This window comes from Periophthalmus magnuspinnatus, chromosome 10, assembly GCF_009829125.3.
Source record: "Periophthalmus magnuspinnatus isolate fPerMag1 chromosome 10, fPerMag1.2.pri, whole genome shotgun sequence".
Lineage (NCBI taxonomy): Eukaryota > Metazoa > Chordata > Actinopteri > Gobiiformes > Gobiidae > Periophthalmus > Periophthalmus magnuspinnatus.
In genome coordinates this window covers 24,152,757-24,224,845 of record NC_047135.1, presented here as the reverse complement: position 1 = coordinate 24,224,845, position 72,089 = coordinate 24,152,757, and the positions used below count along the sequence as shown (strand labels likewise).

Genomic DNA, 72,089 nt, shown 5'->3' with positions numbered 1-72,089 from the left:
ATGTCTCAGGCGGTTAGCCCAGCTGATTCAGGACCTTCTGAGGTCTTCGGGTCGGGAGAGTGGAGACAATGTTGCTAGGATATGCTTATATAAATAGGACTTCTGCGTGATCAGAGGTGTTGTTGAGGTGATCTGTGGTTCACTCTAGAGGACCAGAGGGACAGTGAGGTGTGGTGCTGATCTCAGTGAATCATATTAACTCCATATAATTCATAACATGAGTCATTTAAGCAGGTTTCAAAAGTTCTAGGTAACATTCTCCCCTCTCCAACACTTATCCTGGAATGTTCCGCAGTATGCCTTTAAACTATCTTTATCTGCTTACAGAGACTTAATTGTTAAAAAAATAAATAAAAAAATACCTTGGAAAAACACACTTTGAAAAGGGTCTCCTCTACACAGACTTGAACTGTAACTTTGCCTAGTGGTATCACCTGCTTTTCTCCATGAAGATAAACAAGATTAATACCATACTGTGGGACATTCTACACAAATCAATAACATATCCATAGAGACCAGCAGGTGGCGGACCCAAAAATCTGTGTAAAACATATTTTCACTTTAACTTGTACATTAACTACTGATTTTCAATTCTCCACATTTTTGCAGCCAAATGTTGTTCAAATGGCATACAGCCTGATCTTGTTTATCTTATACATATTTCATTTTTACAATTTATTAATGTCCTTGACTCGTAGAAACCCCACGCCAAGTATCAGTCAGTTTGAAAGGTGAGAACTCAATTTATAGCAAGGAAGATTTTTGATTTATAATGAGAAATAAAATCAATAGGCAGCGGAGATGAGGTCCAGATTTTAAAGACGTTGTACCTGTCTTAGGAAATGTGAAAAACAGAACTTTCCGAAGTTACTCCGCACTTACCTTATGCATTCTGAGCACTTACAGCGAGTTTATAAGCTCTTTTCACAACTCTTAGAGGCGAGAGGGGAGTTAGAGGTGGAGATAAGGCTAATGATAGCAACTAGCATGGTATTGCGCACTTCCTGATTACCGTACAATAAAATGCTTCATAAGTAGATGCAGACAGACATATTTTGCTGCTCCTGATGCAATCGATTTGGACTGGGGCAAGACGATTTTGCTCAAAAACATGGGAGAACTTCAATTTTGATCATCTCAAATGGCTCTCTTAAAATTTGGTGTTATTTCATTTGAGAAGTTTTTATTTGTGTTATCGATTTAATCACTTGTAAAACTAACTCTTGCTATATTGAAAATTCCAAGCCACACTTTTGCAGTCCCAAATGTAAGTCACTTCTGTTCCTTTAAATGACAGACTGACAACTTTGATGAATGACATAACTGCCTTGGCAGCACTTGCAGAGTGTGATTAAATCAAAAATGTGATATATGAAAGAGAAAAATGACCTCCACTAAAATAGAACAGTTACAGAATTAATATTCCCGTTCAGGTACACATGAAGGGACATAATGATGATAGATTGTCACGAAGAACCGTTTTCCACTGTTTGATTTATCCGTTATGTCACCTTCAAGAAAGAAATCTCGCCATTAAGTATCAAGAGAAATGTGAATTGTTATTAGTCCTGATTTTTGCATGTTATACTGTGCAATAAATAACACATGCTATGAAGTCTAACGAGATGCAAAGGAAAATATATCTAAAAAACTATTAAAACCATTGCACCTGATATGAAAATGTAAAAAAAAACAAAAAAAAACAACAAAAAAACAGAAGAAATTAATTTTAAACAGTTTAAAGTGGTCCAAAGTTATTCCTCACTTACCTTATGCATTTCGAGAATCATAATTATTCACCACGATGAGTTTATAAGCACTTTCCACAGACGAGCGTGGAGTGTCGCCTGCAAACACAAGCGTCCTGATTATCATACTATTATTAATAATGCAGCTCCACCTCCTGAAAAACAAAAAAAAATCATTAAACTCTGTTCTGAACAAACTCCCCGATCCACTCAGTTGTCTGTGAACTGAAATTGCACAGTTCCAAAAAGATCCTCGGCCTTTGCCCCGGCAGTCTTTTCTTTTCAAACCATCAGACTGTAAATCAGCTTCCAGACAGTCTGAAATTGTCTGTAGATCTGAATAATTTTAATAGAAATTTGGACATGGGGGGATTTTATTGGATTTTACTGCTAATGTTAATGATGAACTGTATTTTTTATGTATTCACCTGCCCAGGGACTGCAGATGGAAAATAGCAGGAGCTAAATCTGGTGCAAATCATCTTTTCTTTTGTAAGATTAAGTAGATTGTACATGGCTCCTGAGAAATAGAATAAAAAAAGAGATACAATAAAACACTTTCTAGTTAGATGCAGACAGGACGCAGCAGACTTATTTTGATCTCAAGTGTTGTGGATACAATATATCTGTACTGGAGCAAGATATATTTTAAGGAAATCTGTCTCCGGCAGTTGACATTTGGAGTGTGGATGTTTTGGGTCGATGGGGGAGGCTGGAGTGGCCGAAGGAAAGGTGCAAAAGTGCTGTTTGTCAAAGGCAGTGAAGCAGAATGCAAAAATGCAGGCTCGTTCTGTCTGGATTCTCTGGTGGAGCAATGACGTTAGCATCAGCAGACGTGAATGACAGGCCTCAGCGTGCTCCATTCACATGCACAATAATGCCTTTATTCTATAGATCGCAGTGCAATTCAAGTTAAGCTTTTTATTGGAACATATGTAATATGACAATGACAGAATGGGGTCTTTGAGGAGCTTGAAGATCCTGCTGGAAGCCCGAGTGTGGGGCTGCATTGTACATGGTAAACTTAATACTGCAATGTCAATCTATTCCTTTAGTTTAAAGGACAGATATGTAAAATTGACCTGTCTTTAAAGCTTTTAACCATTTTTATATTCCTCTCATTAAATATATAGCTTGAGTTGTATTTTGCTTCATTCACACTTGTTTCATTGATCCAGTAATTGAAAGTCACATTCTCTGAGTACAAAAAAATGTTGGCATGTGGCACCGATTGTTGCATCAAAGGTAAAAGTTCACAAACCATCTCCAGACTGATCCTATGGTCAAATTATGCTCACAACAAATATATGGCATGGTGTACATGGTTTAGCCTAGCACTCACTTGGCTTAAGATCATAATTTGATTATATTTACATTGTTCATTCCCATTGCTGACAGCAGAGGGAGCTAAATGCCTCATTGGAAATGGAGGGATAGTTGGTAAAGTGTGTTTTGCAAATGTGTACATTAATTAAAATGAGATAATATCTTAACTCAGGTCACGTGTATCAGTCAAAAACACAGGATCAAAGAGTCTGCTCCGTCTGAGAGCTGCTGTACTCAACTTTCCTGCTGTAAGAGAGCATGAATGAGACGAATCCAAGCGCCGTCTGAGTTTGTAAACTATCCAAAAAGAGTCAGTGATCATGGAGAGATGGCCTGCTAAAATCTGCAAGTCTATCATGTTTACTTTGAAAACTTTGAAAACTACGGAGATATTCAAATCCCACATGTTTATAACTGTGAGCTGAATTGAACTAGGACTGCACCATAACTCAGTTCAATTTATTTTTGTAAAGCTCAAAATCACAACAGCAGTCGCCTCTTAGGGCTGAACATGAGCACTGATTTAACCAACAGAAACTCAAGAAAAATCAATATTGAAACAGAAAACAAACAAATGGATAACCGTCCCAGAGCATCCCCTGTCCTTATACCCTTCTTCTCAGCAAGAAATTTTTTTTAAAAAACCCAGTGGGAAAAAGAGAAACCTCAAGGAGAACCACAGTGAAGGAGAGATGCACTCCCACGGACGGACAGGCTGCAGACGTGTCCAGGACTGATGAGCATCCATTTGCAGATAGAGCTGAACCAGGACTGAGCAAGGAGGACTGACCTTTACCAGACCTGAATCAGGACTAAAGCAAGACTATGCCATGACTTTAGCAGTCGTCTATTAGGCTCATAGCGACAGAACAGAGCTGCAGACCACACAGGACAATCCTATGTTTGAATGAAGACATTAGAAAAGTAATAAAATAGGTTAACACTGAGCATTTTGAATTATTTTGACTTTTATTCAGACATTTTCAAACTTTGTCCCAGATACGTACATAGAAAAATCACATCAAAACAGCTATTTAGGAGCAAAAACACTCTTATTATTAGTATAATAGAATTGATACCAGATCTTAGTTACAGGTTATGTATGTTTTTCTGTACCTAAGGCCTCTAAATTAGATCCAACTAAAATACACAATTACAGTTACATATGAGTAGACCATAGACTGTATATATAAATGGACCATCGACTCTGGCTCCAATTCACCTTACATTAATCTTGTCACTTTAGCCTTAAAATGTTTATACTAACCCGCTCTACTTGACTCTGGTATTTTTATTTTGCTATTTTATCCGTAAAATCAAGACATGAACATTAATAACAGACAAATCAGGCGCTTCTCAAGGCCGCAGGTATGACTGACAAGCTAAACCAGTGCTCCGGGTGGGAAGCCTCGCTCGGGGTTGGCTCTTTGATTGTTATGATACTCGAGGTTGGAATTCTAAATAGGGAAGTCAGCTCCAGATTCGCCCCATAACTGCTAGCCTTGATCAGCTTCATTTGACTGGAATCAAACACTATGGGTGACGTCACACTCACTTAGTCAATTCTTTACGCAGTCTATGTAGGTGACTAAGAAACAGCATATCTGAGTTTAAAATGTTGGCCAAATAAAGAAAATGAATAGACACACCATTCACATTTGTAAATTTCTGTTTTAATCTGCACCTATTATTAGCTGTCTCACCTTGAAATTAGACTGTCGATCCACAAGGGAAATTACTTGGACAAAGTACATTCAAATGGAGCAGTATCAGACAAGCCTCTCTGTAGAATACATTAACAAAATCTAGCAATGTCAACGAAACCCTCGCCAACAAATGCAAATGTGCACTTTAGATTTAGTTATGAAGGCAACACAGAATATGTAAAAACACAACATTTCTTTAATATGCTCTCAAAGAATAAACTGCAAGAAGTGTGGATGCATGCAAAAGATGGATACAAATGCATTTCATGAAACTCATCATTGAAATGCATTGGAATATATTGTATGAACACTTCAGCTTTATATGTCACATGCAGTGATCATAACAGACATTTTTCACACAGATATGTATTATTTACAATCAGTACTGTGTGTATAAAACAATGGATTTAAAATTCTGGAGCACAGATGGAATGAAGTTGCTGTACATAGAATGCTTTTATCATTTTTATTTCATATTCCACAATTTTAAATAACTACTTATATTTTTCAGCCAGTAAAGCTTGAGAGATGTTAGCCAAAACAATGTTAAAGGAACTGTATATAATTTTTAGATTTTAAATTCCATACTCATGACCTAACTGTGCCCACAGAGAAGAGGTAGACAGGTTCAAATCAAATATCACTTTAAATAACAACTGTAATGCTGGTTTATTCTTAATTAAAAACATTAAACACTAACCACTACATTAAAGACACAAGGCATGACGGCCAAGTTGTTTCTGCTATAATTTGTTGTTTTAGTTTTCAAGACAATTATCCAATCAGAAAACAGAATGAACCTCACATGAGTCTGTTATTTGGGTTGCCAGTTTCAATGCTGAAATCCACTTGTTTTAAACCTAAAAGGACTCTCTCTGATATAAATCCTTACTAAACTAAACCCCAGCACAATCATGAATCGGTGCTACTGCAGCCAGTGAATGAATTCTGGAAGTTCTGAGTTTTCACATGAGGCATGACCTGTCAATATACCGAGAAAGAGAAAAACTTGTTTGTATCTGCAAGTTAAGGTACTGGCAACTCTGGTTCAATTGTGATTGTAGTAATTTTTTATTTATTTATTTTTTAAACTGCAGGAGTGCAGGCTACATACGGTGCTTTTGAGAAGTAAACAAAAAAGCAGCAGAAGCAGAACAACCTGATAAACTTAAAGGCTAGTGTAACCCCGGGCTCTGACTGCACTCTTTTCCATTCTTTCTGTTGGGAGTCTAATTTTGCTGGATCTAGACTCAGCAGCCTTTTCCCTTAGTAAAAGAATAGTTATTGTGTAAACATGTGGTCTTGCAAGTGTACTTTCAAAAGTGGTGACATAACAGCACAACAGAGCACCACTCTGAGAGTAAATGTCACACCACAACTAACCTGCTCCAATCCTGGAGTTGCTGCTGCACTGGGTGCATCTGAGTGAGGTCAAATGCTACTTTAAGTCCTGTACCTACCTTTTGTCTTAAAAATATGACAAACAAAACTAGTTTATTTTAAATGGTTTGCAGTGGTCCAAACTTATTACTCTCTTACCTTATGCATTTCAGGCATCTTAATTTTTCAGGGAGGAGAGGCTAGACAACATCTCCTGTTTTTTAAGACATAAAAGTGCAGCAGACAGCCTGCAGCAGACTTATTTTGACCTCGAGAGCTGCTTTTACAATTTATCTGTACTGGGGCAAGACAAATTTTGCTCAAATACATGTAAAAAGAAATCGGTAATGAGCCTTTGTGAGAAAATGACCTTTGAGGATACAATGTCCCATATAATTCTATGGATGCAAGATTGGAAATGTTGTTCCTTCCAGCTGAAAGCTTATTCCTATGTGTTGAAAGACCAAACTGACCCAATAAAAAGAAAATAAAACAATGGAAAGAAAAACAGTTTTGGCTGCAGTGTCTGGCCTTAAGGCAGGGGCAGAACAGTTAGCTCTTTGACACTAAAGCAGTATCGACACGGCCCAAAGTTATGTTACAGCTACTTATTACAGCGTTCAATAATACAAATGCGACAGAGCAGCTTCAATTTCTATTTCTACTGTAAAAGCCAGAGAAATCGGTAAAGACATTTTCAGCATGGCTCAATAGGCCTTTCCTGATTCCTGTGTAAGTTTTTATACAAGCACATTTTAGAGTGTAGTGGCTAAGGTTAATAGGGCAATTAATGAAATTTCAATTGAGATCAAGAGTTAGTCATATTTAAGTGATCAGTTTAGTCACGGTAACGGTCCTATATTATGCAAAATGTATTCTTGTGAGCTTTAAGCCATGTTATAATGTTGTTACCTCCTCAAAAACATACCAGGCATTGTGTTTTGTTTCATTCACACATGTTTGATTTATCCTATATTATTAGCATGTGTACATCTCCGAAGCTCCAAATGCTCTGTTCCATTTTGCGATGTCATGAAGTGGTAGTTTTCAAGTTAATAGCTATATTTTACCTTAAGTTCAGTAGAAATTTGCAATAGCAGGGCAGAAATTATCCAAATGATTCTAGTGAAGGTGTATGGAGTTTAAAAACACAGTGGGGCACCTCCTGTATTACCACATGACATCACAAGGTGGAACAGAGTGTTTTCTGTTTGAAAGAAAAGTCAGCCTAAATATGCAGGGTTTGTGTGTCAAACATGTGTAAATGAAACAAAACACAACTCCAGGTCTGTTTGTGATGAGGAAACGACATTAAAACATAGATTAGAAAATAGCGTGATATAGGCCCTTTAGCGAATCCTATCATATATCAGTAACGTCAAGGCCTTGTCTGTAGTTGTTCGTAGTAACTGAAATACCGATAGATTCTTGCACTGTAGTTAAATCATTTTAGCTAATACAAAAACAAAAATGACTTATATCTACAGTAACATTCGTCAGTAGTAGTCACATGTTTATATAGCAATTTTCCATCTTCAAAGCATCACATCGATGAACCACTCACCCATTCACACACACACGTTCATACACCAGTGTACGCAGTTACTGGAGCGAGGAGGATTAAGTGTCTTGCCCAAGGACACAACAACAGCATTCATCTGTGGAAGCTGGACTCACGATCTGACTGCTCTACCAATGATGTTTATGCTGATTTGAACCGCCAACCATCAGATCAGTGGACAAACGCTCTACCAACTGAGCCACTGTCGCTTAGTTGAGCGGATTTATTGACAGGCACAGGTTACAATACGTAGCCAACAGACTTCAATCTTCCTTCTGATTGATTGCATGCCTTAAGAAAATCCCCTAGACTCAATATTACCCTTCCTTTGGTCTCTGACAGCTGACAGCAGATGGTGGGTACGTCCTACAGTTACATTTATTAAGAGTGAGGGGATAGATCTTGTTCCAGTTCACACCAAAGGCCGCGCTTTCAACATTTCCCAGAGCTATGTGGATTACTAACATTTGACAGGCATGCATCTGCTCATTACATGGTCTGTCAGAGTGTTTTTGCCCACGATGGCGACCTTTAGCTGTGTTTACCTCCAGGGATTGGCTGGCTCTGGATTAAATTCATCGTATTGGCATATGACAGGCTCAAAGAAGTGAATGTGTGAGGTTGAATTTGCGGGGGATTCGAAATTAAGATCACAGAGGAATACACTTTTAAAGATGGAGTTTTACAGTTCTATGGGGTATTGATTGCTAACATGTTACATATTTAGATCACCATGTTAACGTTTGTTGGCTTTGAAAGTTTCCTGAAAACAACTTATTAGAATCAGAATCAGAATCCTTTTATTGCCATCGTTTGTGAACACAGTTCACAAACTAGGAACTTACTTCAATGATAAAGTGCAACATAAAAAGATATGCTTAAAAAATAAAATAAAATACTTAACGGTAGAAAATATATACAACAGCAGCATCAGAACAACAGTGCAAACATGACTTATTAAAGTGACCGGTATTATAAAGTGTCCAGTTTTGTGCAAATATTATAAAGTGTTCATGAGACAAACTGCAGAGGGGAAGAAACTGTTCTTATGATGAGAGGTTCTGGTCCCAATGGACCGTAGCCTCCTGCCAGAGGGGCTCAAATAGTCCATGTCCAGGGTGAGAAGTGTCAGCTGCTATACGGCCTGCTCGCCCCCGAGTCCTGGAGACGTACAGGTCCTGTAGCGATGAAAGGCTGCAGTCAATCACCTTCTCAGCAGAGCGCACAATGCGCTGCAGTCTCTGTGTGTCCCCGGCAGTGGCCCCAGCGAACCACACAGTGATGGAGGAGGTGAGGATGGACTCAATGATGGCCGTGTAAAACTGCACCATCATCTGGACCGGCAGCTTGCGTTTCCTCAGCTGCTGCAGGTAGAACATCCTGTTCTGGGCTTTCTTGATGAGGGAGCTGATGGTCGGCTATTAAAAAGGTTAGTTAGTTTCAGTTTTGTTTTTGATGCTCTGGCTTTCTGCTGCTTGCTGTTCTGAGGGGGGAGGGCTGACCAGGGAGAGGTCATGTGATGAGAGCATGGGGAGTAGTATTTGCTGCTGGCCCTTTTTCTTCATTTTGGCATTTCATCATTGAATCAGGGTTGTCAATGTCTGGACTTTGTATTGTCATGCCTAATCTGAACACTCTGGAGCTGCACAGGCGGCATTAGCCCTGATTAGTGATGGGCTGTGGGTGCTGGTGTTTAGGTGGTGAGGATTTAGATCAGAGTCCTTTTGGGTTTAAACCAACTGTATTTAGCCACTGAATCCCAAATGAGAGGCCTACGTGGGGCTCATTCTGCTTTCTGATTGTATACTTGTCTTGAAAACCAAAAACACAAATTATAACCATCATGCCTAATGTATTTGTAATTAAGAATACATATTAAAGCCACTTAAAAGTATCATTACTGTACACAATGTTCTATCCACTCTACATACATACAAAATCAGGCTTCTTTACTGACGACTGATGTGCTTTTGCTTCATTCAATATTCAGGACATGAGGGACAACCCACAGAGGGACAGCCCACAGAGCTCATGGATATTCTCTCAAATGTTCAAATGTAGTGCTGTAGGCTTTGATCACGCTCATACATGACATCAACATATGTCATAGATTCATTCCAGCAGTTTGATTTCCAGTAGTTTGCAGTGAACGCAACAAAAACACACAGATACCCTTCCATCTTCTTCTGTTTTATCCTGGGACAGAGGCAACAGTCTGAGCAGGGACACCCACATTTCCCTCTCCACACACACTTCCTCCTGCTCCTCTGAGGGGACCTCAGGGTGTTCTCCGGTCAGTTACTGGCTAGTTCAATAATCAATATTGCAACAAACTAAATACATCACAATAACACCAAGCTGTTCCACCAGACAGAAATGTACCGTTTTTAAAATGAAAATATTACAACAGGTATGAGTTTTATTATTCTTTCTAAATTAGCATGGATTTTTATTTTCACTAATGCATTTTAAGCCCCAGTATGTCACTTTTTAGCTAAGAAATTGACAATAAAAGGCAAGGCAAGTGTATTTGTATAGCACAATTCACACACGTGCTTTACAGACTAATAGCAATACAACAAATCAAAACATGAATAATTGTCATAAAATGACCATTAAGAGAAGAGTGGAAAATGAAAACCTTCCAGTCATATGTGCAGCTAAACAGAACTGTTTTGAGCCTGGAAAAAACATTGTCACAGTAGAGGCCTGTCTCACATCTTCACGAAGATTGTTCCAGGTTTTAGCTGCAAAAAACTGAAACACTGATTCGCCTTGTTTAGTCCCGACTCTGGGCACCAGCAGGGGGTCGGCCCCTCAGAGTGTGAAATGGTTCATAGGACACTGACATATCGGAGATAAAGGCATGTTTTTGTTTTTTTTATATTGTTTTGCATTGATTGCACTGAAAAACATACCCACAAACCTGACTCTTATTTGGCCTGGAGGAGGCCCCCCTGCTGCTTGTTTCCATGAAATGTTATTTCACTGGATATTTCTCACAATATGGCATAAGATGTTATCCATCTCCATGTGCTCCAATGTTTTACCTTAGGTCATTCAGGTGACCTCCAGAGAGGTACATACTGTTGTTTTAAGGCATGGTACATCTGTTTAATTACTGAAATGATTGTGTCAAAAAGTGTATGCAAACATCACAGTTGTTAACGACCATATCACAATCATTTCCAGAATTGTTCAGCCCCACTTGTATGCATTAATAAGAGTTGGTATTATCACACAGAACTTGCCTTTACTCATCTGCACTTGACTTTTATCCAATAGTTAGGGGTTCATCTGGTGCAGGAGATTACAAAAGGATTGAGTTTGACAGCTGAAAAGTCTTAGATGAGACTCAAAGTTCTGCTCATCACCTCTGCGGTTATCAGTGAGGAGCATACCATTCACTTTTACTTTAAATTCCGATGATAAACCATCAAGTGTGTCAGTATGAAGGCAGTTTTTTTGTTTGTTCCATTTTTTAAAATAAGCAAAATGGCAGAATCTTCAGCAGTTACCATGGTGACACAATTCAAAAATTAGCAAGAACTACCAAAAAAAGCTTTAAAATTGACTGAAAACCCAAGGAAAAATACAAACACATTTTCAGGAGCCTGTGATCAATACGAGCATTCATGGTCCCGTTTTAGTGTTTGATTTTCAACAAAAATTGGACTCTGTTATTTGAAAGACTTGTTTAACAGCACATCACCTTTTGCAACTCCCACTAAGTCAGACTGTGTTAAAACAAAGCTCAGATTAAAGTCAAATTTGAGTAACAGAGCTTCAGACAGAGCAGTGCCTACAGTTAGCATCACATCCCCAAGGAACATTTGATGACATCAGCTCTAAAGTATCAATACTGATCCGGGGTTTCATAAATGTTTGTGGAAGTTTGTTTTGGTAAGATTCCATGTAAACTCACTTGTGTCTCATCTCCCTGAGCACAGATCTTCTTTCCCATCTCTGACAACCCTAATGCCAAAAGTTCTAACTTTTTGGACTGGATCGCTCATTTCCAAAATATCTTTGTAGAATCCTCAAGCAAGTAAACAACATAACAGGAAAAAAAACGAGGGCACTTTGACACAACTTTACCATCAAGCAACTGCTGACCCCTCCCACGCACTGAAACATGTTTTTGAGCTTCTCCCATCAATCCCAAGAGCCAAGAAAAATGTCTAATTTGTCCCTACTGCTATTGCACTTGTAAAGGTCCTTACAAAACTGAATCTTGTGAGCTTTATGTTGTTACCTCCTCAAAAACATACCTGGAGTTGTTTTGCTTCAGTCACGTTTGAGTAATCCTGCATTATTAGTCTGTCTACATCTCCAAAGCTCAAAATGCCCTGTCCCACCTTGTGATGTCATGAAGCGGTAGTTTTCATGTTAACCTTTTAACAACTGAGCACATTAGAGACCATTATAGCTCACCTAGACTTTTATTTTTTTTTTAGACAAGTCTGTCAGCAGAGGTCTGACGCTGTGGGGTTAACAGCTACAGTTTATCTTTTGCTTAGTAGAGATTGGCAATTCCAGGGCTGAAATTTTCCAAATGATTCTAATGATAGTGTATGGAGTTTAGAAACAGTCAAGCACTCCCTGTATTACCACATGATATCACAAGGTGGAACAGAGTGTTTTCTGCACACAACTCAAATTTTGATGGAGACATAACGGATCAGAAAATAGCGTAATATTTTGAAATATGTCCTCGTCACATGTAGACTTATGAATGTTTTTTAAAGTCTTAAACATTTTTGTATGTACCATAGACTGTACAAAAAGTGGACAAAGTGATGTCACCTATAGCATTGTGGTCCAGTCAAATGAAGCGGGTTAATACGAACATTTTGAGACCAAAATGACAAACCTGACAGGAGCGTTTACGAGAGGGGCGAGTTTTCTAATGTAAAGTGAATTGGAGTCGATGAGCCGGAAGCGCAGCTCATGATCACTTCAGATTTGGAACGTGGTGGCTAGCAGGTTAGATATGTCCATTTATAAAGAGTCTATGGTACAGATGCATGCTTTATAAATGAGACCTGACCTATAACTTGGCCTGGAGATGTCACCTGGATATCTACATGGAGATATCTTTAATGCTATACTGTAGAACATTCTTGGCAAAGCAATAACATCTACATGGAGACAAGCAGGTAACTGACCCTCCAACAGACAAAGATATGATACAGTGCACCTTTATAAGCAACAATCTTAAATACAAACCAAAGAGTCTGTCGTAACCCAGGTGTAGGGTGGACCAAAGAGGTGCAGAACTTGGGGCAGTGTTTATTTAGTTTGTGAAATGTTCAACAAGAGTTCATTAAACCAACAAGGGATGATGAGCTGGGTGCGAGCCAGAGCCCAGGGACGCATTGGGAGGAACGAAGACAGGATCGGGGACAAAACCAGAGGAAGCCGAGCAGGGGCGGACCGGAGAACAGGAGCCAGAACGGGAGACGTGGAACAAGCCAGGGTCCAGGACGAAACCAGGAGGTGAAGGTAAGGAGTAGACTGTACCAGAGCTGGAGCGCGGAGTCAGAAGCAGAACCAGAGGCCCGGAGCTGGGATGGTCGGGAGAACCGGAACCTGGGAGGCAGCAAACTCCAATTAGCATCAAAAAGGCAAGTAACAAGAGTACAAAAACGGAGCTAGAATAGTCACGTTAGACACGCGGATGATCTGGCACCAAGTGTCTTCTCCCAGCTCCTCTTATCCACGGCAGGTGGTGATGATTGCCCTGATGGGAAGCAGGTGCACGTGGGAGGAGCCGGGAGCTCCGCCCAACTCCAGGTTCAGGCAGGTGAGGGAGGGGGGAAGAGCACACAGGGAGACAACACAGGAGCAGAGATACATGCCTCATGACAGAGTCAGTATGAAGGCTGTTTTTTTGTTTCCCTGTTCCATTCCTCACAATATTTCAGTCTCTGTAGTTAATCAACATGCCAGTACAGAGCTTCCAAGTAATAGGGGAACATGTCAGGAAAAGGATTTTATTGCTTGGATTATGTACACCGTTTCCCTGTTCCATTCCCTACAATGTTTCAGTGCTGATTTTCAAAACAATGATGCAGTTTCCTCCATTGTTCCATTGATCCCTCACCAGCAGTGTTAATGTATACTGTAAAAAGCTGTATGACTTCTTGACAGCAGTCTTTATATTCACTTGGCAGCTGTCACTCAGGCTTCAGGAAGTCAGTATTTTCCCATGATCACAATCTTTCACTTATCGTAACCGTCTCTTTTGTTTGTCCTGTGTCCACATGTCAGTACAGGTCTTCCATGTAATAGGGTCTGTCACCGTGTGCTGTGCTCTACACGGTTCGGAGAATTATGGCAGGCATCTGGGAATATGCCAGGAAAAGGCTTTTATCACTCGGTTTCGGATCATGTACAAACAGTCTATAGGTCATTTCAAGCAAAACACCACCACACACACAAAAAAGTAAAGCAAACATTTCATTATAGATGTTTTAATTGAACTGAAAACATGCATCCTCATGTAGATCGGGCTTGTCTCTCCACAGAGCTAACTCATAACTCATTCAGGCAAAGCTAGAACATCATAGCGTGCTCTAGATGCTACGGAATAGAATAAAACGCACGGATCTCCCTGGAAAATGTTTCAACGTTTTGGTTTAACTTTTCATCTCCATAGACATGCAGGTGACAGTACTGGTTTTAGATGGGTGTAGCTAAAATTTATGGTATAATGTAGATTTTTGTTGTACTAAAATGAGTTCTGGGGTCCACCCACAAACAGAAATGACCAGGTTCAACATTTGTGAACGTATCTTGTGGACATTTTTTTTTATGATAATACAATGTAATCAAGAAAAACTGGGTCTTGCCCCCGTCTGGGAGTATGACATCACCACATTCTACAATCTGAAAATTATGTCCAGTATTCCTGGGTTTGACAACATCACAACATTCTATAGGCCAAAAATATTTAATACAGATGGGTGGCAGCTAAAATGCATAGCTGAAATGCAGATTTCTGTTGTAATAGTGAGTTCTTGTGTCTAGTCACTAATACAGATGATTAACATTTGTAAATTTACCTTTTAAATTTCATAAAAGTACAATGTAATCAATAAGGAAAACATTCTAAAAATCTGAAAACCACCAATAAAAGAACACAATTGCTGGATTTCAGATGTCTCTACATTCTAAAGGCCAATAATGGGGGAAAGCTAAAATTATGTAAAAATGCTGATTTTTGTTGGAATATAGCAGGTTCCATCATCAAATCACTAATAGCAATGATCCGGTACAACATTTGTGCATTTGTCTTTTGGATATTTCATGGCAAAGTACAATGTAATCAATGAGGAAAACTGGCTCTGGAATTATGACACATTCTACAATCTGAAAGCCACCAATGTAAACTGCACGCCTGTGCTGCAGTTTTCACCTTATTTTAGCCAATTTGCATCATACCTGGTTTTCTGCATGAACATTTTGATGATTGTCTCTTCATCAAAGGGTGCACCAGATGAATTGGATTCCTCATGCGCTGATCTGATTTCAGAGCCTAAGGGACACATTTTCTCCACCACAAACCTCAAAAGGTCTGTCTCAAACACACCTTTATGAATGGGCTTTTACATGGAGCCTCAGATCAAAGCTCTCAGTCTGGTTATGGGGCATTATGACAGCTACGTCCCAAAACAAAGCCTAGGTTACAATGTAGTGAGCATTTTATTGGAAAGCAGCCTTTGTATACAATAACATACTTGTATAGTGTAATCTCAAAATGTACAACTTTTGTTATTCTTCTGACAGTTAATGTGTTGTTCATGTAACTGTTTTTGTATGTGATACTTCGTTGCTATGCCACAAAGTTGATGTGAAGGTTCAATTTGTCAGTTACTGGTTTGTTTTGGAGACTGGCTCTAGTGAGTTGAGACTCATTTTGCTCTTGTTTTGGTGTGGGTTACAGAGTACAGTAGCCTTTTGTTCAGAAAATAAACCAGAAGATTTCTGGTGTATTTACCCTAGAACACTACAATACAATACAATACTAACATACCTTCTTACGTATAAATTCATCGGTGTACACTGAAATGCCATCTGCGGAGGGAAGAGCAGGAATTCCACCAATAGTAAGACGTTCATGCAAATGTAACTGAACTTTATGGTGCCTGATAGCTTAGTGATGCATTACCATGGTAACTCGTGACATTTGCCAGAATGTATAAGACACACAGACCAGGATCAACTACAGCCATGGATCATTTTAAAAGGAACTGTATGTAGCCTGTGCTTTGAGAAATGCATTACAACCACAACTGAACCTGGGTTGCCAGAGCCTTAAAATGCATATAGGAGACACATAGGCTGCACTTTTTTTTTTTACAGACAAATCGTCATGCAAAAGATCAGGACCCCCAGAATTCACTCACTGAGCTGCAGAGGCTGCACTAGCACCGATTAATGATTGGCTGCAGGTGCTGGGGTTTAGGTAATGAAGATTCAAATGAGTGTAATTTTAAAATAATGAAACTGGCAACCCACATGTGAGATTCACATGAGGCCCATTTTGCTTTCTGATTGCATAACCTTGAACAAAAATACCAGATTATAAACAATTTTGTCATTATGTCCAATGTTTATGTAATAAAGAATAAATCAGTGTTGCAATTGTTGTCATTAAAAGCTATATTTATTCAAAATCTTACATATAGGTCCTTAGAAGTGATTATCAGAACAGGAGTATAACACTAAAGCAGTGGCAAGACTTGAGAAAAGATGGAAGCTCAATATGTTAGATATGTCCACAGTAGAAGTCGTACATCAAACGTGTTCAGAAAAAACAAATCTGACTTCATGTGCCCAAGCTGCTGAATGCTTTATTTAAGTTTACAGGTTTGACAAAGTAGCTAGCAAAGATCCTGCAGTCAAAAGAGACAAGCCAAAACAGAAGGTAAGACAGCTGGCAAAGTCCTGAAGGGAGGAAACATGAGATTAACTACATTCAAGTTCTTTAAAAGGCGCTGTACCAGATTTAAAAATGTGAATAACAGAGCTAATTCCTTTTTAACAGTTTGCAGTGAGCCAGAGTTATTGGTCACTTACTTTATGTATTCTGAACATCATAATTATTCACCACGATGAGTTTATAAGCGAGTTTCACAACTTTGAGAGACCAGTGCGGAGTTTAGCTGTGACGGTAAAGACAACGATTGCATGCCAACGCGCACTTCCTGATTCTGACAAACGTGTTCCAATTAGATGCAGACAGTACACAGCAGAGTTACAGTATTTTGACCTCAAGAGCTGCTTGTGTAATATGTCTGTTTTGAGGCAAGACAAATTTTGCTCAAAGACATGGGAAAAAATCTGATACAGGACCTTTCGTCTTTTTTATAAATTTATCCATAAATATGTTCAGTTTATTTTCATTGTAAAATCATTCTTTCAAAAACACGCAGATATGGTGGCCTTGAGGGACAAGACAGAAAAGGAAATCTTGCATCCAAATACCAAAACAGGCAATATAAAACACTACAGCAGATATAATGGAAAGGGTAGGACTGTGGATCACTGTGATTGAACAGGGCAGTCTGCAGTTTTATTTTCAGCTTCCTGGTTTAACATTGGCAGCAGATATGACATAGGTACATGCAATTCCATAACTGTTACCATAGCAACAATAATGCCAACAAGGGACAGCTTGCCTAAAGTGTACAACTGCCATGATTAGCTTATTAATACAAATAAATGACAACACCTTAATGTGTCCAGGCGTCCACCATAGACCTTAAACATACACAACCCTGCATTAGTTACTGGACCATTTAGTGCCCTTTTTCACAGAGTGATTCGGACCTTCACATCACTACTTTCAGGTCACGCTAAAAATGTATTTCTGCAATAAATTATCAAATACTGGCACACAAGTATTTTTGGACTAATAATAATCATACAAGTCTTTGTCAAGGTGGATCTCATGTAAATGGACTGGATCATTTAGCTTTTTGCCTGAGATGTGGAAATTATTGCTCTTAACAGCTCAAGCTAAAGTAAGCGGCTAACACTAGCAACTTTACACAGCGACGGTTCATTCGTGCATTTTATTCATAATCACGGGTCACACTGCTTACTTAAACCAGCGTTTCTGTTTTCATTCAGTTGTGTTGAGTCCAGTTAAAGACCTGTCGCTGCAACTCTCGCAATGCATTGTGGTCTATCTGTACGCTACTTTTCAGGGGTCACTCTGGGAAAATTTTAGCGCACTACTTTGTCACATTCGGACACAAAAAATTGATTCCTAAATAGCGTCCTAACTGGGGAATAGTCTGGACATTCGGACGCAGTCATAGGTGCTAGTATGCCATATTGGAACTCCTTACTTCCTGTATTTTTTCATTTTTCTGAAGCTTGACTGAGTTAAACTATGATACATATTTACCACATGTACTGTCGCACCAAACAAAAGAAGTAATTAGAAAACCATGAAAAGCTGTTTTATGCACACAGTCAGAAAATTAACCCAGAACAGTGACACTACCTTTTCCATAATCTTATTTGCTGTAGTGTTTTGGCATTCGGAGTTTGTTTACATTATTTGGGGTTCAAAATTTATGTGTGTGACTTGCTCTTCAAAACCAGGGTAATATTAAAAAAGAAACTATTTAAGTATCTGTCTTACCTTAACCTCCCTGAACACGAGCGACCCCCAGAGAGCAGCCACCAGGCCGTATCCCTGCGAGAGAAGTGAGAATCTGCAGTGTAAATCAAACAATGTTCTTTTTCCAATTATCAAGAGTACTTAAACTGCAAAGTGACCTAAATGAGTAAATTCTATTTTATTGAGTAGAAAGATTTCTGTTTTATCGATGCTGTCCATTGAGTTGTCAGACCATGATGTACAGTACTTACTGTGCTGACAATGGGGAAGGTATTGACAGGGTTCAGGTAGCGATTGGCCAGGAACCAGCTGTATGTGGCTAATGTCCACATGAGGCCGGACAATAGACCTGCAGAGCACACAGATTACACCTGAGATGTAACAGTGGTGCTTATCCTGTCTGTGAGACAGACAGGAGAAGCCAAGTCTGGACGCCTGTACAGTCTTTAGATACAAACTGTCACTAGCACACAGCTGCTTTCAGTGGCCAGGGACAAATGGATATATTCATTAGTGATTTGTCTGCATTTGTTAATGAATTGTGTTCGAGTGCATAGACTTTCTGGCTCATAATTAAAACTAGAGATCAAGATTCTGTCTGTAATGTGGCAGTGTGCTCACCCGGGAGTATAGCTCTGGAGTACACTCTTGGGCGGTTCCTTCGGGCAGCGCAGTAAATGGCAAAGTAAACAGTACTTGCCAAGAAGATACCAGAACACTGTGCATAAATATAGTCCAGATCTATAAACAAATAATTCTCCGTCATCATATTCAACTCTTCATAAAGAAAGTAACGATTTTATTTCAAGCATGTTGATGAGCCCAGCTGTTTACCAGAGGGATACAAAAGCCCTTTGAGCTCTGGTTAATGAACATGAAACTCACCGTACACACTGGCTCCGTAGAACATGCTGTCACGGTATGATGAATGACTCTTAATGTAGAGGATGGGAACCAGCGAGGATCCATACAACAGGCCTGACACCACCGCGAGCAGGCAGCCTCTAACCATAGATACAACAGCACAATTGAATACATGTTTATGATGAAAAATATATTCATATTCAATAACATTTATGGATCTAGTTTTTACAAATAAATAAACAACAGAAAACTCATTAGTGGCAGTAATAGCTAAAGGCAATTTTAATAGCCTGGGGCTTGTATAAATTGTTTATGTTGGCTATCGAACATAGTGCTTACACAAGTTACTGTTCATGTTTGTGTGTTCTCCTTACATGAAGCGTCTGCTGTTTGGGCCGATGGAGTCCATCCAGAACTCTGGGGAGGGAGGGCCAAAGCTGCCAGAGTTGGTTCTCTGTAAGTGGACACATTCACACGGTCAAGCACAAACCCAGCACCAACTAATAAAGCAGTTTAAAACTTGTTTATAAAAAATATACATAACATATTCATCTGTTGTCCCTGTTGTCCAGGGACAACAGATGAAAAATAGCCTTTTGACTAATTCTGGTGCATTTGCAGCAATGCTATTAATGTACACTGTCCCTGTCAAATAAACCAATAAATACATAAAATAAATGAACAAAACACGCGTATTTCAAGTGACCCAGAAAATGTTTAAATTTCACCAATGCAGTGACCTTTGGGTCAAGTCAGGGTCAGAGCTGGTGGAATGGAAAAGAATCAGCACAGAAAGCTCTCTGATGGTTACAGCTGTGCAGTGACAACAGTGTCCTCTGTGGAGTGCCATAAGAAATTTAACACTAGTGTGGAACACCAGCCTGCCTGGTCAATCCCTCACTTTGGCCTTAAGTATTACTGCAAAGACCTCAGTCACATCTCAGGTCAGATAGAGAAAATGTCTCTTCTATTTATCCCTCAACAACCTGAACAACCTGTAATAGACGTGGCATCAGAATGCACTGCAGCGCCACACTGACAAGCTCAATGAATGAGCAGAGCAACCTACTATAATGACTATGGTCAAGAAATGGATGTACGTTGATGTAAAGAGTGTGATGGTTTTGAAGAGTCACACTCACCCTGTCGAACAGCAGGGGTGTAGATTCAGGTGGAGGATGCAGCTGTGCATTGGTTTTCACGAAGAACAGGATCAGCACACTAGGAGCACAAATACTTTCAGTCACTATAGACGAGTTGCATTATTCAGTGCAAATCACAGTAAAACAGTCACTATGCTTACATGCACGACTAGTCCAATTTAAACAGATTCATCAAAAGCATGTAAACCCAGGAACTACTATTTAGATGTCATGGTCCGACTCTCCAAGATCCTAATAATACAGTTAGAGAAGTCGATACGTACTTGGACATACGCTGCATGTAACAGCAGTCTAATTTACATAAGGCGCAGACTAGGAGAGGTGTTCAACTGCATGAGGTAAGAAACAGCCAGGAAAAGATTAGACATGTGTTTGGACAGCAATGAAAAATGGCAGTCCATGCACCGTAGGTCATATTTTGTTTTGATAAGCAACGTTAAAGTGAAATTAAAACCTAATGTAGCTTCATGGTGCTTACTTGTGTGAGGGACAGACATAGTAAGTCTGAAAATCAACTGAATGTAAATGAAGTATAGCTTATCCATTTCTGCCAAAAGCGTGGTTATATAAATGTTAGCTGTTTGTTGTAGCAATTATAGCTGCAAAGTTTTAGTGCCAAAATTAGTAGATGCACCTGAACATCTCATATCCTCATACCTGCATTTAGACTGGTCAAAAGCAATTTGGTTGTTTAGTGTACTCACTCTTGTCCCAGAGTTCTCTGCTCATGTAAACAGTGAGTGAAAAGATTTAATATATAATATACAATATTGCAAGTACACTGTAGCATCTCGCTGAGGTAGGTCAGCTAAGCTAAGAAATCCAAGGACTGTGTATAATGGGTTTGGTACAGATCTGGAAGGAACACCATCCCTCGAATCCTAAAGCATAAATACAAGCACATGAGGGCCATGCAAACCACTAATGATTAAGCTTATGCAGTATTTTTACATTAAGTCTACAATGCCTTGTTAATCTGAAGATCCCACAGTAATACTCTTGAATAAGAATTATAATTTCAAATTTACACAAAAACAAAATAAAATGACAATGTCTGTATGCCCAGCACCAACCAGATAAAGAGCAGAATAAGAGTGAGGCTTAGTGAGACAGCTTTCCTGTGTCTCTAGAGCCTGTCACCTGGTTCCCCCTGGAGGCTGGCAGGGAGCTGTGTGCACTGCAGGACACAGAGGGACACTGTTGTCCTGAGGAGTGTTGCTCACCTCAAACTGTCCTGACACAGGATCTGACCCTACCTGACCAGTCCTCCTGTTAAGATGCACTGAGACTTTTGAGACACAAAGGTGACTGAAGTGCAGTGTAAATATTTATGCAGCTGAATTTTGTCTTTCTATAGAAGGATCATTAAACATGCATATAGTTGATTTCAAACTCAATTTTCTTTGTGCCTGTTGTGTGCTTCTGAGGCGCCAAAGCTCACTTTGGGAATCACTGCCTGACCATTTTTGGGTCTACAGGTCTGCTTGCCAGATGGATTCTCATGATATTTGAAAGTTCACAAACTCATGAGAACCCGTCTTGACATCCTGCTGGTGCTGAGACTGGACCATTCACAGAGCGTCATTGTGGTTTGAGCAGAAGCCAAAGGCAAAGCTCCCAAAGCAAGCAAAACAAATATGCCGAATATTTTGTTTGTGAAAAATGTAGAAATGGTGCTTTGTGAAAGATCTTTTGTACGTTTCAGTCATTTAATCTTACCAAAGCTTGATTTTTCAGCTTGTTTGCGTTAACCAATCAGACAGTATTTGATGGAATGTCCTGATTGCTTTCAGGTAAAGCTGTTCCAGACTGATGTGTCGAACTCAGTTCAAAATATTCCATCTTGGACATAAAAATATTCTTTACTTCTGTAGTGCTTTACGTATTTTGGTATTCATGTCTCACCTGAGTAGACACAACCCAGCTCCGCTATAATTCAGCACAGGCCTTGACACTTGTGAAGCAGCAATGCCAAACCAGCCAAACCTGCAACATGACAAACTCTGAAGCTGCAGATTTATTCCACGTTTTTTTACTCAGTGTTACTCTGTCAAATAGTTCACCAACCTTGAACTGGCCCAGCCCATCAGCAGACTTGAGGCTCCCCAAATAACGATTCCAAGGCCAAAACCCACAGCTTTCAAAATGGGGACTGCTGCTATATTGCCTGAGGTTAATATTATACACATGGAGAGTATAATATTTGAAACATGCAAATCAGAGCTGTGCGATATTAATTATATATATATATATATATATATATATATATATTATATATATATATATATGGTTGCCCCAGTTAATTACAAAAACATGCATAATTTGTATATTATAGGTCCATTAAGGACCATCTAATAAAAAAAAAAAAAAAAAAAAAAAAGACCTAGTGAAAATAATATAAAAATAAAGTCCATCTAATTTACATAGTAGTTGACATATAAAAATATATGACAACACATTTGGTTAAATTCATATTCATACAACAGTTTTTGCTACTGCCTCTGCACTGTGGAACCTGACAGTGGTCTCTCATAGAAACACTAATCAGGCCCGGCCTTGCTTAGCTTCTGAATCTGACGAGATCAGGCTTTGACAAACTGGTATGGCGAGTGATGGGCCATACGAGTCGACATGTGTTGAGCTCAGAAAGTGATGCCTGTGTGGAGCTATGTCACTGTGTGTGTCACTTTAAGTAAAGTCACGTAACCAATACATCTCCTGTGTCATTTGGTGTGGCTCTTGTTGGGATCGCTGAAGCAGCTCGTGTAGAGTGAGGCGCGTGAGGCTTAGGTCTGTAGCCGTGTCTCTGGTCATCACCACAGAGCCACCTGCATGGGCTCATTTTGATCAGTGCAAGAGGAGCTTACTGCAGACCTGCTGAGAGCACTATATTATTTTATTGTAATTTTCACAACCTTTGTTTGCTTTTATGACATAAGATTGCATTACCTTCTTGGTGAGTCCTTTCATTTGTTGGATATCAGAATGCATCTAGCACAGAGAATTCTTGTGTCTGAATGTACTAGCCCTGCACTGTGTCAAAGCTTCTAAATAGGAAGCACATCAATTTGAAACCAGCAGATGGTGATATATGCACCAATAGAGTGTTGGAAATGTGTTACACACACCTTGAGGAGTCACTAGGTATGGCCACAGTGAGAGGCATTTCTTTTTTAGAACTTTAGAAGTAAATATTTGCTGTATTTTTCATCTCTTTACTGCCAATGTTATATTTATTATGATAAATAGCATGCATTTTTCCACCAAATGAAGCAACGATTTAATTTAAACTTGTCCTATGCACTTTTAAGTTCTCAACATTACACAAGGCAGATGGGACATTTTAATTTAGCAAAAAAAGAAAAACAAAAAATTACCTTTGCTTCAATAGATCCCGATGTTACAGCAGACTGATGATATATTTTCAAATACTACAACCCTAAATGAGTAGCTCACCTGTCGCCCAGATAACTCCTCCAAGCATCGCCAGGGGGTAGAACTTTGGTGACTGAAGCGTCAAATCTCCTATCAAAGAGACTAACCATATGGCCGAGCAAGAAACCCAATGGAAAAACATCCCTAAAAAAGATTAGTCGAAATGATAGATTTTATATATTTGATGCTGACCTTTAAAAATGAAATGCAAAATAGCAATGAAACCATCTTACCATCTCCCACTTCTATTCTCTTCACAGGGACATAGTTGGTTCCGTACAACAGCATTGCAGCAACGTTTGCTGAAACTCCATAAACAAGGTGAGTAATGTGTGTAGAGTTAAACGCGTATTCCATCATTTCTGAAAACACACATAAAAACAATATTAAAGCAAGACTTCTTACATTTAGAAATATCAATTTGAGATGACTTTTGCTGTAAAAATAAATAAAATTACATTTAAAAACCAAACCATTGGATAGAGCCATATTTAAATTTGTTGACACAGCAGATCCATAAAATGGTGATAGTCCCTTCTCAAATGGTTCATCTATACTTGTGCATGTGTGCACATGTGTCCCACAGTGTGGAAATTGTTTTTACTAACTAAAGCACTTTGTGTTACACGGTTTGTTTGTTTTTTAATAAAAAGTGCCTTATGAATGAAGTCTGATTGATTGATTAAAATGTGCATGGGGATATCCATTTAGGGTTTGAAAGGGTTTGAGTTTTTGGCATAAGAATTCACATTTTGCCTAGTGTTTTCAAAGTTAGCTCAGGCTTAGAATTATATATGAACAACAATCCAATGAAGTCTTGCATAAGATAGTGAGATTTTAAAAGTTTGTTGTATGTAGGTGCTAGTTTAAGGGGTGATCTTTATGTCCCTGTAGGAGAAAATTTCATTTTGAGAAAAAAACGGCCTTTAACATTAGTAAAGCAGAAACTTTATAAACATCACCTTTGGGTGATTGGACACAGTTTAAAGCTTATACAATGAGAGAGCAAACTGACCCAAAAAATAAATAAAAAAATAAAAATGCTTCAGGATCTTGTACTTTTGGTACTACTGGTCAATCAACTCAAGTAAAATTAAAAATAAGCATGATACGAAAGTAAGCTACTGCATACATTTTCAGATACATATAACATTTTTTGCAAGTTTTGATATTGATGAAATTAGATATTAAAAATATACCTATTACAATCCCATAAAGCCCATGATAAATACTGAACTCCAACAAAAACATGCATTCAAATCTTTCCAGATAGTGTAGCTTGTATTTTATGATAGCCGATAGTGACGCCAAATAATTTACTCAAGAGTGCACTTGGCTAACAAGCTTATGTTGTACTTCATAAATAAGCCAATGTTTGCCACATTTAGGCTACCCACCGTTTTGGACGCTTCAGCCAAGGTTAGAATTCATCAAAGCAGCACACAACTTGTCAACAAAGAGGTAAAAAATGATAGTCCGCTGTTTCCATTCTATATTTCATAATTCATGGAGACATTAAACAGATAGAGAAGGCAGTGTAGCAGGTCCCACTCCACAGCATGAAACAGGTGGAGCCAATAGCTAATCAGCCCCTGTGTGACTGACTGAACCAGTGTAGTGCCAGATTGTGTTACCTGTGAAAATTGGTTTCTTTTCCTCCGCAAGCAGTGGGTAGTACTCAATTACTGTTACATTTAATTGAGTGACTTTTTGAAGAAAGTTTCACAATCGTTTTCGGACACCATACATTTGCTCTTTTTCCTCAGTTTTATCAAGACAAGCAATAACTGAAACTATTTACATATTTAAAAATGTGCTCTTCTTAAACCTTACATTCAGACATAATTGTAATATTTGTCTATTTGTCTCGCTTTTTGGAGCGTTACCTGACACGGGTGTGAGTATAGATCTCGTTGATTTCACCTTAACTCTGCAATATCTGGACATCTGGTTTACTTTTCACCTTCTTATACTGTCAAAAAGGGTCCCTGGAGATGTTTGCAAATAATAGACTTTATTTTAAAGCCCTGTACCTATGAAGTTTACTGATATTGATGAAATAGGGAAAACACGGTGTGCTCAAGTTAATGTGGAGATGTTGTAGTTTATTAGCGGCTGAATCACTCATGTCAATGTAATTAACACACAAAAAACAATGATATAACTTTAGATTGTGATTTTATTTTGTACAGTCCACATTTCTAAGCAGTCAATTAACATTATGCAAATTAACAGTGTTTTGCAAAAAGCATTTGGGATCGTTTCTCTTCAAACTACTCTCTCTGCTAATTGTAATAAAACAAAATCGATATATAAATACATTCACAGCTTAATTAATGTACGGCTTGATTAGCAGCTAGAACATTTCGCTGCAAAAGTCCATTTCTACTGTCAATCAAGAGCTTTGCAAATCTGTTAATCTGTACATCCTGGTGTGCAACAATAAACCACAATCTCTGAAACTCTCATAAAGTTTTTTCATTACGGCCTATGCTGTTACTTTCTATGGGACTTCCCGCCATTTTGCCTCCCTGTATGGGGCTTGGAGGTGCATGCTGGGATTGCATGATAGCAACTGAAGGAGCTCTATTCTTTACCAAAATATGAGCATTATCCAATGTTTTTTCCCAGATATTTGATAAACTTTGACTTTTACTTACTTGAATACTTGAATACTCTTACTTCAGTAGGCTATACATTTGACCAACTCTCCAGCACTTGTGCCCACAAGAGAAAATAAAATGGACTTCTTAAACCCATAACTTTTAACCACTATAGTGAGCAAAATCTTAAATACTTACACTGACTCCGTGTAAAAATACAATGAATGAGTTCCATTGTCTGCAATAGACCGGGCTGTGGCAGACTATTTTTAGAATGAAAACTGAGGCTTTGGTATTTCAAAGCACAATAGGCAACTGGTTATTTTTGTATAGTCGTCTTTAAAACAGGATGTCCTTTGGCTACTTGGACTGAGCTGTGTCCTGTACCACAAACACTACAAAATCATGCCATCCACTTCCACTTTTTTTTTCAATAATATAGCTTTTAATACATCCATGACTACCTCTTGTGCACTTAGCTTGTTTTGCAGACCTTAGTATTTGCATGGGTTAAGCTAATGGCCAGCAGGTGTCATCAGAATCGCATAGATGACCCACTAACCCATTTTTAGAAGTCAGGCTATGTATTTTAGGCTACTCATGCTATTAACAAAAAGGTCAAAAGTCAAGGCTGGTTAATGTTACAAAAGCCCAAACCCTGAGTGTCTAATAAAAATAAATAGAGAAATAAACATGGTTCCATTTTCTCAAGTATCTTTACATGCAAATGAATTACTTTGCGACCCATTTATTTTTATTAATTTTTATTTTCTTTTGTCTTGTGTCGTTTTTTAATTTTTTTTTTTTTTTTTTTTTTATTTTGTGTTTTTTTGTTGTTTTTTTTTTTTAGCTGTGTAAATGTTACACCTGTTGGCACCTTTTCCACCATCAAGGAACCACTCACCCATTCACACACACATTCATACACCAGTGCACACAGACACAAGGCGGGAGGTGCGTTAAGTGTCTTGCCCAACAACACAACGACAGCATTCATCTATAGGAGCTGGAATTGCATCATCAACTTATGGGTCAATGAATCTGTCTGCTCAAACCAGCGATGTTAATGTCAAGGTACTGTATATGTACATCATGTAATTTTCCATTCTGACATGTTAAATGCTCAAAGATGAAAACTATCAATTAAATGGCTAATCATCAATAGTACCTTTGTGGAAGTACCTTACTAAAATTATACCTAGAAAAGTTCTCTGACACTGTATTTTGAATCCAGCTTGAACACAGTTGCATTACAGTGTGACAGTACTCTCTCTGGAATAAAACTGTATTTTCCTATTCCTGCTACTTTAATTAATTTCACTTTTATTACCATTTATTTGTTGTTCTCTGTTATTAAATTTTATACTGTAATTCGTGAGCTACTGTGTCAAAGTCATTTCCCTTGTGGATCAATAATGTTTATCTAAGTCTGTTAAATCTTTTGGGTTTTTCTTGCATTTGAAAATACCACATTTTGTGCATCATTTACACTGCTGTCCTTATAATTACATTAACTTCAAAGTATAAATCATGTTACGGTCAAACAGTTCTTCTTACAATTACTCTTACCAGTACTTTCTTCAACCACTAATTTGTGCTTCTACTTGAGTAATATTATTTTGAAGTAATATAATATAATTTTTGGTTACTCTACCCACCAAATTAAAAAAAAAATAATACAATTGACTGCAAAAAAAAGTATTCTCAATAATCAGAGGTGACCAAAAAAGTTTACTCAAGTAAGAGTAATGTTACTTCAAAATAATATTACTTACTATTAATATTACAAGTCTAAAGTAGTGGTAAGGATAAAGAAACACAAATGTTCAAATCTTTTCACTTTTGTCACTTGCATTCTTACTCACAGTGTAAATAGTAACCAAAATTTCTACTCAAGTAACTGTACTGTTACTTTAATCAAAAGTATTACTCAAGTATGCTGCTAGAAACGTACAATTTTCTATAAAAAGTTAGTCAAGTAAATGTAACTGAGTAATACTATTAATCCCAAATGTTGTCCAAGGTGTTACTATTAAGGAAAATACTGTACACAATATAATATTACCACATAACTGACCTAACAGTTGGCTAATCAGGCAGTGGGCAGTTGCTTAATCCGCGCGTGGGAACTCCATACGTGGAATTCCATCATGTTGGGTAGGAGGGGGTTTCCCAGCTGACCCCCTCTCAACAGATGTCTACTCCGGCCCGTCCTGCCAAAATGAGCTCGGGAAGTTGTCTGCGCTCCTCCCTGCTAAGTTTGGTCTAAAACTCCTTTCAATGATAGCCAGATAAGCTCTAAATGGGGAAATGTCGCTCTCTGTGGCGGTGCTTCCCTTTAACCAAACTTACCAAAGCTTTCCGGAGGAGCCCTTTATTCAAGAAAACTTTAATTATCGCTGGCATATGTGTCGTTTATCTCATTTTTGTCACTTCGCACTTTGGAAGTTCATCGCACAATAAAACGACAGCGCGCGACGATGACCAGCGTGGGCATTCGCGTGGATTGTATCATGCGGGGAACAGTGAGGTGCTTCCCGTTGCTGTTGTGGCTCCGACCCGGCCCAACGTGGTATACATAACACTGAAAGCGAAGCGTCTAAAGCCCGCTAACATACGAGGAACTATCAGGCCAAAACTGAGAAGAAAGGCGAAGACGCACAAGTTTGGCACTTTTACGCACGACCTGGTTGACTCTTTGGAGCGTGACGCGAACCAAACCAATGCACTGCACACTTCCTGGAGCGATATAATGAAGGTAGATTATAAGCACGTGGATATTCCTGGTATATATGACACGAAGACTGACTATATTAGTAGTTCTATTCGAATCTACAGCCAAAAGCCTCCGCCATGGTTCACGTCCACGGATGTCCACGCCATGCGCTTTCTCGCTGATGCCAAAGTTGTACGTGTCAGAAAAGTCACGCACGGAGCCGTACCATCTGTTCTGATATTCGAGGGAGAGATGAGCGGTTCACCCGTGTCCCCAAAGCACGCAGAGCGGGATGGTGGTAGCGCGTGCGTGGGGCGGTGTGGGATCATTCGCAGCCCCGTGGACGCTATCGAGGTGTTCGCCTTTCACTTAGACAGAGTGCTGGGGCTCAACAGGACGCTGCCGGCTGTTAGCAGAAAGTTTACGTTTTTGCACGGTAAGATTATGACGTTTAACGCACGTAATCCCAATTGTGTAACGTAAAAGTGGAAAAGTGACGCACTACGGAACTTTTCTGGTGAAGGGTCCTTGTCACCACGGAGATGTTATTGGTTTTCCTGCTTTAAACGTTTGCATGTCCATGGAGTCATGCAGGACAAGCAGCACAAGTTACAGGTCAGATCTGTGGAGAGGTGACTCCTGTCATAGTCATTTATTTAGTGATTTTTAGCAATTATAACACATGTAGGTGAATAAATGCAAGCTAGATACATTTATGACAAACTATAGAGCATTCCAGGGGTAGCGATAACATCTCCATGGAGACAAGCAGGTGGCTGACCCTCCATCAGAAAAGTTCCATAGTGCACCTTCATACACTGATGTCTAGATGGTTCTCCTTGTGCACACATGTAGTTACAGATTTTGTTAAATATAGCAGCCTGTCATTAAGATCTGGTTTAGACCTGCTTTATTGTTTATACCTGGTTTAGAGAGCTAAATTACACATGATGATATCCTGGTTCAGCCATGATTATAGCCTTTGCTTCGTTCTGGTTTAGTCCTGGTTCAGTCATGGTTTAGTCCTAGATTAGTCCTGGTTCAGTCCTGGTTTAGTCCTGGTTCAGTCCTGGTTTAGTCCTGGTTCAGTCCTGGTTCAGTCCTGGCTTAGTCCTGGTTGGGCCATGGTTTAGTCCTAGATTAGTCCTGGTTCAGTCCTGGTTTAGTCCTGGTTCAGTCATGGTTTAGTCCTATGTTAGTCCTGGTTTAGTCCTGGTTCAGTCATGGTTTAGTCCTAGATTAGTCCTGGTTCAGTCCTGGTTTAGTCCTGGTTCAGTCATGGTTTAGTCCTAGATTAGTTCTGGTTCAGTCCTGGTTTAGTCCTGGTTTAGTCATGGTTTAGTCCTAGATTAGTCCTGGTTTACTTCTAGTTTACTCCTGGTTCAGTCATGGTTTAGTCTGAGATTAGTCCTGGTTCAGTCCTGGTTTAGTCCTGGTTCAGGTTCAGTCCTGGTTTAGTCCTGGTTCAGTCATGGTTCAGTCATGGTTTAGTCCTAGATTAGTCCTGGTTCAGTCCTGGTTTAGTCCTGGTTCAGTCCTGGTTTAGTCCTGGTTCAGTCATGGTTTAGTCCTAGATTAGTCCTGGTTTAGTCCTGGTTTAGTCCTGGGTTCAGGTTCAGTCTTGGTTTAGTATTGGTTCAGTCATGATTTAGGCCTAGATTAGTCCTGGTTTACTTCTAGTTTACTCCTGGTTCAGTCAAGGTTTAGTCTGAGATTAGTCCTGGTTCAGTCTTGGTTCAGTCTTGGTTCTGTGAGACCTGGTTTAGTCTTGATTTGGCTCTGGTTTCTGGTCAAGCTATTCCCTTTTCATAATAACTTATAAATGTAACTATCTACGCTCTAAGTATTTTCAAGTTTCAGAAAATGCAAAAGTCTAGGCCTTACTCATCTTGTTCCACCCACAGTAATAAACTTAGATTCTCACATGGACAGTTGGCAAAAACATATACATATTCATTTATATTTGCCATTTAACAGATGATGACTACTTTCCCAGCACATTTTCATTCTTCAAAATACTCCTGAGTGAAATGTCATGAAACCCAAGCATATAATCATCTTTAAAGGGTCATTGCTTGTCACATATCTCCCATTGCAGTTGTAAGTTTAGCTGTGTGAGAACATCCTTCAGCTCGGATGTGGCTAGGCTAGGTCCGCCCCCTGCCCGAGAGAGCACAGGAGACACTGTGGGTGGGCAGCAGCAGAAGGCTTTCGCAGACGGAGCAGAGGTGACACAGTTTTGGAGAGAAAAATACATTTCATAGCTGTAATATTGTGCCCTCAGTGGTTTAATCGCGCAATTTAATTAACCTGGGATGCCTATAGCTATAATTTATTATGAACGCCAGACTAAAATGACCCTCAACTCAAACTGCTGCTGAACTTTTAGAGTACAGATTAATGGCTGTGCTCTTTGTGAAGCTGAAACTCTGTAGTTTTGGGTCTCTGTTGTCTGATCCACTCTAATTATAAGTAGTAACAAGCTACGCACAGAGGAAAAACAGTTGTAAAATACATTTTAGGTAAATATAAGAAGTAAAGCTGCTGTCTAGAGGGATGGTCTGATAGACAGTTGTAAAAAATAAAATTTAAAGCTACTATTTGTAATTAGATTGTATTCTCACATATCACCACTAGATGCTATCTACATTACTGCTGGCTGATAGTGTGTCAGCTTTGGTCTGACAGAAGAAAAATAGAGAGTACAGATGAGACTGAACATCTGACATCTACTGGTAAAAAAAAAAAAAAAAAAAGTAAATAAATAAATAAAAATAATAAATACATAAAAAATAAAATAAATAACTACATAAATAAATAAATACATAAAATAAATAAATACATGAATAAATAAATGGTAGCTGTAAGGACTTATAGTAATGTAAAAAAAAAAAAAAAAAAAAAAAAAAAAAAAAAAGTCCATATTCAAATTTCATGAGTTTTAGTCTTTATTTGTGGATCCGGTGAATAAACTGATCCAGATTCTTTTCAGAATGGTTGATTTGACTGAAACTAACTGCGCTGTAGTTTGGCCTTTAAGTTTTACATGCCCAAGCTCTTGATACATTCCTTTAATCAGATGGTGGATAAAAATGATTAAAAGAGGAGGAAAAGAACAAGACATGCCTGGTTCAGTAACTTATCGGGCCTTCTTAAAAGTGAAGCAAGAGGGGTTTGGCTAAAGGTAGGTTTAGGAGAATGGTTTGGCTTTGGTTAAATTTAGGAACAGGATTGGAGTTAGGAAAATGTTTTGGGGTAGTTAACACGTTAACAGAAGTAACTAAAAACAAAACAAAACACATGTCATCTACAGACCTTATCTCAACTTGACAAAATCAGCTGAAAAATACAACATCTAGGCCTGTTCATAGCACGTTACTGTGGCAGCCAGAGGTACATGATCACTTCCATCCCTCTAGACTCGACTAACTTGATCTAACAATTGGCAAGGCAAGGCAAGTTTATTTGTATAGCACAATTCGTACACAAAGGTAATTCAAAGTGCTTTACAGAATAAGAAAGACATTAAAATCACACAAATCAAAACATAAATAATCTCAAATAATCATCATAAAATTACCATTAAAAGAGAAGAGTGCAGAATAAAAACCTTTCAGTCGTATGCACAGCAGAACAGAACTGTTTTGAGCCTTGAGCATTCTTAAAGTAGAGGCCTGTCTCACATCTTCAGGAAGACTGTTCCAGGTTTTAGCTGCATAAATCTTAAACGCTGATACCCCATGTTTAGTCCTGACTCTGGGCACCAGCAGGAGGCCGGTCCCTGAAGTCCTCGGAGTGCGAGATGGTTCATATGGCACTAACATGTCGGAGATATACTTTGGACCTAGGCCATGGAGAGACTTATACACAACCAGAGCTGCTTTAAAGTCTATTTTTTGAGCTACAGGAAGCCAGTGCAGAGACCTGAGCACAGGACTTATGTGCTCGTACTTCCAATTATTTCACAAGTCAACATTTTGTCATCAAGTATAGCACAATAGTGCTCAATAACATTTGCTTGAAAAAAAATGAAGTGACATAAGTATTGGTAAAAAAAATGTAACTAATCCAACAAAATAATAAAGGGAACATGCAAGTATTGTTGGCTTGTATTGTTGGTTTAGTCTTTGAAGATCAATAATTTCCAATCGTTACTTTTCATAACTGCTGTCTTCCATTCATTTAAGGGTTCAAATAACGTTCTGTGTGTACACTTTGAGCAGCCAAAACCAAACAAACATCAGTCTGTGCTGGAGATTTAAAACCAGTAGCTAAATGGTGCGAATATCGGCTTGATATACAGTATTGGCCAACCGATATGTTAACACTCTTGTACGGGTTTGGTCCTGTTCTTGTCCAGGTATGGTTCTGTTCCTAGTCCCAGTTTAATCACAATTTTGATGTGATATGTGCAAAACGTGGAAAAGTACAAGGATGAAGTATATGAATGAAGATCTCAAAGTTGAGTTGAAAATTTACCATTCCTTCTGTGTAGCCATACATCAAATTCATTTCTTTTTAAACCTCTTTACTTTTTACTGACTACCACCGCTCCCTCTCTTGCTTCAGATAACGCGCCGTGTCCTGTGGTGCAGTGGGCGCCCTCCCCTCCCTCCTCTGTACACATCACATGGGCACAATACCAGCGCTCGCTCAAACACAAGTGCTGGCTCAAGAATATCTCTCCAAAGTCTGACTCCGACTGCTGCTCCATCCACCACCATGAATGGAGCAGACTGGCCCTGTTCGACTTCCTATTACAGGTAACACAACTGCGGCAGATACGTTGTTGTTCATCACGTTACAATAGTATTCGCTCATCATTATCAAACTTGTATTTCGACTGATTCATACATGTTAATCCCAATCCCGTGTTGTCCTTTCGGCGTTTTCACCTACTTCCTCTCTCTGCCTGTGTTTCCTGTAACTTCTTGTGATTATTCAAAACAGTCCGGTTCTGGTTCATATTTATCAGTTGAAAAATGTCCCAAAGGCATTTCTCAAAACACCAGTCAGCTCTACATTTTTGAACAAGAAGTCATTGGCCCCATTTTTATTATTAAGTTGTTTCAGTGTTGTGGTCTACATATGTTATAATTTAATACAAAATACCCCTCTAAAGCACAAGAAGTCTTTTTGAAGAGGGAGTATCGTGCAAAATATATATTTTTTGAGCTTTCTATAATGTTGTTCCCTCATCAAAGACATGCCTGAAGAGGTTTTAAATGTCATCCATGCATATTTCACTATTTTAGCAATCTCTCCCAGGTCCTATTCGAATCCTCGTTGTGGTTAATTGTAGGATTCTATGCAATGTTCAGCCCATAAGCCTACATCATGCTTCCACACAGCAATTCTCCATAAATATACAAAAGCACGATACAAAACTGTACACAACAACTTGACAAACCAGATGTCATGTGCAGTAGTTACACTGATGGGAAGCATGCTGATTGTGTTGTCTTACAAAAACTTACAAAACATGGTAATATGTTGTTTTTCTGTGAATATAAGATTTTCAAATTTTCAAAAAGAAGTAAAATACTCTTTACTTCCCTAATTTCATACTTGCTCACACTGCATAGACACACACTACACTATCTATTTACAGGTCTATATACAAAGTTGTTATTTCTATATGGTGTTCATTCAATTATGAGACAGAACAAAAAAACAAAAAAAACAAACAAACAAAAAAACACTGGCATTTGCCTCTATTTGGTTATTTCTCAACAAAAACTGGGACTAAACACCTACACTCCCCCCACAACCACATTTCAAATACAGCTGCTAAACTGGGCAAAGAGACGAGTGACAGAGGAGAAGGGGTGGGATCTTGAGGTATAAGGAACAGTGTGATTGGTTTAACAGGTATCCACACTTCAGACTCCGCCCCTGCAGCCAGGTGTTTGTATTCAAAAACACATGGTTGTAATCAGGCCAGACTTTTGTGATGTCACCAACTACAGGAAAATGCAAAAGCCACAGAAGGCAGCACAAACTTAGATTTAGGCATTTTTAGCACAAAGCTGCAAATTTACCCAGTTTGCACTAAAGTTACCAGAAAAAGACTAGGAATAGTAGTAGTAGTAGTAGTAGTAGTTGTAAAACGTTATATATGCAGTTTAGTTACGAAAGAAGTAGGAGTTAGTGTTAAGTTTGTCTTTAAAATTATTTTTCTTTTGAAGGACTTTTACCTGAACTAGAATAAATCAGGTCATGTGAGATACACTTCTAAATGTAGATTATGTTGTACTTTTTAATATACATTTTTCACCCACTATTACCTACTGTATCTGTGTCCCCAGATATGAAGTACAATAATGGTAATCAAGTGTATTGGTTAGATGTGTAACTGTATTTCTTGGCACTGTATATGTCTAAAAGTAATGATCAATATAACTGTTTACATGTACTTGAGTAGCTTCATAATATGGAACATGGCATATAAAGTATAAATTGAGTACGGAGGGAACAATAGAGCAAATAGTTCGCCATTGGACACGTCATTGCTGAACAAAGAGGGTTGAATGCTCTGGGAGGTATTGTGCGTTGGCCTGATGAATGTCTTCTTTCCTGTGTGGGAGGAATGAGTCTGGATCCTATTTATGGCCCAACCTCACATCTCCGAAACCTGTTCCATTATCACACAGCAGTGGATTGTAGATTCATTTGTCAGTGGATTGTAGATTCAGAGTGTGAGCTAGAATCGCACTTATGGATGTTGATGTCACTTTTGATGTCACTTTCGATGTCACTTTCGATGTCTCTGCTTAATAGCTTTTATATACTTTTTTATAAAACCAGAAGCAAAACAGTGCTGTTCTACTTACGTTTCATATACACTCACCTGAATGATTATTAGGAACACCATACTAATACGGTGTTTGACCCCCTTTCGCCTTCAGAACTGCCTTAATTCTACGTGGCATTGATTCAACAAGGTGCTGATTCATTCTTTAGAAATGTTGGCCCATATTGATAGGAGCATCTTGTAGTTGATGGAGATTTGTGGGATGCACATCCAGGGCACGAAGCTCCCATTCCACCACATCCCAAAGATGCTCTATCGGGTTGAGATCTGGTGACTGTGGGGCCATTGTAGTACAGTGAACTCATGTCATGTCATGTTCAAGAAACCAATTTGAAATGATTTGAGCTTTATGACATGGTGCATTATCCTGCTAGAAGTAGCCATCAGAGGATGGGTATATGGTGGTCATGAAGGGATGGACATGGTCAGAAACAATGTTCAGGTAGCCCGTGCCATTTAAACGATGCCCAATTGGCACTAAGGGACCTAAAGTGTGCCAAAAAAACATCCCCCACACCAATGTTCCCTCTAATTTTTCACGAGTCTGAGCAAACACACAAACTCCCTGAGCGGTCACATGGACCAGTGTGAGCAACATCAGACGTGTGCACTGTGGTCATGCTGCATCGCATCCAAGTTAAATGGTTTATTAAAAGAATCAAATTACCGCATTTACATTTGTGTTATAAGACTTTTAATTAAGTGCTTTAGCCACTTATACAATGAAAATGACACAAATCTTGCTCATGACCTGTGCAGTATGTTAATGCTATCCATCCATCCATCCATTTTCTTCCGCTTATCCGGGGCCGGGTCGCGGGGGCAGCAGTCTAAGCAGGGACTCCCAGATTTCCCTCACCCCGGACACGTCCTCCAGCTCCTCCGGTGGGACCCCAAGGCGTTCCCAGGCCAGCCGAGAGACATAGTCCCTCCAGCTTGTCCTGGGTCTTCCCCGGGGCCTCCTCCCGGTGGGACATGCCCAGAACACCTCCCTAGGGAGGCGTCCAGGAGGCATCCTGAGCAGATGCCCGAGCCACCTCAGCTGGTTCCTCTCAACGTGTAGGAGCAGCGGCTCTACTCCGAGCTCCTCCCGTGTGACCGAGCTCCTCACCCTATCCCTAAGGGTGCGCCCGGCCACTCTGCGGAGGAAGCCCATTTCAGCCGCTTGTATCCGCGATCTTGTCCTTTCGGTCATTACCCAAAGCTCATGACCATAGGTGAGGGTAGGAACGTAGATTGACCGGTAAATCGAGAGCTTCGCCTTCCGGCTCAGCTCCTTCTTTACCACAACGGACCGATACAGCGACCGCATCACTGCAGACGCTGCACCGATCCGCCTGTCAATCTCACGCTCCATCCTTCCCTCACTCGTGAACAAGACCCCGAGATACTTGAACTCCTCCACTTGGGGCAGAGACTCACCACCCACCCGGAGAGAGCAAACCACCTTTTTCCGGTCGAGAACCATGGCCTCGGATTTGGAGGAGCTGATTCTCATCCCAGCCGCTTCACACTCGGCTGCAAACCGCCCCAGTGCCTGCTGCAGGTCCTGGCTCGAAGAAGCCATCAGGACAACATCATCTGCAAACAGCAGAGATGAAATCCTGTGGTTCCCAAACCAGGCCCCCTCCGGCCCCTGGCTGCGCCTAGAAATTCTGTCCATAAATATAATGAACAGAACCGGTGACAAAGGGCAGCCCTGGCGGAGTCCAACATGCACTGGGAACAGGTCTGACTTACTGCCGGCAATGCGAACACAGCTCCTGCTCCGGTCATACAGGGACCGGACAGCCCTTAGCAAAGAGCCCCGGACCCCATACTCCCAGAGCACCCCCCAAAGGACACCACGAGGGACACGGTCGAATGCCTTCTCCAGATCCACAAAACACATGTGGACTGGTTGGGCATACTCCCATGAGCCCTCGAGGACCCGATGGAGAGTATAGAGCTGGTCCAGTGTTCCACGACCAGGACGAAAACCACACTGCTCCTCCTGAATCCGAGGTTCGACTATCGGTCGGATTCTCCTCTCCAGCACCCTGGAATAGACCTTACCGGGAAGGCTGAGGAGTGTGATTCCCCTGTAATTGGAACACACCCTCCGGTCCCCCTTCTTATACAGAGGGACCACCACCCCGGTCTGCCATTCCACAGGTACTGTCCCCGACCGCCACGCGATGTTGCAGAGACGTGTCAGCCAAGACAGTCCCACAACATCCAGAGACTTGAGGTACTCAGGACGGATCTCATCCACCCCCGGAGCCTTGCCACCGAGGAGCTTGCCAACCACCTCAGTGACTTCAGCCAGGGTGATGGACGAGTCCGCCTCTGGGTCCCCAGTTTCTGCTTCCTCCTCAGAAGACGTGACAGTGGGATTGAGGAGATCCTCAAAGTATTCCTTCCACCGCCCGACAACATCCCCAGTCGAGGTCAGCAGCTCTCCACCCGCACTGTAAACAGTGTTGGTGAAGCACTGCTTTCCCCTCCTGAGGCGTCGGACGGTTTGCCAGAATCTCTTTGAGGCCGTCCGATAGTCCTCCTCCATGGCCTCCCCGAACTCCTCCCAACCCCGAGTTTTTGCCTCTGTGACTGCCCGAGCCGCGGCACGCTTGGCCTGCCGGTACTCATCAGCTGCCTCAGGAGTCCCACGAGCCAACCAGGCTCGATAGGACTCCTTCTTCAGCTTGACGGCATCCCTTACTTCCGGTGTCCACCACCAGGTTCGGGGATTGCCGCCACGACAAGCACCACAGACCTTACGACCACAGCTACGAGCAGCCGCATCGACAATAGAGGTGGAGAACATGGCCCACTCGGAGTCCATGTCTCCAACCTCCCCCGGGATCAGGGAGAAGCTCTCCCGGAGGTGGGAGTTGAAGACCCCCCTGACAGAGGGCTCCGCCAGATGTTCCCAGCAGACCCTCACAATACGCTTGGGCCTGCCAGGTCTGTCCGGCTTCCTCCTCCGCCAGCGGATCCAACTCACCACCAGGTGGTGATCAGTTGACAGCTCAGCCCCTCTCTTCACCCGAGTGTCCAAGACACGCGGTCGGAGGTCAGATGACACGACAACAAAGTCGATCATCGACCTCCGACCTAGAGTGTCCTGGTGCCACGTGCACCGATGGACACCCTTGTGCTCGAACATGGTGTTTGTTATGGACAAGCTGTGGCTAGCACAGAAGTCCAATAACAAAACACCGCTCGGGTTCAGATCGGGGAGGCCGTTCCTCCCAATCACGCCCCTCCAAGTGTCACTGTCGTTACCCACATGGGCGTTGAAGTCCCCCAGGAGAACAACGGAGTCCCCGGTTGGTGCACTGTCTAGTACCCCTCCCAGGGACTCCAAGAAGGCCGGGTACTCTGCACTGCTGTTTGGCCCGTAGGCCGACACAACAGTGAGAGACCTGTCCCCGACCCGAAGGCGCAGGGACGCGACCCTCTCGTTCACCGGAGTGAACCCCAACACGCAGCGGCTGAGCTGTGGGGCAATGAGCAAGCCCACACCAGCTCGCCGCCGCTCCCCGCGGGCAACGCCAGAGAAATGGAGAGTCCAACCCCTCTCAAGAAGTTGAGTTCCAGAGCCCAAGCTGTGCGTGGAGGTGAGGCCGACTATATCTAGCCGGTAACGCTCAACCTCCCGCACAAGCTCAGGCTCCTTCCCCCCCAGCGAGGTGACATTCCATGTCCCCAGAGCTAGTCTCCATGTCCGGAGATCCGGTCGTCGAGGTCCCCGCCTTCGACTGCTACCCGAATCTCTCCGCACCCGCCCCTCATGGCTCCTCCCGCAGGTGGTGGGTCCACGGGAGGACGGCCCCACGTCGTTTCTTCGGGCTGGGCCCGACCGGGCCCCGTGGGGAAAGGCCCGGCCACCAGGCGCTCGCTGCCGAGCACCCACCCCAGGCCTGGCTCCAGGGTGGGGCCCCGGTAACGCCAGTCCGGGCGACGTAACTGGCCTTGATCTTTTACTTTCCATGATGGGATGTTAATGCTATTGGAAGTATAAATATTTAATTTTAACTATGGCAAAACATGGTCTTCCAACCAAACCAAGACAACTGTGAACTCCAATGTTGAAAACACACTTAACATTTTGATTATAAAGCTCTGACTTGTATTATGAGTAAAAGCCATTGTGTGAAGCTTTTGCTGTGCACTGAGTGAGATTGTCCTACTGTGTCTGGGAGACAGTCTGGTAACTCTTTTTCAGTATATGACACCATCATTTGATTTTTACAACTCATGAACTAGTGACAGTCAATGACCAACACACACTGAGAGGAATCTGTATCTGCACACCCAGCTGCTCTATTTCTGTACATTTACATAACATATCAAAACACAATATATAATGTGTATTTGTATATAAAATATATTCAAAACAACAGTCATTCTGTGACAGAGGTTGGAGGATTGAGTCCCGCTCGGACCAACTTCTGTCATTGTGTCCTTAGGCAAGACACTTCACCCAAGTGGTGTGTGCGTGAATGATTGGTGGTGGTGCAGACTGGCATTGGCTAATGCTAATAATTACAAATAATACACATTTGACCCACAATTAAGTTAATAGCAGAATAAACCACGCTTACCGATCAGGAACAGCATCCAGTCCATCAAAACACAAGGTCCCTCTGCTCCTGACTCCATCATGAGATCTTCACTCGGCTTCACGAACCGCTCCGGGTCCGAGATGCCTCTAGTTTAACTTGTACAAACATCCACAGTGTCCTTGGTCGTGTACTTCCTTTGTTTTGTCAGTTTCCTAATGTTTAAAACGCAAAACTGCTGCAAAACAGTGCGTAAAATTGCGCAATTACGCACGTGTAATTTTACGCGTGGATCTTTGCCCGAGGGCGGGCCGTCGGAATGTTCAGGGGTTAAACAGCACTTACAATCATTAGCGAGTCTTCACTCCACGTCGGCTAAAACTCGCATGAGGACGCCTGTCAATGACGTTGAGAAGCTGTTCAAATACGGATGTGAATCACATAATTGGCTGGAGCAGCTCGTCCCCGGTCACACTCACTGACTCACATTGAAAAATAGTGCAGACTGAATTGTTGTGTGTTTATTTTATGTTCAACTCTGGTTCGATTTTTTTGTGCGCAGCACAGATTTTCTGTGCGCGGAGACCGTGTCAGCAGTGCGCAATTGCGCACGCGCGCAGCTTAGAGGTAACAGTACCCCACACCATTACACCACCACCACCAGCCTGCACAGCAGTAACAAGGCATGATGGATCCATGTTCTCATTCTGTTTACGCCAAATTCTGACTCTACCATTTGAATGTCTCAACAGAAATCGAGACTCATCAGACCAGGCAACATTTTTCCAGTCTTCAACAGTCCAATTTTGGTGAGCTCAGCCTCTTTTTCCTATTTGTAGTGGAGATGAGTGGTACCCGGTGGGGTCTTCTGCTGTTGTAGCCCATCTGCCTCAAGGTTGTGCGTGTTGTGGCTTCACAAATGCTTTGCTGCATTCCTCGGTTGTAACGAATGGTTATTTCAGTCAACGTTGCTCTTCTATCAGCTTGAATCACTTGGCCCATTCTCCTCTGACCTCTAGCATCAACAAGGAATTTTCGCCCACAGGACTGCTGCATACTGGATGTTTTTCCCTTTTCACACCATTCTTTGTAAACCCTAGAAATGGTTGTGCGTGAAAACCCCAGTAATTGAGCAGATTGTGAAATACTCAGACCGGCCTGTCTGGCACCAACAACCATGCCACGCTCAAAATTGCTTAAATCACCTTTCTTTCCCATTCTGACACTCAGTTTGGAGCTCAGGAGATTGTCTTGACCAGGACCACACCCCTAAATGCATTGAAGCAACTGCCATGTGATTGGTTGATTAGATAATTGCATTAAGGAGAAATTGAATAGGTGTTCCTAATAATCCTTTAGGTGAGTGTATAGTACCTTATAGAGCACCCCTGTTCGAAAGATCTGATCTGGCCTACACCACCAGTCAAAAGTTTGGACACACTTTTTCAGGTATGTTTCTTTTTTTTTTTTATCACACTGAAGACATCAAAACTATGAATGGACACATATGGAACATTGTAAACAAAATAAGAACTCAAACTAACTTGCTTTAGATTTTTTTAATTCTTTTTTTAAATACCACCTTTTGCTTTGATCTGTTATTTGCAATCTTGACATTTCTTGACCCTGAAAAGGCACAACTGTGAAGTGAAAACCATTGAGAGAAGGTCAGGGGTTTGTAGCTCTGTCAACAAAGCAAAGGGTGGCTACTTAGAGAAATTTGAATATAAAATTGTAAAAATACTTATATAGTTATTTTTTTCTTTGCCACTTGTATCCATACATCTTACTTCATTGTTTGATGTCTTCTCTATGTATCTAAAATGTAAAAGGTAGTAAAGTATGTATGTGCCTTATATAACATTGACCACTGTGAAAAATAAAATGTAATTGATTGATTGATAAACATGAAGAAAAAAAGAAAATTAATGAGATGGTGTGTCCAAACTTGTGACCGGTAATTTTTTCTCTTTTTTACTGTTTAAATCCTGGCTCTGACCTGTTTTATTCTGGGTCAGTTCTGTTTTAGTTGTGGTTTAATCCTAGCTAAGTCCTAGTTCAGTCTTGGCTTAGACCTGGTTGGTAATAGTCTACGTAAATTCTAATTCAGTACTGGTTTGGAAATTTGACAGAGAAATGTTGGTAAAGACTATCCACTTTTAAAACATTTGGCCCTCAAAAATATTAAGTTGAATAGCACTGATGCAGGACTTAGTTGGGCTGAAATCGACTGAAGACATTCTTGGTTGGTCTGAGCAAAAATAACTATGAAACAAAGAAATACAAGGTAACAACATCTTCAAAAGTGAAAAGGCAGATTAAACTATCCAGTCACCCCCACAGTTAAATCTAACTCATCCAGTCTATGCATGCTACTTTTTGGTGTTGTGTGTAAAAACCCATATAATCTTAGTCAACCAATTGAAAATTAGTTTGACCTAGACTGTAATCATGGCAGTTCTGTGTGATGTCATGTTGTACTTGAAGTTAGAGCAGCCCCTGGAGGCAGCACGCAGTGAGTTTTTTTGACCAGAAAGCTGCAAATGTACCAAGTTTGCACTAAAATGACTAAAAAAGGACTGAGAAGTTGATTTAGTGTTTAGCTCCACTTTTAAAACTGCATTTCCCCCATTAGTCTCATTTGAACCCGGATATAGACCCGGACATTTTAGGCCAGATTTAGGCTTGATAAAGTCTGGATTTCTTTTGAAACTTGGAAAGCCAAATATTATCTTTGGTGACGCTCGGTGTGAAAAGTTTGGAAACCACAATTTTAGAGCAAATCAATTCTCCAAGTTATTTGCCTTTTCCATCACCACTGCATATTTGCGCAAATAAGTCTAAATAATGAAACAGGAGATACTTCCTCTCACATATCCTTGTATCATTCCGAACTAAATCTACAACTTTTCTTACAAGAGTTTAGCTCTTCGCATCTTGATTCCACAGCTCCATCATGTTTGCTTTGATATGAACAGACTGCTAATATTTTAGTCATGTCCATCGGGACTCTGGGAGCGAAAACCCAGTTCCTCACTAAGTTTTTGTAAAGTATTGGAAAACAGTGGAAGTATTGGATGTAGTCTGGGTTTGTCAGGTGTGGTGGATACCTCTGCCACTACTCCATAGTTTGCCAGGAAAAAAAGCCCAGGCAGGAAGAGGGAGACCTGGACCAAGACTAAGGAGAGGACACTATTAAGTTTATTTTTGCTGATTTAGTTTGCTTAAAGTTATTTTATTAATCACTGCTATTAATTCCTGTCCAGTTATAATTATTTACCTTATTGTTACTTAGCCTAAATTATTAGTTTTAGCTCATCTTTTAGTGTAGTATAGTGCCTCCCTTTTGTGTTCATTTTGGGTTAGTCCTTTTGTATTTAAACGCACCTGTTTGTGTCTGGTTGGGTTAGTTTTAGTTGTGTTTTATTGTGGTTAAGTTGACCCCAGTTGGGCCCATCCTTTTGTTAATATGACTTGTGTTAATTTGAGCCTTTGTGAAGTTACCTTTTTTAATTTATTGCATTTAAACTTATTTTTACACCTTTGTCCCTGTCTTTCTGTTTAGTTCACTACATCAGGCAAAATGAGTGTTGGAAGTGAATGAAGATTGGCATTTTTGGCTCTGTCCACAAAAGTTCTAAATAAGCTTATTGACTTTTTGTTATTATTAGCAAGTGGTAATTGGCGTACTTGTGATAAGTATTTGTACTGAAAATATTTATTCTCACAGAACCCCTAATACTGAGACAGCCGTAATTAAAAGACAAATAGTCAGCATTAGCCTTGCCTCTCTGTCTAGGCTGGAGACAATCTAAATTCAATAGAGTTTAAAGGCTGAAGTAATGAGCAATGAGAAAGTCATTCTTTATAATGGCCTTTGGGTTCTTCTATTCTACAATATCAACAGGAAACAAACAGTATCTGAGTGAGAATTACTGAGTTGTTCTTCCCAGTCCTATATTCCAGAGCCCTGGCTATTGGTAGTGGATGAAGTACTCAATTTTGTTACTTAAGTAAAAGTACAAATACAAAAGTAAAAAGTTACTGAAGTAAAAATATCACATGAAAAAAAATACTTAAGTAAAAGTATTTAAGTACCTGTTTAACAATGTACTTTTAGAGTAAAAAGTTAAAGTATTTTACACAAGTGTTATTGAAATGTAGTGATACTGATTGAAAATGCATGGTCAATAGTAGCAGCACAAGTCAATGTCTTAATATTTCATATTAATTTTGTGTATTTATTTTTGTTTCCTCAAAGTTGAACTCAAAAACTTTAGTCAGGATTTTACTAAGAACATGGTAAAAATAGCCCCTCAAATCATATGAAAAGTACTGTTTACTTTTCAGTCATGTTAAAAATGTAGAGAAGTATAAAGTGCAGATACCTGCTCTCAAATGTGTGTGAAGTAAAAGTATAAAGTATCCACTGTAAAATGCACTTAAGTAAAGTAAAGATACTTAAAACATTTTAGTACAGTACTTTACTACTTTTACTTTACCTTACACCACTGCCGGCCATGCCTTAAATAACATAGTGTAGTATTTTTATTTCAATTGTTTTTTTTATAATATTAAGCACATGCATTTTTCATGATTCACTGGTGGTGGTGGAAGGTAATAAATTAAAGGAAGTAAAGTAAAATTGTAGGTGTCTGTGGGAAGTGAACTACTTTTTATTTTTACTTCTACATCTTCTACATTTGAGAGCAGGTACCTGTACTTTGTACACCACTACATTTTTTGAACAGGACTTAAAAGTAATTTTCATTATTGTTTGAAACTTGATGAAAAGGCTAAGGGTTTATTTTTTTTAAACATTCATAATTTGAGCATGCAATATGCAAATAAAAACAGAAAAAACAATATCAATTACATTTTTCTGTTGAACAAAATTCAGCACAAATCTTTATCAAAATCACTACATTTGAAGACTTATAAAACCTCAAAATCTGTAAGAAATACTTTACTCTTACTTTACTTTTATTCTTTAAATACATTTTGAAAGGGGTACTCAAATATTTTTACTTTTAGAAGATTTTTTCCTGTGATACTTTTACATTTACTTGTAAAAGTAAATGTAAAAAAGAGTACCGGTATGTTTTTGCTTTGGTATCTGTAGTTTTACTTAAGTAACAAAATTGAGCACTTCTTCCACCTCTGTTCACTAGTAATTTATTGATTATAGGCCTTTTTCATTGTGTTGTAATATTTAGAATCTTTGTCTTATGGATCTTGTGGACATATCTATATGGATCTGTATCATTGTATTATATATCCAGTTGTTACTACATAGGTATTTTCTACATTATGCCACATAGCAACATTGATCCTGTTCATGTCTGTTTTCTGGTATGTCTTGATTATATAAGTTTAAGCCTGTGTCTACTATATAGTTATAATCTATGACACCCATGGATCATTATGTTATAATTTGTGCATTTTAAATTGCAATATTCATCTAAAATAACTTAATTAAATTAAATTAAAAGAAACCTCAGAAAACTGCAGTGCCCAGTGGAAGCTGACGTTGACAAAGAGTCATGCAGCTGTCAGCACCTCCGATGGATAGCTGCACATTACATTTGCGAATAGTGGATTTTTTTTTTCATTTTTACCAAAATTAATCCTACGCATATAACAAAATTGGACAAAGAAGTAAGTACAGAGCAGTGGGTGAATACCTGTGGTGGTGAAAATGAGAGTTGATTGACAATATGGTGTCTTAAAAATACATGATTATAGATGCTGAAACATGCACAACTCACTACAAATACAACTTTGAGTGGGTAAATGAGAAGGGGACAAGTACGACATGGTTAAAAACTCTGAAAAGTCTTTAATGTGCCTCAGATTTTTCTTTTGGTGCTTCTAAGTCATGTTAGTGGGATCCTGAAAAGCATCTGCTTGTTGTTTTGCCTACCCCCTATCTCCTCCCACTGCTCTGTGTATAGGGGCAAAAACGTCATGTAGCCATTTTCAACAATAAAAACATATCAATAACTATCTGCTGTCAATTACACAAAAGAGATTGTTGATATGTAATTTATTGATTAGTGATTTATTTAAAAAAAAAATGAAAAAAAATGAAAATAAAATGCCATGTATGCCAAATTTCAGTGAAAATGTGTTTACTCAAACACTAATTTATATATATTTTATTTAACAAGTCAACAAAATGAAGCAAGATATTGAAAACTGGCTTTATCAATTTTTCAGATTCACACGAAATATGTGTAATTTTGGTAGTGTTTACACATAAAAGGCCTTATATATCTATGAAAATATTACAGGATGTGTTAATGTTATGTTATGCAAGTAAGCTACAGCAGATGTTTCAAATTGATAAATATTCACCTGCAGTGCTTTGCCATGTGCTTGTGTGTCAGATCCACCGGCGTTTGGATCCTCTCTGCTGTGGCTTCAAGCCTCGTCTCCACGATGAGTGTGGAGACTCGGGGTGTAGCAGGCTGGAGGACATGAAGCTGGAACATCTCACCCACACAGAGGAGGACCCACGACACCTCCTCTTCACCCACAACAGAGGCTTCTTTGACCGCAACGAGGACAACCTGGACTTCAGACTGCTGCAGGGCATCACAGAGTGAGTTTTGAGACAGCATATAATTTTGGGAATTTTTCTATCATGTTACAACATTGGTCCCGCTTTAGGATCCAAGTGACATTAAAGGTGCACTTTGCAACTTTTCTGGTGGGTCTGTTATATGCTTGTCTCCATGAGATGTTTATGCTTTGCCTGGGATGTTCCATTGTATGGCAGTAAACAGTTTTTATTGGGAAAAATTTTAAAAAAAGTTTTATCTTGTTTGGTGACAGTATTTATACTTTGTAAAATGAGGATTTCTGTTTCTGTCTGGGGATAAATTTTGAGCAAAGTTTTGAGCAATTTGTTGCATTCCACTGCTTTTTAGAGGTGAACAAAGCCACAGCTTTTCATTACAGTGCACTAATTGTCAGCATTACTTTTATCTTGCTTCGTAGTGAAGTGTGAGGTCTGTTTACTTTACTGTTACTGTTTTTACTGTTTACTTACGGCTTGTTTTGGTCCAAGGGAGCAGAGGGTACTAAAAGTACTGACTCTGACCAAGTGGAAAAGCTCTACAGTCAGGTTGAATCATTCCGAGTAGATCCGAAATGAGCCTCGTGGAAAAGGCCTGTTATTGGTGATTCCAGAGCTCACTCCTGAGACATTTGATGTTTTGATCAATAAATCACTAAACCCAAGGAGACAGTGTGCGTGCTCCAAACATGACCGGCTCTGATCCTCATCGACTGCACGTGCCTCTGTTGTGGCATTTGACTTAACTTTAAAGCTTAGGCTTATCTGTGAGCCCCGCTTCTATTAAGCCGTCTTTTGTGACAGTAATACCTCACCGTTTTGAATCCTTTGTAGATATAAATATTTTTATGATCATGTTCAACTGTCTCAAGTCATCTAACACTAAACATCTTCCCAAATCAGGGATTCAAAGGTCTGTGTTAAAGGTATACTGCAGAACTTTTCTGGTGGAGGGTATGACACCTGCTTCTTTCCATGAGGATCTTAATGCTTTGCTAAGAATGTTTCACAGTATGGCATTAAACTTCTACCTTGGAAACAAGTAGATGGCATAAACAGAAAGATTGTGTATTTTTCAAGGTGGGTAGTCCGCCACAATATGGAGCATTCCAGGCAAAGCACTAACATCTCCACAGAGACAGCATGGTGGTGGAGCACAGACTGTATAATAGAAGTGGACTAAGTGGGTGGCACGTCGCCCATAGCATTTGGTTGCAAGCATATGAAGCTAATCGAGGATGGAAGCTAAGCGGCTAATCTGCAACCAGGGCCCATATTTGGAACTCCAAGCATGTGTATCATAGTGAATAAAAAGCCAATCAGAAGCAATACTGTTGAAGATAATGTCCCTTCCCGCCTGCACTGTTGGTTCGGCAGGGGGCGGGCATGTAGCAACACAACAATCAATCAAACCTGTTACTAACGCTAGCAAAAATGATCTCGGGGAAAGAAGGCGTCTCATTGGTCTGTTAATAATGTTAATATCTTAGTGCAAAAAATTCCAATATTTAAGGGCAAAATAACAAAATAAAAACCTCAGGATCATGAACAGCATGTTCATAAAAGAATGACATGCCTGGCGGCAGCAGTTACAGTGAGAGGGACCGTGTTTCAGTAGAAGACAATAGGAACCAGGGCTTGTATGAAACACTTAGCACCCATGCTCGCTCCCTATTTGGAATGCGGTGGCTAGCTGGTGAGCTGTCCATCAATACACTGCCTGGCTTAAAAACAAAGTCGCTACCTGGATTTAACTAAACAAATAGGTACAAGCCTCCTGTAGTTGGTCAGGTCTAGGTTCAGCAACAGTCTGTGCTCAAAGAATGAGGTCAGCTGACACCTGAATATACTGAATGACCACATAATTCCATCAATGGATTTTTTTCTTCCCTGATGGCATGGGCATATTACAAGATAACAAAGCTAGGATTCATCGGGCTCAAATTATGACAGAGTGGTTCAGGAGCATGAGACATCATTTTCACACATGGATTGTCCACCACAGAGTCCAGACCTTAACCCCATTGAGAATCTTTGGGATGTGCTCGAGAAGGCTTTGTACGTCGGTCAGATGCGACCATCATCAACGCAAGATCTTGGTGAAAAATGTATGCAACACTGGATGGAAATAAATATTGTGACATTGCAGAAGCGAAATCGAAACAATGCCACAGTGAACGTGTGCCGTAATCAAAGCTAAAGGCGGTCCAACAAAATATTACAGTGTGTGACCTTTTTTCTTGGTGGTGACTTTTTCTTTGGCCAGGCGGTGTATATACAGTTTATGTTTTAGACCCACCACTTGAAAAGTTACCTAGTGCACTTCTGAGCATCAAAAGATTCAGTCAGTTCAAGTAAATATGCACGTGCCTAACTAGTCCTTTTAGTTTCAAAATGTTTCCAGTTTAGCATGTAGCTAGGGCCTCCAAACCTACAGGGCAAATTATGTCAGATGCATGTGCAGCATATGGCATTGATCATTGTTACATGTTTCACATCTGAATGATATCTCCAACATGACAGATGTAACTCTTAACATTCCTGTTTCATCTGGTAATGGTCAACAAGAGACCAGCTAGAAAACACATTTCACTTCCAAGAGTAATTTTACCCTATTTTAATGTTGTCATGTTACAAAAAATTTGAAATTTCGATACTAATGGACTCGATACCATTCCTGATACAATAATGATAATTAAAAACACTCCTTCTTTAGGCAATAGAATGGGATTTAATTAACTCAGAATATTATTATTACCATGTGGTCTTATATCTGTGTAATCCCTATAGGACATACATCTGTATTTGACCCATCCTTCCCTGCCGCTGGGGCACCTCCTCAAGACGACTGTTGATCAGGAGCAGTGGTTAGCTATTTCCATCAACATACAGTCAATCACCTGCAGTGAGCACCACTGCACAGTACGCAGAGACCCATTTTAGGCTCATTCAGAACTATCTTAGGTGGACGATTTTACTGATGGTGCATGTTTTGGTTTGATGGAGGAAACCAGAGTGCCCAGAGGAAGTCCACTCAGACACAGGGAGAAACATTCAAACTCTATACAGAAAGGCCTTGGCGGCCCAGACATTGAACCAGGCAGTATTTATTTGTGGGAGGTGGAATCACACCCCCAACCTGTAGGTCAGTGAATCTGACTGCTCTACCAATGATGTTTTATGTCAAAAGTGGGGTTTGAACTACCAACCATTGGATCAGTGGATGAAAACTCTACTGCTACTGTCTACATTTTTGGGAAATATGACCATTTGTGCATTTGTTTTTTGTTATTTGTAATTGCCGTACAGTCCCTTTACTCGTATAATATATCATGTGTTATGTGTATAATGTATCATGTGTCAACAGTTCCAGTTAGTTCCAATTAGTCTTACATGGCCACAGTTGGATTAGTGGATTAATGATAAAACAAAATACAACTCCACGTTTGCTTTTGATGAGGGGACGACAATTTAACAGGGTTAAAAGTTCAAAAAAGTCAGTAGCATAATATGAGTTCTCTGAAGCTCATATACATTGTATAGGTTTAGCCATTTTCATCCATTTCCACATAGGTGTCATAGTTTGACGTCCTGCCTGTCCCCAACTACCTCTGAAAGTTAATGAGGCCGATCCGTCCACATTATACCCGATATACAGTGCACCCAAGTTACATTTGTCTTATGGTCCGTGAAATCGCTGCTTTTAGACTCTGTGTGTTTCTCATAATTACACTAAATCACCCAAATGGATAAATGCAACTGTGGAGATGTGTATTTTTCCTTTTTGACATTTACTGTAGCCATGAAAATAACTGACAAACCAACCTTCCTAGTGAACCTTAGAACTCAAATATATTTTATACTACCTCAGGTGCACTCTGTAATAATAATAATAATACATTTTATTTGAAAGCGCCTTTCAGGACACTCAAGGACACTGTACAAGACAAAGTTAAAAACACATAGTCACAGATAAAACAGAGATACAAAACTGGATGACGGTGAGAGTGACTGATTATATGGTGTAGGATTGTGTGAACAGGTGGGTTTTGAGTTTGGATTTGAAAAGTGGAAGAGAGTCAATGTTGCGGAGGTCAGGAGGGAGAGAGTTCCAGAGCTGGGGAGCAGAGCAGCTGAAGGCTCTGCCCCCCATGGTGATAAGACGGGCAGAGGGGACAGAGAGCTGGAGAGAGGAAGAGGAGCGGAGGGAGCGAGAGGGAATGGAGATGTGGAGGAGGTCAGAGATGTAAGGTGGGGCCAGGTTATGGATAGCTTTGAAGGTGGTGAGGAGGATTTTGAAGTGGATTCTCTGTTTTATGGGAAGCCAGTGTAGTTCTTGGAGGATGGGGGTGATGTGGTGGGAAGATGGGGTCTTGGTGATGATGCGGGCTGCGGAGTTTTGGAGAAGCTGCAGTTTCTGGAGGGATTTGTTGGGGAGGCCATAGAGGAGGGAGTTACAGTAGTCAATCCGGGAGGTGACAAGACTGTGAACAAGTATGACAGAGGTGTGAGGAGTGAGAGAGGGACGGAGACGAGAGATATTGCGGAGGTGAAAGTAGGCAGAGCGGGTGATGTTATTAATGTGGGAGTGGAAAGAAAGTGTGCTGTCGAGGATGACACCCAAACTCTTGACCTGAGGGGAAGAAAGGACAGTGGAATCATGGATGGAGATGGAGAAGCTGTTGGATTTGGAGATAGTAGAGGGAGTGCCTACTAGGAGGACTTCGGTTTTAGAACTGTTAAGTTGGAGGAAGTTGGAGGAGAACCAGGAATGAATTTCCTGTAAACAGAGGGTAAGAGAGGTTGGAGGGAGAGATGAGGAAGGTTTGGTGGAGATGTAGAGCTGGGTGTCATCCACGTAACAGTGAAAGTGAATATTGTGTTTACGGAACAGAAGACCAAGGGGGAGAATATAGATGATGAAGAGAAGGGGACCTAGGACAGAGCCTTGGGGAACACCAGCAGAAACAGGGAGAGTGTTGGATTTGTAGGATTTGAGATGAATGAATTGACTACGATCAGAGAGATATGAGGTGAACCAGGAGAGAGGAGTGTGGGAAATACTAATGGATTGAAGTCTGTGAATGAGAATGTTGTGGGAGATGGTGTCAAAGGCAGCTGTTAAATCAAGGAGGATGAGAATAGAGAGTAAAGCAGAGTCAGAGGCTAGAAGGAGGTCATTGGTGATTCTAAGAAGTGCTGTTTCTGTGCTATGGAGTGGGCGGAAACCAGATTGAAACTGTTCATAGATGCTGTTAGTGGCAAGATGGGTGTGGAGTTGAGAAGCGACAGTTTTTTCAAGAATTTTGGAGATAAAGGGCAGGTTGGAAATAGGACGAAGGTTATTGAAATTATTAGGATCTAGACCAGGTTTTTTCAGAATAGGGGTAACAGAAGCAGTTTTGAGAGATGAAGGAACCGAACCAGTAATCAGGGAGGAGTGAGTGATGTTAGTAATGAAGGGGGCAAGAGAAGAGAGACAGGATTTAACAAGAGCTGTAGGAATAGGGTCAAGTTGGGAGGTAGAGGGTTTGGAGTTAAGAATGTACTCAGAGACAGCTAGAACAGAGGGAAGAGAAAAGCTTGAAAATGTTGTTGAAAAGAGGGGAGAGAAGGTGTCCACTCCAGAAACTGCAGCTCCACTTATCAGGTGTTGATGGATGGTTGTGATCTTGGAGACAAAAAAATGACATTAGTGAGTTACAGAAATCAGAGGTATACAGGTGATTGGGGAGAGAGTCAGGGGGTTTTGTTATGTTGGAGAGAAGTGACAAAAGGGTCATAGAGTTGTGTTTGTAGGAGTGAAATCACTGCTTTTAGTCTCTGTGTGTTTCTCATAATTACACTAAATCACCCAAATGGATAAATGTAATTGTGGAGATGTGTATTTTTCCTTTTTGACATTTACTGTAGCCATGAAAATAACTGACAAACCAACCTTCCTAGTGAACCTTAGAACTCATAAATATATTTTATACTATCTCAGGTGCTCTCTGTAATGAATTATGTATCTCCACAGAGGTGATATTGCTTTGACTGGGATGCTCCACAGTAAAAAAAAAAAAAACCCAAAAAAAACAGCATTGTTTGTGGCTTATACCTCTGTAAGTACTGGTCCTATTGACATTAAACAAAAACATCTTCTCTGTGAGCACAAATGGACTCATGACGTGACCCGAATATAATGATCTGTTCAATGAATGGTTTATTTTGGTAAATTTACTAAATTGATAGAATCAAATCCACAATCAAATAAATAACCAAAAAAGGAAAAGGCAGAAGCTAAGGCTTATATTTGCCTATCCTGTTCTTCTTGACATATGTTTAGAGAATCAGCTTTACATGGGAAAAAAAACAAAAACAAAATATATACATATGCTTCTACATGCATACACATAAACATAGATAGCATGTACAGTACATGATTACAAATAAATCTTATCTAACAATATAAACTTACATTTTTATATACAGAATTGATACAATAATCATTTATAATCTTCTGTTTTAAAGTTCGTTTGAAGCTCACCAGAGAAGTACATAATTTGAAATTATCATTTAGGCCATTCCATAGTTTCACACCCGTAACAGAAACACACCTGGATTTTACATTAGTTCTTTCTTTAGCACATTCAAAAATAAACAGACCTCTTAAATTATATTTACCCTCCCTTAACTTAAATAATTTCTGAATACCAGAGGGAAGACTTTTATTTAATGCTCTGTACATTATTTCCAATATTTTTATATATACAATATCCGTAAATTTTAAGGTATTTGTTTGAATGAAGAGTTTGTTTGTTGGTTCACGATATCCTGCTTTATTAATGAGTCTAACAGCTCTTTTTTGTAATTTAATTATCATTTCTATGTTAGTTTTGTTTGCATTTATCCATATTTCTGAACAGTATGATAAATAGGGCATAACCAAAGAGGAGTGTATAATATACAAGCCTTTTACATTTATTAAATCTTTTGTTTTAAATAATATTCCAAAAGATTTAGCTATTTTGTTTCTAATATACTTGATATGCGGTTTCCAACTAAGTTTATTATCTAAGATCACACCTAAGAATTTAGTTTAATTTCTACTCCATTTAAATGTAACTTTACATTATTATATGTCCTATTACCAGAAAAGATCATAAATTTAGTTTTGTTTTCATTTAATGATAAGTTATTATAGTCAAACCACTTTTTTATCACAGCTAATTCTTCCTCTACTGTTTGCAATAATTCATCCATATTCTTTCCAGAACAAAAAACATTTGTATCATCAGCAAACATAATAAATTTCAACATAGTGGATATTGTAAAAATATCATTTAAGTATAGTACAAATAATTTTGGTCCCAAAACTGAACCTTGAGGAAGACCACATTTTACAGTTTCAAATTGAGATTGTGTATTATTAATGTGTACATATTGAAATCTATTACTTAAATAACTCTTTAACCACTGATGTGTGACACCTTGTATGCCATACTGTTCACATTTTCCCAGCAATAGAGCATGGTCAATAGTGTCGAATGCCTTACATAAATCAATGAAGACACCCACTGTATTAAGTTTTTGATCAACTGCTTCAACATGTTCAACAAGCTCCATCACAGCTAAGGATGTGGAACAGTTGTTCTTAAAGCCATACTGGTGCTCATTGAGTACATTATATTTGTTCAGGAAGGAGTCCAGCCTATTTATAAATAATTTTTTGAGTATTTTTGAAAATTGAGGTAACAGTGATATGGGTCTGTAATTGGATAATATTTGCTTATCACCACTTTTGTAAACTGGAAACACGTTGGCTGTTTTCATTTTATCAGGAAACGTTCCAGTTAAAAAGGATCTATTACAAATGTAGGTTAAAGGTTTGATAATACAGTGGATGACTTCCTTGATAATAGTCCTTTCTATATTATTACAATCGGTAGATTTTTTATTTTTAAACTTTCATACAACTTCCAGCACATCACTTTCACATACTCCTCCAAGAAACATAGTATTGATATTATTAAATGTAGATTGTATGTTTTTCTCATGAACCTTTGGTAGCTCATTTGCCAAATTTGGACCAATATTAACGAAATACTGGTTAAAGACATTAACGATGTCCTCTTTATTTTCTATTGTTATATTATTATATTTGATACATATTGGGAAATCTCTATCTTTATGATTTTTAATAACATTATTAATCCTCCAAGTGCCCTTGATATCATGTCTATATTTTTGCAATAACTCATCGTAGTAATCCTTTTTTTGCTTTCCCAATACTAATGTTAGTCTATTTTTATATTTTTATACTGTTCCTCTTTTTCCTTGGTTGGACACTTAATGAAATCCATATATAGCTTATTCTTCTTTTTACATGACTTTTCCAAACTCCTTGTCATCCAGGGTAACAACCTCTGTTTTTGTTTCTGTTTGCATTTTTTCAAAGGAATATAATGATCATAAATTCTGGTAAATATTTCCAAAAATGTATTGTATGATTCATTAACATCATCAACATAAATGTTTTGCCAGTTATAATTTAATAATTCTGCTTTCATGGCTTCCATAGCTTCCGGTAATTTTACTCTAACTGATTTAAACTTATTTTCTTCCATTTTTAAATGTAACTCATTATTGGTATCCAAAACCGTAAACACAGGCAGATGATCAGTAACATCAGTTACTAACAGTACACTTTTTGTTTTCACATTGAATTTGTTTATATAGATATTATCGATCAGTGAAGCACTATCTTTTGTTATTCGAGTAGGTCTTAATATTAATGGATAGAAAACTGAACATGGTATTGAAAAATTCAGTTGTTTTGATATGCTCATTAGATTTTAACAAATCAATGTTGAAATCTCCACAAACAAAAGTAAACTTTTCATTACAGCTCTCATACATCTGTGATCAGAACTCATCTATACAAGAACTAAGGGTTCGATAAATACAGACTAATTAACACAAATGGACTCGTGACGTGACCTGAATATAATGATCTGTTCACTGCAAAGACATACTTTTAATTGTAAAATTGTATTTGTGACAGGTTTCAACATAATAAAATAAAACAGTAATCTAAAGAACAGGTACAATATTTCTTCTTGTATATAATTCAAAACATTCTATAAAACAAGAAGATTTTTTTTTTTACTTATATCAATATCTGATATTTGGCCTGCTATGGTGGCTGATATACATTTTTAGCTTTTAAAATTCATAGCAGTGCTCACAAGTGTATCTTAAGTTGAAGTAAAGGGCATAAATTAGCTATTGAAAAAGACAAATCGGGAATGACACGTGGACACACAGAGACTGGGAGCATTGGAATAATATCGGTATCGAATATTGACCAATACCTATATCAAAGAAATGTAAGAATATCAGCTAATACAGATACTGGAACCGATATATCTTCACGTCCCTAGCTGAAAGCCATACATTAAAACAAGTTGAAAAGTGGATTTAGTGTTGTCACAATATTAAAATGTCAAACTTTTACTATGGAATACACTCAATACTCAGTACTGATTCTGATACCACGATATTTAATAACAAAACCCTCTTACTTTAGACAATAGAATCTGATTTTCAACATTAAACTGTAGTATGTTCTTTTATATTACCATGTGGCCAGGTATGTTCCATAGTGATCCATGGGCATAGACTAGTTTATGTGGCCTTATACTTTAAAAAAATACAAAAATGTTGTGTTTTTTTTCTCTACACAGACTTCCGGCTGGGACAGTAGGGGTGCTCCGGAATGGCAGGCTGAGGGAGCGGCTCCTACAGTCCCTCTTCATAGACCAGACGTTTTGGGAGAGCCAGGGCGGCAGACAGGGCATCGACAAGCTCATTGGAGTACTGGAGAAACGGTCCCAAGTCCTGCTAACCTACATCAACGCACATGGGATCACACTAACCCCTATGAACACATAAGGGACACGTGTAGCACTGAAGGAACACAAGGAATGTTTGACTGGATTCTCGATTACTTACTCTTGAACTGTGATTGGTCAAAGAGTGGTTAAAGAGGGGGTATTACATTTTTATGGGGTATGAAGTGCTAACACAGATTTAGATCGCCACGTTACCTTTTATTGCTTTGAAAATGTCCAAAATACCGTATTAATAATAAGTTTCAGTTTCGCTTTTGGCGCTCTGAGTCTCCCCTCCCTTTGACCTCAGCGCTAAGTCACAGAGCGCTATTACATGACAATCAGCGTGCATCTCCCTAATGAAACTACTTCACATTGAAACAGGTTTGTGAAGTTATAGTGTATTGTTTTGTATCCTTGATAGGCTTTTGGGTTGAACTTCAGAGAGAATCGTACTGCTAACTTTAAGGAGGATTCAAACAGGGCCTGGGAGAGATTGCTAGATTACTTAAACATGCACGGATGACATATAAAACCTCTTCAGGCTTGAATTTCTGATGAGGGAACAACATTATAACATGGTAGAAAGCTCCAAAAAGCCCATTTTGCATAATACCCCCTCTTTAAACGTGCACTTTGTTACTTTTCTCTTGTAGGTTTCTACTTGTTTCCATAGAGATGATTTTGCTTTGCCTGGGATGTTCTATCTACTGTACGACATTGAACGAGTCTATCGCCATGGAGACAAGCAGGTGACGCCACAAGGTCAAGGTACAAGTCAAATCTGTGGCGAGGCGACCCCCCTTGTATGCATGTTTGTGATGTATATAATTAAAGAAAGCAGAAAAAGAAAAGACAGCCGAGTTTAACGCCATATTAGGAAACTTTCCAGCCAAAGCAATGACGTTAGACAAGCAAGCCAATACAGATGGGGGACCCCTCAGCAGAAATGTTACATAGTGCAGAATAATGTGTTAAAGATGCACTGTGTAACCTTTGTAGCAGAGAGTGCGCCACCTTTTTGTTTCCATGGCGAAAGGACTAAACCCATCATTGTTTAATCCTTGCATTATTCATCATAACACATGCATTTTACAGCTACATCTGATAAAGCCTACACTGCTTCTATTAAGACTGTGGCACACATGCTACTTCTTATAATTCTGGTGCAGTACTACTCATCACAATATAAAACCTTTTAGCCAGACGAGGAACTTTTTCACACATATTTGCCATAAAAACTCACATAAGACATAATTGTGTATAAGGTTATAAATCATAGTGAAATGAAATAAATTATTGCTGAAAATCTTTGTGTTCATCGTTTGTCATTTTCTGAACTTGCACCTCTGAAATACACTTTTGTAAATGCATCTGTCTGTATTTTGTCAGTTCTCAGAGGGTAAAAAGAGGGTAGAGTGAAAGAGACACTAGGTGAATGCTGCTGTGAATAAAGAAATGTTTCAATAGATAAAAGACAAATATGTAATGGAGGCTTTCATGATGTTCCTATGATCTCAGATGAGTAACGATAGGTCACATACATTACAAATGCTTTATGTACTTTATAGCCTTTAATGAATCGCATTAACCTATCAAAGGTTAATGCGATTCGTTAAGGCTATAAAGTCAATGCGTTATCCTTTAAATGCGCACAATCCAGTTAAACACTACTGGAAAATGGAATTAACAGTATTGAGACCAGTATTGAGGAGGCGAGTGACCCAGTTCACTTGCCTTGGCTAATATCAATGTTTATATTGGTTTTCTTTAAGGGAGACACATTTATCAGTGAGATGTATTTGCCTTGATATGTTTTGGCTGCTGGAACTGGAGAAGAGTCTTTGAAGAGCAGCGAAACATCTTCACTCAACAACTGATAGAATTTAATTTTTCTTTTACTATGGATCATACCTGGATGGCTGAGGGCTTCCACAAACATTTGACTCTGTTGAAGATTAGGTATTAGGTATTATTTAATATTGATGGTGTTTTTGGTTAATAATACTTACTGTGCAGGACTCTGTTAGCTAAAAACATTTCCTTGGAATGTTTATAATGCTACAGTATTTGATACAGTCATTCTGAATCAGTTATGGTTTATCTAATATGTTCATTGCATAGTCTGAATTAAAGATGATAAGAGTAATATCTAGTAGAATGCCAAACGCAGTTGCACTCCTCAGAGATCACTGTGTTGCATGCTGATATGCATTCACTTTCACACCACGTTTCTCTGTAATAATTTTCTCTCCAAACACAGACACACATCAATTATGAACTGAGAAATGTCATGTTTTAGCAGTGCGCACACATGTAGCAGTAACCCTCTTGTCTATTCTCGGTGATATGGTTCTTTGGACATACCCGGAGGCAAGTGCAGGCCTTCATTCCGCCAGACATGTGCACAGTGCAAACTTGTGACTAATACACTAGGAATGTAGGCAATCTCTCATACTCCAATGCAAAGGAAGGAAAACCTACATAAGATGACTTCAAACCACGAATATTAATTTTGATGTAAGTTATTCCTGGCAAATTTTCCATTTTCAGCTATTTTGTTTCCATCAAAACGGTCTGTTAGATGTAGGATATTTTGCAGTATTTATCTGCCCAGGCCTTTCTGTGGAAAGTTTGTATCTTCTGCCTAAAATCCTCCAGCTAAAGACCAAGACTAGTTCAAGATCTATAGATGGGTTCCTGAGTGTTGTACTGTAGTAGCTCACTGCTCCTGACTGGTTGTCTCAGTGGCACTGGTTGAAGGATGGGTCAAACGCAGAGACTGACTGTCCTCATGAGGGATTAATAAAGTTCCTTACCTTACGTTTCCTAAGCAACGTTCTCCCTAGCAAACTGAACAAATTGTTAAGGTTCTATGTTATTCTGTAGCTGATTTATTTTCCTCATGTATTTGAGCAAGCTGCTTTTGAGGTCAAAATAAGTCCAGTGTGTGCTGTCTCCATCTAATTATAAAGTCTTTAATTGTGTTTTTTATACACTTTCTATTTAAAGGGCTCATATTATGCTATTTTCTGATCTATATTATAATGTTTCTTCATCAAAACCCTTCATTTACACATGCTAAACACATGAGGACTTCTCCTTAACTTAAAGGCTCTGTGCCACCTTGTGATGTCATTTAGTAACACAGGAAGTGCTCTATTGTGTTTTTAAACTCCATACACCTTCACTGGAACAGTTTGAGCTTTGGAGATGTAGACAGACCAATGGTCAACTCGTGGTATGTTTTTGATGAGGAAACAGCATTCCAACACGACTTAAAGCTCACAAGAGTCAATATTGTGTAATATAAGGCCTGTACGTAATACTGCACAAAATACCAAGTTTTAGAATGTCTAAAACTCACCAAACAAGATTATCATTCTGAATTCACGTAATATTAACAGACACAATTTGAGCTTCAAGTTTAGTCTTAATTGAATTTGTAGCATCTTTGTAACAGAATGGAATGAAACACTGGGAAAGCAATTCAAAAACAAAGAAGCTGTGGTTTTCACAAATCACTGAACTGCAGGTTCACATGGGTGGAAATGATGCAATTCTCAAATAATGAATGCAAGAAGATAAGCTAAATAATTGTTCTTTTAATTGCCTTTTCTATCTAGAGCATGCTGGGCCATACAATTCAATTTGATAATTACTTTTGCTGAGAGTCTATGAGTCTATTAGATGTATTTTCTTCCCCGTAGTTATCGCCAATCTAAAATGGCCGTTATCAGAATCAGAAAAACCTTCTCACCCTGACCTCTCTGACCTGATTATTATTATTATTATTAAAAAAGCTTTATTTTTCAGTGAATAAAACTAAAGCTATAACATTTTTGCCTGAGATCCAAAACACACACGTCAGTACTTTACGAAGATGTGAGTCTGGTCACCGTTGAATCTCCATGAGTTCAAGTGGACGTGATTGACAGGTGGATTGGCTAATCAGGGACACAATTGGTCTGTCCATATCAAAACAAATATGGCTGCTTACATAAAAAAGAAAGAAAGAAAGTATGACAGGAGACTGAAAAAGACTGCGGATTTCTGTAGAATCAGTGAGCGAAGCACTAAACTCTGTTAATCTGAGGTGAGAGAAAATTGAAATTGTTCATAATGATGGGAGACCAATGAGCTCCTTTGTTTCATATCTGCCAATCACATAAACCTAGTTTAAAATGCAACAGAGGGAGTGGTGTCCAGACTGATAGCCCTCTGTGTAAAAAAATAGAGCGATCATTCTGGACTTGCCAGGTAAGCAACATAAAACAATGTGTAATAATTGTAAAAAAAAAAAGAAAAAAAAAAGTAAAATATGGCATACATAAAATGCAGGTAATTGACATGGTACAGGCAAAATGTCTACCTATATTGTGTCTCTACCATGGGTGATTGGGCTGTCGTACTGCTATTAGTTTCAATATTTGTGGACTCTTGTCGATGCTATTGCTTTGTCCATACGGGATTAAAACTGGGGAAAACATCTGTCTTGCATTTACTCAATTAGGTGCTTTATATATATATATATATATATATATATATATATATATATATATATATATATACTTAAAGAAAACATCCATTGTAGTCTGAGTAGTATCTTCTTTCCATAGATCTAACCTGTAACTCGGTCTGATGGCAGCAATTCCTTGTCCATACAGCAATTAAGTGACATAGTGTACCTTTTACGCGAAATAGGGACAGGCCATATAAAGTATAAGTTATTTTGTGATCATAATGATGCACATTATTAATTATTATTAATATATATATGAAGGCCAATCAAATTTTTGGATATAACTTACTTCATGTAGAGTTAGGGTCAAAATCTTTTGATTAAAGATCCTATGTCCGATTATGTCCTATTCTTATCTCTTTCCCCACTACATATACTGTATATTGCATAAGCAGCTCTTGAGGTCAACATAAGTCGACGTGCATCTATTTATCAAGCAATACAATGTTTTATATATGATCAGGAAGTGGACGCTAGCATGCTAGTTGCTGTTATCTTTACTGTCATGTCAAAACCCCATACATGTTTCTTGAAAGTTGTGAAAATAGCTTATAAACTCATCGCTGTGAATGATTTGGATGCTCGGAATGCATGCGGTAAGTGAGGAATAACTCTGAACCAAACTACCTACTAGTTCTGTTTCTCACAGTTTATCAAGTACAATGGCTTTAACACCTGCTATTTTGCTACTTCTACCTCAATACGATATTATTATTTCAAATTGAGCCGAGTGTGACTTTGAAAGGTGACCCCGGTGTGCGCTGTCTGCCTCGTTGTCATAAACATGCTGTGTTCAGTCCCATTTATGTGCCAGGGGGGTCGGACTATTGATGTAGAGGTGGGAGGTTCACTCCGTTGTTGTGTTAACCTCTAGTTTGTCCACTGCGGGGGCTGTTTGTGTAGGAAAGACCACTCTATAGTTCCCAGCCCTCTGCACACCGGAACTTACACCTCGTCAACCCACCGGAGGCCCATTCTCCCATAAAGACCATGGGACCAGTGCAGATTGATCACAGGTTCACTGTAGACATAATGTGATGATGATGAGCACATCTTTGGAAATCCTCTACCTACTTCCATGTTTAACCCAGTCAGTGTCTGTACAGTGGGTCACATCTCCATAGAGGAAATAGGACACAGTGTTAATGTTTCATTAATATGGATGACTCTACGGAGAGGCTATTTTACAATGTTGTGATAGGTTTAATGGTGACGCAAGTGAAAGACAAAGCGTATGAAGTGTTGTCCCCAGTGACACAATGACAGCATGCAAAGTGTAAATACCATGAAAATATGTTTATCTTTGCAGTTAGAAACAAAAAAAAAATCTAATAAAATATACTGTTATTGCTGGGTTTCAGCTGACATCACAACATTCTATAGTATAATCAAATTTAATACAGGCTGGGGGCAGCTAAAATTTATATTTTTGTGTGTTTTGGGTGAAATATAATAAATTCTTGGTTCTAGTTAATAATATAAATGATCAGGTTACATAACTGTGAACTTATCTTTTGAAAAATTCACAGAAGAAAACCATATAATTAATAAGCAAACCTGGCTCCTGTCCCCCATTTTGGACATTATCGTATTCTTGAAGAAAGTAATGAAAATTTGTCCAAAAGAAAAATCCCTCTCATATTTCTGGGATTTGCAAATAGAAATAATTTTGGTAATCCTAACTGATCTAAAACAGGACGAGTTTAGTCTGAGTTCATGTCAGACAGTGAGAAAAAAAAAAAAAAATAGAACAAGAACTATTTATTACTGTTCACTGATATTGGCCTTTAAACATGCTCTTGAGTAACTTTGACAACTTTAACTTAAGACAGTGACCAATGAAAGTACAGTTGCTTTCCGTCCTTCTGTGCTCCTTCATCTGACACCGGTGTTATGATGAAAAAATGTGATCTAATGGTAGAAATGTTGTTGATGATTTATGGACTTTAAAACAATGCAAGAGACTTCTGGATACCTTCCAGTGATGTCACAATCCTGGGAAATTTAATTTGAGTGATTTCTGGGAATCAGCGGGAGAGGACTTTATACATATATATTTTGAGGGTGTGCAAAATATAGGCAGGTATTGCATATTAAGTTTCTAAAATGTTCTCATATACAGCGATTTAGAAGAAACAGAGATCGTTTTTCGTTTTTCCATGAACGATTGTTTTAAAATCCAGATGGTTGATAAGATATTTTGGCCGATTTGATTTATTTTCCCCCAATATACCATACATATGTTACTACAAATTTATTAAGAGAGCCATGATTGCGCATTTTGTACAGTACTTTCTTCATTCTTAAGTGCTGAAATAGAGTTTTATGCAAATTTTTCAGACAGCTGGTCGCCCCAAATGAAATATCGGCCTGAAATATAACACCGATATACACAACACTAAAAAGAGCAAATATCAGCCGCATTTATCGATCAACAGATATATAATCACTCTACAGCCAATGACATGTTGATAAATTAAAAGCTGTCTCACTAAAAGAGTTCATTGTAATCTCCTTTGCCATCTGGCAGCTTTCTCAGTGATGATTGTTTCCTGCATTACCAAACTCCCTTTAGGCAGTGATTCATAGCTTTAAACATAACTACCCGAAGGCCAGAACATCACATCATTTCAGCTGCTCACTTATTCAAGCCTGCACAAACAAACGCCATTTGGGATAACAGTTGAATCATCAGATACAAGCAAATTATTGATGAGTAGATATAATTTTTCAGCTTTTCTGTTTGCCGTTAGCATGTTCTTACCTTTTTAGGAGCTTGGAACTACGTTACCATCTCCCGACAGAGACCCTTGTTCAAGGATGGATCCAATGTCATACATAATAAAGGCTGCAAATAAAAACAAAAAGATATAAATAAAATAATACAACAGTACAGGCGATGATGAAGAAGAAGAAATAGAGTGACTGAGGAGGCTAATGTTCTGGGGCTGCTGTGGAGATAACCTTACAAAGTAAATATTCATGATGTTTTGCCTTTTCCTCATTGCTTTCAGTGAGAGCTGTTCCAGACTGATTCAGTGTCACACACATCAGTTTGGCATGAGCCAGGTTACGGTGGAGATGGGGTGAAGGAAAGTTGCATCCGTCACATAGAATATAACTGAAATTGCAGGAAGAAGGAGAGGACTGATTATATCTCAAGTGATTATATATATATTAGTATTATTAGCAACCTGTGATTAGCTAGCAGTTAGGTAAATGTAGATTCATTATTTGCAGTTTTTTTTGTTCTGTTTTACATTTTCTTTTACTGTGCTTCTATTTCCTAATCCTTCAGACTCACTTGAACTTACTGAGGCCTGTGAAAAACATGGGAGAAAATGAGTTTATTGATTTGGTTTATCTACACTGTACCGAGCTAGAAGTCTTTGGTTACCATCAGATTGCAAGCGCTCTATCCACTGCTTCTTTTCTTCCTTTCTTTTCTTCCTTTCTTATAATGCTCCATTTTCCCTCCATGTCACCCAAGTCTGCCATTGACTCCTTTCAGTACAGCCTGCTATCCTCTGTTCACATCCTGCATTCAGAATCGACTTGTAGAATTAAAAACTGTTGAGTCTCTGTGCACTAGTCAGTTTGTAAAATGGTGCAAAATTAGTGGACCATTTTAGTACTTTGCACCTTTAGTACTTTGTGAAGACAGTTGTATAGATTTTGAGCAAGTGTGAGGTTACATAAATTGTTTGTTATCACTGACTTTGAAGCAGTTGCCCCTTGGGGACCTAATGTTGAGGGCATCCAGAAAGTTTGAACATTATTTAAATAATTAATTGAGGGAAAATTAACATCAGTTAACACAATTACACAGTTAATGTCAGTTATTTTGTATTTCAATAGCAATAAATTCCTTAAAAGTGCACTATGTAACTGTCCCTGATCGAAGAATCAAAGGATCTGTCACTATTGAAATGTTATTGCTTTGTCTGGAATGTTCCACAGGATAGTTTTAACCTTGTCTAACATGCATAGTGGGGTTGTCTGCTTTCCCTTGCTGTCCTTGAAAGTGTGTGGGCTCCACCCTTGACCCCGCCGTCCTAGTTAGGTACTATTTAAACCACCTGCTTCCAATATGGCACTCTTTTTGCTGCTGCCACTGTCTGCTGCTGTGCCTTGACTTGGGTTGATTGCGAGGTATGGCTTAAATTGTAAGCTAATCTAATGATTTATTTTCATTAGTAGTCCTGCTCTGCACTGTTGGTCTGGGGGAGTCCAACCCATGGTAAATCTGTGACAGAGGGCTGGTTTAATTCCTTCTAGGCTTTAAAGGGTGGCTAAACCTGCTGCTGTTTTGCAAACTGTTTTGCACGCTGTTTTGTTTTGCATTTGTTTTGCACACTGTTGTGCATCTTTTTTCTATTTTTTTTAGGTTTGCATTGATTTTGTTTTGTAATTATCAGCAGGTTTGACCCAACTGGATTGAGTAATTATTTTGTTTTGTTTCAGTGGGTGCCTTCCAGTGGTTGGGCTAGGCACATTGGTGAGGTTCCCCCAGACCAACAGTGCAGAGCAGGACTACTCGCAATCAACCAAAGTCAACCCAAAGCAGCGGACAGTGTAGCAACAGCAAAGAGAGTGCCATATTGAGAATAGGTGGCTTAAATAGTTCCTAACTAGGAGGGTGGGGTCAAGGGTGGAGCCCACACAGGTGCCTTCAAGGACAGCAAGGGAAAGCAGACAACCCCACTACACATGCAATTATTCAATTACAGTTTTCAGCGGGTCGCTCCACAGGTCTGACCTGTAAACTGGCTTGGTGACATCACTTGCTTGTCCATCCATTTTTCTTCGCTCATCTGGGGCCAGGTCGTGGGGGCAGCAGTCTAAGCAGGACCTTCCAGACCTCCTCCCACCCCAGACACTTAGTCACATAGTCCCTCCAGTGTGTCCTGGGTCTCCTCCTGGTGAGACATGCCAGGAACACCTCCTATAGGGAAGAGTCCAGGAGGCATCTGGAACAGATGCCCAAGCCACCTCAGCTGGCTCCTCTTGACGTGGAGGAGCAGCGGCTCTACTACAAGCTCTTCCCATGTGACTGAGCTCCTTAGCATATCTCTAAGGGAGCTATCAGCTACCATCCGGAGAAAACTAATTTCAACTGTTTGTATCCATGATCTTGTCTTTTTGGTCATTATCTGAAAGCATGATATTTACTTTACTCTTAAACCTTGAGTTGAATAATCTGTCTCTTAAGCATTGAGGTGAACTTGTTTCTCTGTAAGAATTGCGACACATACTTATTTTAAGATGTCTTCACTAGAACCAGATGCTTCGTCACATGAGACTGGTATTCCTTTTCAGGTTGACAAGAGGTCTTGTAATGCATCTTTTTAGTGACTGCAAGCATCGGTTAGTGACATATTCTACCCCTCTGAACAGCTAACTATACATCCCTTTGTGACCTTGTACAGACAGTATGTAAAATTAGTTAAGTCCTTATAAGACCTGCCTTCTGTAGATAGTACCTTTATGGGGCTTTAAGTACTGGAAAAGTCCCCTGAAACACAACGCATGTGCCTGCTGTCTGCAACTTCATTCATCTGATCATATAAACTTCTTTCAACTCTCTACCTGGTCTGCAATCTCTTCCTTCATGATTACAATTATCCAGAGCTCATGACTATAGGTGAGGGTAGGGATGTAGATTGACCGGTAAATCGAGAGCTTTGCCTTTCAACGCAGCTCCTTCTTTACTATAACAGACCGATACAGTGACCACATCAATGCGCATGCTGCACTGATCGCCTGTCAATATCGCGCTCTCCATCCTTCCCTCACTTGTGAACAAGAACCCAAGATACTTGAACTCCTCCACATGAGGCAGAGACTCTCCAACCACCTAGAGAGGGCGAGCCACCATGGCCTCGTATTTAGAGTCGCTGCTTCTCATCCTAACCGCTTCATTCTCATCCCACAAGCCAACAAGTCTTGATAGGACTCCTCCATCAGCCTGACAGCATCCCTTACTTCCGGTGTCCACCACTGGGTTCGATGGACATCCTTGTGCAACATGGTGTTCGTTATGGACAAACTGTGACTAGCACAGATGTCCAAAAGCCCAGTAGATGGACTGTCTTGTACCCTAGAGAAGAAGACTGAGTACACTGCACTGCTGCTTAGCCAGTAGGCCAACACAATATTGAAGAGACCTGTCCCCAAGCCCGAAGGAGCAGGGATGCGACCCTCTCATTCACTGACATGGGGACATGGAATGCCACCCAGTTTCCATGTTAAGAGATCCGGTAGTCGAAGGCCCCACCTTCAACTGACGTCCAAATCTCTCTGCACTGGCCCCTTATGGAAAAGCCGGGGAAAGGCCCGGCCAGCAGATGCTCACTGATGAGCATCCAGCCTGGCTCCAGGTTGGTGCCCTGGTGATGCCAATCAAGGTAACATAACTGGCTTTGATATTTGGGTGGGTGACCCTAGCATAGGCATGAAGCCCTCAACAGCTCCCAGGGTGATTCGGGCAGTCAGACCCCTCCACCACTTTAAGGTAGCGGTTCAAGGAGGGGTGCAGTGAGATAAATAAGTTTCATGCCATACTGTGGAACATTCCAGGTAAAGCAATTCAATGTCCAATGTAATAAGCATTTGACAACTCTCTAGCAAGAAACGTTATATATTGCACTTTAAGTTGAAAAAGTGCGAGATCCAATGTGTGCTATAGGGGTATGCAGGAACTCGTGTAATAATGACTAATGTGGAGAATGACAAATCCTCTGCTAAACTCAATAGTCATGAGCCCCCATCAATGGACTGCTGACTAAAAGCAGAAGGCTGAGTAAGCATCTGAACTGAGAGAAAATGGAAGGCTTTTAGTGCCTGGTGAGACTAGAGTGCAGGCACTGAAAGGTGAGGGCCTGGAGGAAAAGGCAGAAAGAGTTGGTGTAAAAGAGCTGAAAAAGGCTGTAACTGGCATGGATAGACGAAACACATCAACACTGAACACATCCAGGCAATGTGCAAAATGGTTTGAACAACTTTACAAAATATTTTATTTATAGTAACATGAAAACATAATTAATCATTTTCTATTTCATAGCCATTCCATTGCTACATCTGTAAAAGCTGTTCAAATGCCTTAGATTGTCATGATGCCTGCATTTTCTGTCTCCCTGTGTGCTCTCCCCCTCCCCTACCTGTCTGAATCCGGAGCTGGGCGGAGTTCCTACTCCTCCCGTGCGCACCTGGAGCGCAATAGCGCAATCATCACCACCTGCTGTCGAGTATATGAGGGCTCGGCAGAAGACACTCGGAGCCAGATCGTCCGCATGTCAACATTCCTGCCCTCGCCTCTGCGCTCCAGCTCCGGTATCGTCCTCCCTTCTACCTTGCCTCCTGTTCCGTCTTGGTCTCCTGCTTGCTTCCCGTCTTCGGCCCTGGCTCCCGCTCTCTAGATTACTCCTGCTGGGTCTTCCCTGGTCCTGTCTCTGGTCCCATCTTGCTCCGGCCCTGGCTGTCTCCGTGCCCGCTCCGGACAACCCCTGCTTGGCTTGCCCTGGTCTCGTTCTGATCCTGTCCTCGTTCCGGTCCTGGTTTTCCCGTTCCTGCTCTGCACTACGCCCGTCTGGTCTGCCTCCCGCTCCCTGCTCCCCGTGTGTGTTAAACGAACTATTGAAAACTGTTTTAGCACAAACTGTAAATAAACACTGTCAACTTGCAACTTGAGTGTCTGCACTCCTTGGTCCGCCCCTGCACTAGCCGTTAGGTATTCGTATGTATCCGAAAATGTATGCATATATGTGAATACTTGATAGATTGTGTTAAATACATTCAATTTAAGTTTATTTATATAGCACACTTAAAACAACATCATATGGCCAACGTGCTTCACATAGAAGTCAACAAAAAACAAATATACAGATAGCAAATACATGCATCTTCCTTTCTTCTTCATCCATAGTAGGGGTGAATACATTCATACGTTTGAAAAAAAAAGTTTTTTAATTCAAGGTAACTGTAACAACTGATTTCAGAACTTAGTGGCTTTTTGAGCTTTAAAGCATGTTATAATGAGATCTTCACATCATAAACATTCAGTAATCCCCCATATTTAGTACTTTCTTGCTCCTCAGACCTCAAAACGAGCGTCAATCACTTCCAAGTCATTTCCAAGATTTATACGTAACTGAAACTTATAAAACCGGAAAAAGGTGGTTTGCTCTCTCCAGGTGGGTGGTGAGTCTCTGCCCCAAGTGGAGGAGTTCAAGTATCTCGGGGTCTTGTTCACGAGTGAGGGAAGGATGGAGCGGGAGATTGACAGGCGGATCGGTGCAGCGTCTGCAGTGATGCAGTCGCTGTATCGGTCCGTTGTGGTAAAGAAGGAGCTGAGCCGGAAGGCGAAGCTCTCGATTTACCGGTCAATCTACGTTCCTACCCTCACCTATGGTCATGAGCTCTGGGTAATGACCGAAAGGACAAGATCGCGGATACAAGCGGCTGAAATGGGCTTCCTCCGCAGAGTGGCTGGGCGCACCCTTAGGGATAGGGTGAGGAGCTCGGTCACACGGGAGGAGCTCGGAGTAGAGCCGCTGCTCCTACACGTTGAGAGGAGCCAGCTGAGGTGGCTCGGGCATCTGCTCAGGATGCCTCCTGGACGCCTCCCTAGGGAGGTGTTCTGGGCATGTCCCACCGGGAGGAGGCCCCGGGGAAGCCCCAGGACACGCTGGAGGGACTATGTCTCTCGGCTGGCCTGGGAACGCCTTGGGGTCCCACCGGAGGAGCTGGAGGACATGTCCGGGGTGAGGGAAGTCTGGGAGTCCCTGCTTAGACTGCTGCCCCCGCGACCCGGCCCCGGCCCCGGATAAGCGGAAGAAAATGGATGGATGGATGGATGAAACTTATACTACATGACATAATAAGACTAAGGTATTCAAAGTACTTTAAATTGTTATGGTATACTATAAGACAGTTACTCAGACAACAACAGAAGACAACAAAGCACACGTTTTTACATTATTCCCAGAACATTTTGGCCTGTGGCAGATATTTTGTTGACTGCGCCTTTGTGGTCAGACAGGTAGACTGTACGCCCCGGTGATGTGAAGCTGCAATCTGTTACATCTCTGCCAACACAAAAGCTCCTAGCCATAACATTCCTGCTTGAATTCTCACACAATTCTGATACCAACCCACGTCTGGACTTTCCAAGAATGTCAACATGCTCCCAAACTCCAAATCCTTATGTGATTAGCTACTTGGTGATTTACAGTGGAAGGAGAACTCAATTTTGCAAGTTATGTAGAAATACAAAGATTCTGCTCATGTAAAAGCACTAAAGTACCTATTTTTAAAAGTACTTTAGGAGTAAAAAGCAAAAGCATTTCACACAGATTTGTAGAACTGTTCAGGTGTTAAATGTAGTGATAAAGAATAGTGCTGCTTTTTGTCAACAGTAGTAATAAATTTTTTCTATTGTATTCAAAGGCAGGACTTGAACTCATAACCTTGAGTCAGGATGAACGTGCTAAAAATAACCCCTCAAATCAGATGAACAGTACTTTTTATTTTGAGTCCAGTTCAAAAAAGTAATCGAGTAGAAAGTACAGATACAGGCTCATAAATGTAGTGAAGTACATGTAAAAAGTATCCACGTAAGGAACACATACTAGTGATGAAGATTAATGGAATTTTCAACCGATACCGATCATTTGTGAGATGTGTGTCATCGATAATCAATAAAGTAGAATTTTTTCATTTATGTGTTTTAGTTTTTAGGCCTAAATGTGACTAAAGCAGACCATATAATACATACAGGGCCTCAAAAATGGGAACTATGAAGTTACAGTATTGGGTTGTGTCCTGCTCATAAGCGCAGTATAAATTAACTATAGACTTCCTATGTCCTGATTAAGGTATATATACATACATTCATACATATAGACCTACATTCATTCTTCTTGCCACACTGTAAATACTGTTTTATTTAGTAATTTTCCTTATCAGCAATATGCCTCAGATAATTCTTATTCTGTGGGGTATTTTTGCGTTCTTTGTGCAACACAGTGGGAAAGACGCACAAGCTCAAAGCAGCTACCGTGTATTGTGAATATAGAAGCTCGTGGAGAGAATGATTGAATGGTTTAATGTCATAATTGCAGTAATCTGTTGATAATTACTGGTGACTGATATGATCGTGCGTCTACCTAAACTTTGTGAGTACAGTACTTTTACTTAGCACTTTGTTAACTTCCACAAATGACGATTTGCAAAACAAGAGCAGCGATTTCTAGTGCATTGAAGACTTTTTTTTTCAGGCATGGCTCATGAACCGTATCTTCTTATCTCTTGGTATGTGGAAGGATTTAGCAGCTGAAAATATCTCTGCTTAACAATCTTACCTCGCACTCCGTGAACACTCCCACATGTCTTCACCTCTCAGCTAAATGGCAACTGTAATCTTCTTTAGCCCCATGACTCGTATAAGTTCCAAAAAACGTCATACATACCAAAAAGCTTTCCTGGGCTGTGACTTCTTTTTCATCTTCAGTCACCTATGGATGGGAGTATGTGGTATTTAGAAGGAACTTGTATCCAACGAAAATACACTTTGGGAATTTTAATGTGCATTATGGCAGGTTTTCTTGTTT

At 39.8% G+C, this 72,089-nt stretch overlaps 2 protein-coding genes across 3 annotated transcripts; one reads left to right on the top strand and one right to left on the bottom strand.

Annotated features, from left to right (window-relative positions):
* Positions 1–16,563: 16,563 nt before the first annotated feature.
* tmem144b (transmembrane protein 144b) lies at positions 16,564–25,424 on the bottom strand. Of its 2 annotated transcripts, XM_055224573.1 has the most exons (12): positions 25,220–25,424; positions 24,056–24,184; positions 23,844–23,966; positions 22,455–22,554; positions 22,293–22,373; positions 20,367–20,445; positions 19,599–19,678; positions 19,246–19,364; positions 18,982–19,101; positions 18,612–18,709; positions 18,382–18,435; positions 16,564–16,673 (listed from the first exon to the last, which is right to left on the bottom strand). In XM_055224573.1, exons 2-12 carry the CDS (start codon positions 24,180–24,182, stop codon positions 16,590–16,592), a joined length of 1,065 nt encoding a protein of 354 aa, XP_055080548.1. In that variant the 5' UTR covers positions 24,183–24,184; positions 25,220–25,424; the 3' UTR covers positions 16,564–16,589. The 2 variants fall into 2 exon arrangements, with proteins under 2 accessions (XP_055080548.1, XP_055080550.1); XM_055224575.1 differs by lacking the exon at positions 18,982–19,101 and having other exon boundaries at positions 25,220–25,417.
* A 3,208-nt stretch (positions 25,425–28,632) lies between these two features.
* On the top strand, positions 28,633–58,260 carry gask1b (golgi associated kinase 1B). The gene is made up of 4 exons (XM_033974183.2): positions 28,633–29,577; positions 33,711–33,904; positions 46,892–47,106; positions 56,811–58,260. The coding sequence occupies exons 1-4, from the start codon at positions 28,728–28,730 to the stop codon at positions 57,016–57,018; spliced, it is 1,467 nt and encodes a 488-aa protein (XP_033830074.1). The 5' UTR covers positions 28,633–28,727; the 3' UTR covers positions 57,019–58,260.
* Positions 58,261–72,089: the final 13,829 nt, after the last annotated feature.

What these genes read in the sequence shown, in the direction of transcription:
- gask1b (XM_033974183.2), top strand. Translation starts at nt 28,728, where the DNA reads ATGGGGAAATGTCGCTCTCTGTGGCGGTGCTTCCCTTTAACCAAACTT. An exon ending in AAAGTTTACGTTTTTGCACG is followed by an intron (nt 29,578 to 33,710) that starts GTAAGATTATGA and finishes CTCTTGCTTCAG; the next exon opens with ATAACGCGCCGTGTCCTGTG. An exon ending in CTGCTGCAGGGCATCACAGA is followed by an intron (nt 47,107 to 56,810) that starts GTGAGTTTTGAG and finishes TTCTCTACACAG; the next exon opens with ACTTCCGGCTGGGACAGTAG.
- tmem144b (XM_055224573.1), bottom strand. Translation starts at nt 24,182, where the DNA reads ATGATGGAATACGCGTTTAACTCTACACACATTACTCACCTTGTTTAT. An exon ending in GCTGGGTTGTGTCTACTCAG is followed by an intron (nt 20,446 to 22,292) that starts GTGAGACATGAA and finishes TTGTGCTCCTAG; the next exon opens with TGTGCTGATCCTGTTCTTCG. An exon ending in TCGTGTTCAGGGAGGTTAAG is followed by an intron (nt 16,674 to 18,381) that starts GTAAGACAGATA and finishes TCCTCCCTTCAG; the next exon opens with GACTTTGCCAGCTGTCTTAC.